At 39.0% G+C, this 72,089-nt stretch overlaps 1 long non-coding RNA gene across 1 annotated transcript; it reads right to left on the bottom strand.

Moving 5' to 3' along the window:
• Positions 1-15,664: 15,664 nt before the first annotated feature.
• Positions 15,665-55,366, bottom strand: LOC309393874. The gene is made up of 6 exons (XR_014175649.1): positions 55,132-55,366; positions 51,687-51,842; positions 24,883-24,954; positions 23,376-23,550; positions 16,811-16,979; positions 15,665-16,242 (listed from the first exon to the last, which is right to left on the bottom strand). It is a non-coding gene; the product is annotated as an uncharacterized lncRNA (long non-coding RNA).
• Between the last annotated feature and the right edge of the window lie 16,723 nt (positions 55,367-72,089).

Here is a 72,089-nt window from a genome sequence, read left to right as displayed (position 1 = left end):
AACTGCTCATCACAATGTGATGATAACTTCTAACTCAAAGTTGTCTACATCAGTGTTCCTCAACCTACTGCTGGTTGGGGAATAGTGGGATTTGAAGTCTATGTGTTTTAAAGTTGCCAAGATTGAGAAATAGCAGTCTATAGAATTAAAACTGCTTTGCATGGCACTGTAGAAATCTATGAAGGATTGCACATTCTTAGGAAATGTTTGCTGTCTCTGTATATCAGGTTCAGCAAAAGAGTAGTGCTTGAGTCTTGTTTGATGTACTTGAAGCCAGTGCACTATGGACAGACTCAAGAGAAAGAAGTGGTGCACAACAACAAAACATAATATAAATTCATTTAAACAATTAATTTAATAAAACAAGAAATAAGCTCATAGTTGAGGCTTATAAATGTAGGTCATGTTTCTCTGCTATAAGATTTGAAAGACTTTGCAAAAAAAAAATCACAAATGACCATCATTGCATAAAGATACTAAATATAAAGGATATGTAGTCCTCTACATGGAGTTTTAGAATAACAGCATACCTATGGCTCCTGTTTTGATTTTCTTTCACACTTAAAGTTATTTGCTTATAAATTAACTATATTCATTATAATTCCATTTTAACATGTGGTAAATCTCCACGTCCTATTTTGTTAAGAGCTATGTATACAATATATGCAATATTTTATTTAATTTTAAAAGAATTATATTATGTATGGTTCCCACAAAGGATTTGCTTCATTAATTACTGGATGGATCTGGAAAGATTCCAGGCAGTGCTTGGGGATTTCTCCAATAATCAGTTCTGTTGAGTTCCTTGCCGAACTCTGTAAGTAGTTTTTGATTATCATAGCCCCATATCATATAATATTTTAATATTGTTATGGAAATTAACATTATTGACTATAACGTGCAGAAAGAGAGGGGATGCTAACTTAATCAGAAAGATAGTTTTGTTTCATTGTACTGACATATTCAAAATTCTTTTGCTCCTATGAAGCTTTTGATTAGGATAATTTTTAGCTAATGACTTTCTAAATATAACAAATCTAGAATATAAGAAAGATCTAAATTTAAATCTAAAGTTTCATTGACAATTATCTCTGAATTTATATACGGAGACCTGGTTGGGCCACGAGGGTGGTTTACCCCTCGTGGAAATGTGCCCACCGGGTTTCCGTGCATTCCATCAGCCTCGGGCCCTGGGTAAGGGTGGAGGGGTGGCGGTGGTTATGCGGGAATGTTTAGAGCCGAGGGAGTTCACTGTCCCTCAGATACCCGGGTGTGAGTCCCTTGGTGTGAACTGGGGCCCAGGGAGGCAGTGGGGCTTGCTGATTGTATACTTGGCTCCTCGCTATGCATCAGCAGCCCTGCCCGAGCTCCTCGAGCTAATCTCAGCGACGGCAGTTGAGACTCCCAGACTTTTGGTCATGGGGGACTTCAACTTGCCGTCAACGGGAGCGGCTTCCGAGGTGGCTCGGGAGTTCATGGCTTCCATGACGGCCATGGACCTGACCCAATTAGTGCAGGGCCCCACTCACGAAGGGGGCCACACACTGGACCTCATTTTTGTATCTGAACAGTGGACGAGTGATCTGGGAATAGGGGATTTAGTCATCACGCCCCTGTCATGGTCAGACCACTCATCCCTCCGGCTGGACTTCCCTGGCGCTATCCCCCACCGCGAGGAGGCGGAACCAGACTCTATAAACTGGTACCACCCCAGGCACCTGATGGAATCTGATAGATTCCAGACGGAGCTTGGGCCAATTCCTGTAGCCTTGTCCCGCTCCCGCTCCGAGGACCTGGTGACTGCCTGGAATAGGGCGACGACTGGGGCCTTGGACCGGGTTGCGCCTTTGCAACCTCTCCTGCGGCATCGACCCACCCGGGCTCCTTGGTTTACTGAGGAGCTTAGGGTGATGAAGCGCCACAGGAGACGTCTAGAGAGCAGGTGGAGGTCCTCATGCTCCGAATCTGACCGAACACAGGTAAGAGCCTATTTGCGGACTTACCTTGTGGCAATAAGAGCGGCCAAACGTAGACATTGTGCTGCTCTTATTGCGTCCGCGGATAACCGCCCTGCCGCCCTGTTTAGGGTGACCCTCTCCCTTTTATCGCAGGGGGCGCGGGAGACACCCTTACAGGGTAGAGCAGAGGAGTTTGGAGAATATCTTCAGGACAAAATCGATCAGATCCGGAGCGGGTGGGCCTCCGTCAGTGGACCAGACGAGCTGCCAACAGCGAGTCTTGAGAGACCATTCTGGGAGGAGTTTGACTCTGTTGCCCCCGAGGATTTGGACAGGTTGCGTGGACGGCTGCGACCTACCACATGTTTAACGGACCCGTGCCCCTCCTGGCTGGTACTGGCAGCCTGGGAGGTGACACGAGGCTGGCTCCTGGGCCTGGTGAACGCCTCATTGGGTGAGGGATACTTACCTACCGCCTTGAAAGAGGCGGTGGTGAGACCCTTGCTCAAGAGACCTTCGCTCGACCCAATGGAGCTAGCTAATTATCATCCAGTCTCCAACCTCCCCTTCGTGGCGAAGGTTGTTGAAAATGTGGTGGCGCAGCAATTTCCACGACACCTAGACGAATCCGACTATCTAGACCCACGCCAGTCCGGCTTCCGACCCGGGCACAGCACTGAGACAGCCTTGGTCGCGTTGGTTGATGATCTCTGGAGGGCCAGAGATAGGGGTTGTTCCTCTATCCTGGTCCTATTAGATCTCTCGGCGGCTTTTGATACCATCGACCATGGTATCCTATTGTGCCGGTTGGAGGGGATGGGAGTCGGAGGCACCGTTTTGCGGTGGTTCGGCTCCTACCTCTCCGACCGGAAGCAATGTGTGTTGACAGGGGGGCAGAGGTCGTCCCTGAGGCCACTCACTTGTGGGGTGCCACAGGGGTCGGTCCTATCGCCTCTCCTGTTCAACGCATATGTGAAGCCGCTGGGCGAGATCATCCGTGGTTTTGGAGTTGAGTACCACCTTTACGCTGATGATACTCAGCTGTATATTTCAACCCCAAACCACCCCAACGAGGCTGTCGAAGTGATGTCCCGGTGTTTGGAAGCCGTCGGGGTCTGGATGGGGGACAACAGACTCAAACTCAACCCCTCCAAGACTGAGTGGCTGTGGGTACCGGCGCCTCAGTTCAGCCAGCTGACCCCATCGCTGGCCATAGGGGGCGAACAGCTGTCCCCTGTGGAGCGGGCGCGCAATTTGGGCGTCCTCCTCGATGCCCGGCTGTCAATGGAGGACCATGTGGCAGCCGTGGCAAGGGGGGCGTTCCACCAGGTTCGCCTGGTGCGCCAATTGCGCCCCCTACTGGACCGGAGTGCCCTGCGCACGGTCACTCATGCGCTGGTGACGTCTCGCCTGGACTACTGCAATGCCCTCTACATGGGGCTTCCCTTGGGACGCATCCGGAGACTGCAGCTAGTTCAGAACGCAGCCGCGCGGGTTATTATGGGAAGTACTCGTTACTCCCACGTAACACCTCTCCTGCGCGAGCTGCACTGGCTACCTGTGGCCTTTTGGGTGCGTTTCAAGGTATTGATTACCATCTTTAAAGCGCTCCATGGCATAGGACCTAGGTATCTGCAGGATCGCATCCTACCACACACGTCCCTGCGACCTATCAGCTCACACAGAGAGGGGCTCCTCCTGGTGCCGTCTGCTAGGCAATGCCAGCGGGCGACACCTAGGAGTAGATCCTTCTCTGTGATGGGCCCAACCCTCTGGAATGACCTCCCCCCAGACATTCGAACTACCACCGACCTCCGTTCCTTCCGGCAAAAGTTAAAGACTCACCTATTTCAATCAGCTGGCCTGGCACTTTCTTAGTTTTACCTCCCGGGGATTTATTCATTTTAATTGGGTTTGGGGTTTTAATAAGCTTTTAATGTACTATATTTATTATTCTATATACAGTCTTGCAACCTCCTCCACCTACGTATTTAATTATTTAACTGTTTTATGTATGTATTTTATAACGCATTTTAGTGACTGTACACCGCCCCGAGTCCCTTTCGGGAGAAGGGGCGGTCTATAAATACGAATAATAAATAATAAATAAAGTACTTTTTTGTATATATTTTTCCTTTCCTGTTATGTTCCTGTTTTCAACTGCTAAGAACTCTAATTTCCTGTATCTCTAGATAGGGCCAATGAAAATCAAATCATGCCTCCGGTAATGTTCTCCATCACTGAACTGTAAAGCTACTTGGTCTGACCACAGAGATAGTCCTACACTCACTGCTCAATCCAGATGCCACCTAGCTGGTGCCATATTATCAAAGTGAACATGTTTATTTCCTCCATGAACTTGTAAATAACCTTTTGCATTATAATTTACCAAGGCCCCATAGTATAATTTTTCCCACTTCAATATCAAATTCCTCTGGATCTTACTTGCTGGGTAAATGTGCCAATGGGCGTATGCTATATGTTTTATGCTGTCCAATCCTGTCCAATTTTACTAAGAGATTATTATGAAGGCATAAATAGTTATCAACTCAAGAGTAATGAATATTTCAAATCAAGAAAACATATTTTCTGCAAGTTCATGTTATACTTCATTAATTTATTGGTTAAATAGAACTATAATTTGATGAAAAGGTAATTGTAATACAGGAGAATGCAAAGGATGGCTTCTGGAGTTCTTTCAAACTTCTTTACCAGCAATGCTCATATGTTTGTGCATGTTGAGAAGATTGGAGAGGCTTCATGCTTTTTGCTCTGTGTCACATGACTGTGAAGGAGAAGAAAGGCAAGATTAGTAGACAGCAGGGAGCATCAGTGACTCTACTGCCCAACACTCCTTGCATAGGAATGCAGTGAGGTAATTTGGGATTTTTAAAATTAATTTTTACTCCATAGTCCCTGGCTAATTTTCATACACAATCTTTCTTTTGCTGGCTTATCCCCTCACACCAAATATGGTCCTGTTCTCTTCAGCTTGAGAAAGTTATTTTATTAACAAGTAAACAGAATCCCAAACTCCCTGTACATAATTTCTTTCCATCGTCCTGTTGTTTTGAAAGAATAATTTAAAAAATACATATAGCTTTGTAGGTTTCATTTCACACATGCTGCCTTTTACCTTTCCACATTAAAGGAAGTTAAGGGTGAAAAATAAGTGACTAGCATGTGCATTCCAACCTGGTTTTCAAGCGCTAATGATGGATGGCCATTTTAATGACTCTTGTTCTCACTTCTTTGGAGTTTTCTCTTTCTCTTTAAGCTGAAGCCGATTGGACAGTCCTTTGAAATCAGACTCACTTTGGAAGTGAAATGGGGAAGGAATAGATATGTAACAATATACTCAGTACTCTTCAAAATCTTCATCAATGACTTGGATGAAGGGATAGATGGGGAACTCATCAAATTTGCAGATGACACCAAGCTGGCAGGAATAGCCAATCCTCCAGAAGACAGGCTTAAGATACAGAAGTATCTTGACAAACTTGAACACTGGGCACTATCTAATAAAATGAAATTCAATGGTGAAAAAAGTAAGGTTCTACATTTAGGCAAGAAAAAAGAAATGCACAATATATGTGGTGCCTTGCTCAATAGTAGTAACTGTCAGAGGGATCTTGGAATCCTAGTAGACAACCATTTTAATATGAGCCAGCAGCTGCCAAAAAAACCAACACAGTTCTAGGCTGCATAAACAGAGGGGTAAAATCAAGATCACGTGAAGTGTTAATACCACTTGATAATGCCTTGGTAAGGCCATACTTGGAATACTGCATTCAGTTTTGGTCGTCACGATGTAGAAAAGATGTGGAGACTCTAGAAAGAGTGCAGAGAAGAGCAACAAAGATGATTAGGGAACTGGAAACTAAAACATATGAAGAACGGTTGCAAGAACTGGGTAAGTCTAGTTAATGAAAAGAAGGACCAGGGGTGACATTATAGCAGTGTTCCAATACCTTGGGGGCTGCCACAAAGAAGAGAGAGTCAAACTGTTCTCCAAAGTACCTGAGGGCAGGACAAGAAGCAATGTGTGGAAACTAAACAAGGAGAAAAGCAACTTAGAGCTAAGTAAAAATTTCCTGACAGTTAGAACAATTAAACAGTGGAACAACTTGCCTGCAGAAGTTGTGAATGCTCCAACACTGGAGGTTTTTAAGAAGATGTTGGACAACCATTTATGTTGTAGGGTTTCCTGCCTAAGCAGGGGGTTGGACTAGACAACCTTCAATGTCCCTTACAATTCTGTTATTCTATATTCTATGATAGCAAATACTTTAAATTGGAAGGACTATAATGTCCCTAAATACATTTTATGAAATAATAATTGGGATTTAATTAAACATTTTCAGAAATGAAAAATTGGATTAGAGATAACATTCCACCTGGGAAAGTCTTATTCTGAGGGTAGGGCAGGGAAAATAGAACCCAAACTAAGTTTCCCAAAGCCCAAGGAAGGCCCCACATCCAAAATGTCATTTCTAATCTTCTTGCTATTTCTAGCGCATACTATAACGGCCACGTCTGTGCCACTATAGTCGGTGTTGTGTCAGTGTTTCCATTATAAACCCTTATTTTCAGAGGTTTGTAACTCAGCCATAAAAATTTGCTTTGGGCTAAAACTTGGCAAACAAGTTTTGGAACTGGAAAATATATATTTTCTTCTCTTGCTGTTGAAGAATGTATTTTTATATGGCATTTCACTTGCCTATAATGTGGATTCATAACATATATATGGAATGCAAATCTGTTCCAGAAGCCATGCTAATAGCCCATCAACTCTTTCACTGAAGCAGACTGTCAAAACATGTTTACTTTCCTAAAATATTTTTTTGAGTTAATAGAAATACCAAATATATATATATATATCAGAAGAGTTGGTTTCCAGCGATATTTATTTAGAAACTTTCTTTACCTGCCTTCCCACAAATATAACCAGGGCAACAGATTAGATAAATGAAAAGCATAATTTAATAATGAAACCATATAAAAATACTAAAATAACAGTAAATCAATATTAGTACTAATAAATGGAGTTTACAAAGTCAAATTAAATTGCTTATAAAAAATTGAAAGAGTAAGGATTGGTCTTAATTCCGAAGAAAGCTCATTCCTCACTCAGGAAGGAGAATGCTTTTTCTGGCTACTTGATAAATACATTTCTCTGTGCAATGGTATTTTTTTAAAAAAAGCTGCTTCTGAACGTCACAATAATGATATAGATAGGTCCTTAGACAGTTAGGGTCAGTGATGGTGAACCTTTTAGACTCCAAATGACCAAACTGCTTGTGCGTGCATGCCCAAACTGAAAGGTGCACATGTGCACACGTGGACATGTGCATGCATGGACATGCATGGACATGTGCATGCATGGACATGCATTAACATGTTTGTACAAGGACATGCATGCGCGCATGCACGGGCATGCACAGCAGAGACCCAAAGACAAGTGGGCCGATGGGAGGTAGGACATCCCAACACCAGCAGAGCAGTAAGAGGTAAGATCTTTTTCTTTACAATACAATACAATACAATAGTAGAGTTGGAAGGGACCTTGGAGTCCTTCTAGTCCAACCCCCTGCCTAGGCAGGAAACCCTATACCGTTTCAGGCAAATGGCTATCCAACATCTTCTTAAAGACTTCCAGTGTTGGGGCATTCACAACTGGAGGCAAGCTGTTCCACTGATTAATTGTTCTAACTGTCAGGAAATTTCTCCTCAGTTCTAAGTTGCTTCTCTCCTTGATTAGTTTCCACCCATTGCTTCTTGTTCTACCCTCAGGTGCCTTGGACAATAGCTTGACTCCCTCTTCTTTTGTGAGCTTCTGTTTCGTCGTTTGCAGGGAAACAGAAGCTCACAAAAGAAATGCCACAAAGATCTGACTTGGGGCAATGGTGTGTGTGCCAGCGGAGAGGGGGCTGCATGCCACCTCTGGCACGCGTGCCATAGGTTCGCGGGTCTAGACAATATGGGAATGTCTGTGTTAAAACCTTTATTTTGATCTGAGTTTGGAAAACAATTTTTCTTGTATTTTTATATATGTTTCAAAATCAGATTTACAATAATTAGCAGTCCAACTGCTGCGTTTTATGTCAATTTAATCTTGCAGATGCTCTTCAAGGAGAAACTTGCAGAAATTGGTTTTAAAGTAACAGTTTGAGAGTAAAACCTGGACAGACAGAGCAAAGAAACGCTGCCTAGGGAACGGTCAGATTAAAAAATGGCATGGCCCACAGCTCTATGAGCAGAGAAAATGGCTCAGAAGGATTGCTCCCCCAATTCTCAAACTGTAAAGGAAATAATGGTATATTTGTACTTTCAAATGCAATTTAAAAAAAAATAGAATTAGCTCATCTGATCATGTTTCTAGTCTACCTGGGAACACTGACATCAATCTTGTTATTAAACACCCCAAAACCAGGATATTAAGCATAACTAGCCTCAAAATGTACAGTATAATGGAGATACATGCACAGCAACATCAAAACAAAACTTGCTGATACTTTGCATATTCTCATTCCAACATCTGGTGTAAATGCGTATTTCATATTTGCATTATAACATGATACACATACAATCATAGTTGCAACCATTTTCAAATACTGGAAGACAATATAATGTAACAATTCAATAAAGGTAATGCGTAGATCAAAAATGAAAAATAACTCTAAGAGCATGTTTATTCATAACCATAACAACTAAGGAAATTTGGCAAATTACTGGAAATCCTCTGTCATAAAGAAAAGAACTAATTAAAATGTTGACAAGAAAACAGTGCATTTAAATTACATTCTATCCATTACTGGAAGATTTCCAGAAGATTTCCTCCAAATTGGGAGAGGCATATCAAAAAAAAGAAAAAGAAAAAGCAAGGCCTTGGATTATCTCTCTTCCTGGTTTAAACATTCACATATTCATTAATGAAGGCTTGCCAAGCCAACTATATTCATCACTATAGAGATAGCATCTGAATCCACACGTTTTAAATGACAGAGATTAAAGACCAGTCAAAAGGAAAAAAAATAGCTTGGCTGAAGAAGATTCATTACTAACGATATCTGGAAAACACACAGCCCATTTTGCCAGGCCATGGGTAGGAAATGAATTTCATTTGCTTAAGGACTTATAACTGAACTTTCATGGACTGCGTCCAACTGAGAATAAAATCCAAATGTTTCATGATTTCTACAGACATAGTAGAAGAATACGTCATTCATTTCATTGAAAGCAATTTTTGTTTTGGTTCCCTTTCCAGCCCCTTTGCTTTGAAATTTGTTTTGCTAAAATGGGGCTGGGGAGGGAGGGAATGCTGATCACTCCACAAACTTTCTTTGCTTCCTGACATATGTTTCAGTTGGACATATCGCAGTAGTGGGCAGTTGGCCATTGAGTGAGCGTTGCCTCTAGATAATGTAACACAGAAGCTTCAAATCCTGCAGGAAATGAGACTGTTATACTGAGGTTGGAGGAAATCTTTTCTTCTTATGCCTAAAAAAATCTGAAATTAACTTCAGTCTCGTAATTCCTTATAGCTATATTTTGTCCATCTAACTGCAATGTTGTTAATACTTGAAGAATTCATGAGGTGTTTTAAAGCAAGGAACGCTATTTAATTATAAATGAAACAAAGAAGATAAGACAAGTTGGGCAAGATCTAAATAAAATTAAAAATTCTTCTATCTGTTTATTTCAGGTTAATTGTTAGTTGGACAAACTGAAATCCTTGAAAAGGAACATAGGCTTGAATAATTTATTTATGTGGGTGCATGAGGATAATTCCAATGTTTGTCTGTAATGGAATGCTATTTGACATCCATCTGAATATCACATTTTAACTTTATAGTTATAAATATTCTCCACAATGTGGTTTATTAACCATTGTTTCTTATAAACTATAAGGAGTTCAGTTGTCCATAACAATATCTTAATGTAGTTAAATTAATCCATGCATAATCAATCAGAAGGGTGTTATGAGGGCTCAGATTTTATCATAAAACTGTTTTGAAATTCTTTGGAATGTCTGCAGATGTTTCTCCAGAGGTCCTTAAGCTTAAGAGAAGGAAATAAAAGATATTTTAGAAAGAATACTCTTAAGTAATACCATATTTACTACAGAAGCAATTTGGGATATAAACTTTTCATTTCATTAAAAATAAAGGCTTAACATATCAAAATCATTAGCTTTAAGGGCAGGCTAAGCGTGATATTGTCAGATTTAAATATTTTTGATGATGATGATGATGATATAGCATTGCAGATGTCTAATTCACCTGTATTGCAATGAGATCCCCCTTCATACAACCATGGGCTGGAAAGTATTAGTTGTATTTAATACCTTTCATCAGAACTATATAATCGTTCTGGGTACTCTGCTTTAAAACGGCAGAGACAAATTTGAATAAGTTCAGAGAAGACCAATAAAGACAGCAATATGTAAGTAAACCTTATAAGGGAATATTGAAAGTACAGTTAGCTTATAAAATGAAAAAGGTCATAGAAAAAAGGACTATATTTTCAAATATGTGATAGATGTATGGGAAAAGTGAGGATCCTTTAATTTGCTCACTGGGATTCATATTTATCAAAATAGGCATGAGTGGGTACATCCAGGCAATTACAAAGAGATGCTTAAGATTCAGAACAACATGGACGATTTATTAAGGAAGTCTAAAATCACATTACTGTGATAGGACCTTGCAGCTATGAGATTTCTGGCTTCATAGAGAGGAAAAGGAGAAAAAGACATGAATAATTATTTTTGTAGGGAACTGATTGAAGGCAAACACTTAGAAGAATAGTTTCTCCAACTGGAGAAGCTGAAAGCAGACAATAAAAACAAAGAGGATGACCTAGTGGATAAAAACTGTAAAGAATCAATGTTTCAGAAACATTTTCTACAATTTGTTTGTTTGTTTTGCTTTCTGAAAAGGTAGAACTGAGATTCTTAGAATATTGGAGAGTTAACGAAATATATTAACAAGAGCAGTTCAAAAATCTAAAGGTAATTGTGTAGATGTCCATCATTAAAGTTAAGTTGTCCTAAGATCTAGGTTGATCCTCTCAGAAGTATATCTTAATTGAACATTGGGAGGACCTGCTTCTCCTGATTGCTTCCAGTTTCTAGAATGTAGAATATTTTGTGTGAACTGAATTTGATCGTTAACTCTTTACCCATTTTTAAAATGCTAAATGATTTAGCAAGCATTTTGGTATCAATTTTAATTCACATTTCTAACTTTTTAATCATCTTGACTATTTGCCAAACTAGCAAAGATGGATGGATGGATATACAAATAACTGTACTTGTTATAAATGAATTAACCTGTAAATAAATGTTATCAGCTTGTCTGCATAGCTTTTGATAACTCAACAGATATAAACTTTCCAACAATTTTAAAAGGCTTCAAGTCTCTGTTGATGTTTTCTACTTCAATGGAAGAGATAGAAACAAAGTGAGCTATGAATGATTTTTTAAAAATTTTACGTGGTGCCACGTTATATTGAACTAAATCTAACTTTTTCCATTTTGGAACATTAAAAGCCCATTTAAAAGCCTAACCCTAGCCCTAACAATTCATGCCTTGACAAGCCACCAATAAATATATTAGCTTAATATTTCCTAATGTAGTTTTCTTAGCTCCTTGTGCAGAATGTAGCAACAGTATCTTAAAGGGTGATACCAGCTGTCACATACATATATTTAAGAATATGCACACACATGTGGGACTCAACTATTTATTGTTTGCAATATGTTACTTGGTGCCAAACATTGTGCCAGCTGTTGGCAAACCATAAGTCTGCCGTCTGAAATAGCTTATTGGTGCTAATCATATGGATATCTCTTCCCCTCTCTATTTCATTTATTATTTTATTTTATTGCTACAGAGTGCTTATCCCACTGTTGATATCTGTTAAGGAGATTAATTGTTTTGTCATTGTTTTTGCTCTTACAAATTTGCATTTGTAATTTGATTTTCAGAGAATATCTGAATTTTTAAAAAGTGATAAATCTTGGGGTGAATGGGTATGCCTTGAAGAGGGGAATGAAGCAAGGCTAAAATTAATTTGAAAATTTGCTAACTTTTGAATAAATCCTTCTCACAAAAAGCTGATTTCTCAACTCCAATTATATGTCAGAAACTATTTTGTGTAACTATTGTATGATGCCCTTCCTTCCTTCCTTCCTTCCTTCCTTCCTTCCTTCCTTCCTTCCTTCCTTCCTTCCTTCCTTGTAAGAATGATGAAGTGCTTGTGTAAATCAGTCTTGCACTACAATCACTAATCCATTTCTCTGCTTTCATATACTTTCCCAAAATACTGTAAATCTTTGGAGCAGAAAAGACAGACAATGGGAAAAGAAAACCATTAAGTCATTTTTACAATCTTAGACAGAACTGAGAAATATTTTTTTTAACAATAAGGAATTATTTAAGCCAAAGAAAACAAATGGCATGAGGCTAGATTTCATGAGCTGCATTTGTGACTCATCTGAAATAAACAGAAATTATTCTTCCTTTCCATTTTCTTGGCCACAATGCACAAGACCTGATGCTTTCACAAAGGCCATAAAACTGAAGGTCCCTTGACATATGACAATGTATTGCTGGCACAGCCCTATTCTCAATCACCACTTCAGGGAATGACTTGAGAGAAACAGTAGCTTAATGAAAAGTCAAGGAGCAATCACGATCACACAGTTCAAAGCTGCTCAGGGGACTTTGAGACAGTGCATTCAGCAATGTTCATTACTTTGAACAAAGCATACTACTACCTAAGTCATCTGAACTGCCAGCTACACAATTGTGCCATGAAACTGTATTCCTGGGGCTCATAGAAACCCATTAAATAAATTAGCTACACACTGCGACCATCAAGGCAAACCTCAAATCTTATCCATCAGAATTGTGCTGCTAGAATTAAATGGGTCATATGCTGCCTCTCTACAGAGGCATAGATTTATAATTTTTAGGAGATTGGATCCAACCAAAATTAGATATGCAATAGATTTTATACATAGCCCACCAACTATTGTAAGTTCAACTGGGACAAAATATTCAAAAGTCAAAATCTAATGATGCATTTTGTTAAGCATTCTGTTAAGCAAATGTCTTGAGTTCCTGTGGAATCAAGACAAGGTAATTTAATCTCAATAATCTGTTTTGTTTCTATATCCATTTAATTAACTTTATGGCATTGTTTTCTTTATAATTGCTTTTTTTCTTTCCATACAGTATGTTCATTTATAAAGGAGGTTGATATACATAGTAAATGTATTATATAGCTAAGATTGGTAACTTTACTAAGTCTTTTATACTTAGTAAACATTATTTACTAAGCTCAATTAATCAAAATAATGAGCGAAGGAATAACTTGCAACTTGGAGTGTAAGAGGAGTCAATGAGCATGAGTCAGTAAATGAAATAAAAGATTAAAAATAAACATTGTGTTTCTGTGAAACTAAGAGAAAGGTGAATTATGCAATAGATCTAAATGTACATAGTTTGATTTTGTGGAGATGATAAATATGTGCAAGGTAATGAAAATGTGGTTATAATTACGATTAAAAGGGCTAAAATATATGCCAAAAAATTGAGCTGGGGTATTACTGTGGATGTGAATGAAAATCAGGAATCTATAAGTTGGTGATAGTTACATGTTGCATTCCAATAAACTAGTTAATTTACATCAGTGCTAACTAAATGTACTAATTGTGGAAAATTGTATTAATTTAAAATTGTGTTCATGTAAAAACATTTCAACATTTTAATGTGCATGGGGGAAAATAATTTGTTAGATGAGACAAATTATTGTGTGGGAATAAAATGAGAAGGTACAGGGAAAGTAATTTAAAACAGAAAATAAGAAGATGAGTCTCTTTTTTTTTGATACACGGTTTAAGCGTAAATCTGTTCAAATGTATACATAACAAAGGAATGGATATAAATATAAATTGATATAAAATAGCTGTGAACTTTAAATTTGCAATGAAGCAGAGGTGTGATATGGAAGTGAAAGCTGGTTATATCAGAAGAAGAATAAAGAATTCAGAGAGAATAAGTTGCTTAAGAAATGTTTGTATTAAAATAACAAAAGTTGAGGTCAGAAGGAATGAATGGGTGCTGAAGGAATATGGATTGAGTCATTAATACTAAACAAATATAGGCAATTTGGCTATTCAAACAAAAGGACTGTAAGTGCATGATATATTAAGGATTATTTATTTATTTACAAGATAAGATTCACAAGATTTATTTACATCACTTCTGAGGCTATAGGTGATATACAAAGTCAAATGCAACACAAAGGGTAATATAATAAAGACCAATGAAACCTTTGAGCAATGATAATATTGTTTTTTTAGCTGCCTAATTACCAGAGACCTTCAGTGAAAGGCAGGTTTTAAATATTCTCTAGAAGGCTATGAGAATGATGCCTGTCTTACAATAAGGAGTCAGATGTTTTTCCCCCAAAGAAAGGGAGCAGCCATAGAGAACACATGTAATTTGTCTGTCTGTCTGTCTGTCTGTCTGTCTGTCTGTCTGCATGCATGCATGCATGCATGTATGTATGTATGTATGTATGTATGTATGTATGTATATTTGTGGGTGTAGAGGGAGGGAGGGACAGACAGACAGATGATAGATAATCATATATAGTAGGGTACGGTTAATGAGTTGAGAGGAATAGAAAAACCGAGTAAGTTGCATCTGAATAAATCTGAGGGCTTCTGAATGAGATGTTTTAAGAACATATGATGTAAAATATGGTTTAGTAGATAATGTCCATCTCCCAAAAAGATAGGAAGGCAGGTATCTGTTTAACTTAATAAAATAATTAACTACAAGTAACATGAATGTTCTTTAAAAAATGTGTTGCAAATATTTGCCACTGATGTAAATGAAAATGGAAGTGAAAAGACTTCCACCAAGATGGAATCGTTTTACTTTCTGAAATGCATGCAAATTTGTAGACAAGAATGTTGGATTTATATGTATATATGTACACATATACGTACACACACACACACACACACACACACACACATCTTTGATTATTTGCATTCATAACCTGAGGCTATATACAGCATTTTAGACACCTTTGAATTAGAATTTATATGATGCCCATTTTTTGAAAGATGCAATATATGTACAATATGTTATAAGCAATTTTAATGGAGTCTCTGTTTTGTTTTTACAGTGTCCTTGAGAAAGAAAAATATTTCCAAAGCATGTCAGCCTAAATACCATTACTATAGTGGTTCTAGGATTCATTCTTTTTTAAAAAAAAATGTTCAACAAATAGTGGTCAAGTGTTTCTTGCACATTCAAGCAATCCATGAATCACATTCAAGTACCCTTGGGAATTATGTTTGCATTATGCATTGGCTCATATAAATTCTTGCGTGTATATCTGTCTTTCATCTTTCTTCTTTTATCCATCCCTTTTTTTATCCCATCTGGATATAAAAAAGAAAGAAAAAGAAAAAAACCCTCCAAAATCAAGATCAACTTTCTATATGAAAAGTATCAGTATGAAAGCCAGAGGACAATTACCTGGATACTACCAGTTCCTCTTAACACAAAGCCAACAAGCGCTGCAATTTTAATCAAAGTAGTCAATTCAATTCCTAGTGACTGGCACCTAGTGGCATGGGCTAAACAGGTGTGTGTGTGTGTGTGTGCGTGCACAATTTTCTTGGCAGCAATAAATACTTTGTCATTGTCTCCTTCTCCTGGGATAGACCTAGTTTGGTTTCATGCTAAGGCACCAGACTAGAAAGTAGGAAACTGAGTTCAAGTTCAAAGTTGTCAACACATCTGCTTCAAGGAATGATGGGATATGACTTGAGGAATGGTATTTATGTTGTGCAATATTGAATGAATGATTTTGGCTAAGTTGTTTTAAAGAAATAAAAACCTAATTCCTGCATTTGTGGAGTTAATGAATTCAGGATCTTTTTTTTTTTAACTTTAATGTGGAGATTTCTTTATAAAGATACGATCTTATATGTATGCATGTATGTATATACTGTATATTCGCATGTGTTTCAGGGGTTCTTTTGCTCTATATTTTTCTTCATGATACTTAGGACAATACATACATTCATAGAAAAAGTTCCTTGTTGACCATAACTCTGCTGTGGCTGCCAGAAGACCACAGGATGGAAAATGAACATTACCCATCTTTACCACAAGGCATTCCTGCATGCATTTTCAATTCCACAGTTGTCCTTAATCGGGTTCTTCATGGTGAAGTAACAGGTCATCTGTTGCTGTAGAAAACATAAGGAACAGAAATTCAGGGGAAACCTTAAGCAGATTCCAAAACCCTCGTGTTGGAACTTGTACAATCAGAAAATTCCATTACATCAGATTAGCTCAGAATGCTATTGCCATCTAATCTATTGGCCGAATCAAGCCAAAAAGTGAGGTCAGAACATCAACACTCTCATATTTGGCAGAGATTTGGCTCTCATCTATATCCAAATTCAACTGCTTAGCCCAGGTTCAGATGAGCAAGAGTCTTGATCTTCCTATCAGGAATCTGCATAGCAACATTGCAAATGGAAGCATTCAGTTCCAGGAGTGACAAGGAAATCATGGCACCCAAGAGAATACAAACAAGTGAAGATACAGTAAGTAATATTGACTAGAATTTTAAATATGAAATAATGAGATAATGAGCCAATAAAATCCATTTATCGCCCCTTCCCTCTCTCCCTCCTTCCTTCCCTCCTTCCCTCTCTCCCTCCCTCCTTCCTTCCCTCCCTCCCTCCCTTCCTTCTTCCTGTTGTTTGAAAGCCTATTTGCAAGCATAAGAAAGAAAAGGCAGAATAACACCTGTCTTTGCAGCTGGCCTCCATGAAGATCTTTAACTTGCTGCCTGCTGGGAAATGGGACGAGTCTCATGTTACACAGAGTCCTTTGCAAACAGCAAGGTTTGCAGAAAAGAATCCTGCAACCAGAAGATGTGAGGCTTGGGTTTCAGCCAGGATCAGGAGAGAATTGCCTGAAATTAAATGTTCCATGAGTGCAAAGACTATTTAATCACTGAGCAACACACACAGCTTTGACAAATGTTAAAAACAATCAAAACGTTGACCCAAAGTCATGGATGCCAAGCTACCAGTCGCTATTAATTTTCAACAATAATCCAGTTACATCAAAAACAATTCTTATGGAATGTGCATTTGTAGCCTAAAACCTATTACCACCCAAACATGTACATACATGTACTTCAGTGATAGTTTTCTCATTATACCTATATATCTGCAATGAAAAGTTTACTCAGTTAAACATAGGTAAAATGGTACCATGGTCATATTTTTCATGTAGATCAATGAAAAAGTCTTCCTATATTCCCCAAATGAGTGACATCACTGTGGTTTAAGACATGGGAGAAGTCAGGGTGCATCTTTGTGACTCTCTACTCCTGTTCACCATAAAGTATGCAAAAGCAATCCGATCTATTGGATCCTATTACTCTATTTAGCGTCAACTGCCTTGAGGGCTATCTGAATAGAAAAAAGGATATAAATTGAACAAATAAATCTAGCATTAGCCCTGATGATGTTACCTAGTTTTGGCAATGAAACATCTGCAAACAACAACAACAACAGCAACAACAACAACATTCAGAACACCAAGGAGCCCTCATGAACAAATAAATAGCAGACAAATAAATGGATGGAAATCAGGTCTAAGAGCACACCATTCACACACTGTCATAACCTAGCTAACAATGTCGGTTTCCCTTTCCAAACTACTGGAATCAGAGGCAGAATCAGCATTTTAAAAGTGCAGGAACATATTTCAAAAATTTAGCTATCTGACTGAAACTTGCATGGTTAATGTCTTCTACTTTCCATGCTTTCAAAATCCCTAAAAGAAATAGACAACAGGTTCCCAAAATGAAATAGATACAGGCACCTTGATTTTAATATTTTACAAACTGTTCTTTTTTTTAAAAAAATCATAATGAATCTCAAATTATCTTTTTAAAAATATTGCTATTAAAAGTTTTGCACAAACCATAATAGCTAACAACTAATAAAAAGTAAAAGGAGAAAAATGGAATGGAATGGGAATGGGAGGGAAAGGAAAGAAAAGGAAGGGAAGGGAAAGGAAGGGAAGATTTTGAATTTGTTCTGAATATAGTCCATTCTGGAACCTCCTTGAAAAACTGTTTTATTCTGCACTTTCTTTCATTATTTTGCTGAGAACTAGCCAGTAAGCTCTTTATGTTTCCTATCTATTGATCTATTTGTTATGGCAAAGGCAGGGGCTGACCAGGAACTAGAAGATCTGGACCCCTTTAATTTGGAAGTCTTAAAATATGCACTGAGGGTAGCAGACCATTCTGCTTGAAAACCAGATATAAACTCAATTATGACATGTGAACTTGAGAAATAAATGTCAAGAGATGCAGGAATTCCATATGCTTGTCTCCAGGCATCAGTAAATATGACACAAGTCTATGATTGGGAGCTTTACATTACCTATGCTTGTTTTGAGTTATTCTTCAGTTCATTGAATCACTCATCAAACTTACAGACTCTCTTGCATTAAACAGTAGCAAAAGAAAATGCCTTACTGCCACCCAGTAAGTTGAATTGTTGATTCTTCTCCTGCTGTGCTTGCACAAATGTGATCATCTCACTATATCAGATCTATTTAATATTTACACAATATAGCCAAGAATTCTAAATCACTCAGAATCCTCCATCCTTTTTCTGTGCATAAACCCCAATACAGTTTTGCAAGTGGAACTCTGCATTTATCTTAAGGTGGAGCCATAAATTGCCTTGTGTTTAAAGCCACAAGATGATATACTTCTTACATGCCAGTTGCCAAGGAAACAGTAGCTTCATTCAGAAGCAGAAGACTAGGCCAGCGATGTCATTTAAGGTAATGCATAGATTTATACACATTACTTATGAATACATTTACCTAATGGAAACACTTTTGCCACTTGCAAATTTGTTTGCAAATAATGTTTCTACTGTTTACTCTCAAATATCTTCAACAAATACCCTAGGAGACCAATCCAATGCTTTAGTCATACTTGCTGCAAATTGGCTATGGATCTACAGAAAGCAAACAAATTGCAGCTGGATAATTCACAAATACATTTCCTGGAATATTTACTATTTATTATTTTAGTATTTCGTTGGGGCCCCAGTTATTGGTTTAGTTCTCTACTTGGATGGTTGTGAATCCTTTAATAATTGTTGCAATACTATTGCGGTGTGTGTGTATGTGTGTGTGTGTGTGCATGTATTCCATCTGCTTCTTCTTCCTTTAGTCCTTACTCATGCAGATACCAAATGAAAAACAGTAGCCCACCATTCAGTGATTTTGATAATTTGTCACAAAACCCTGGAGGAATTTTTTTTAAATGATAGCCAATCATCTAATGATAAACTAGAATTCAAGAAAAGTATATAAACAGCTTATGTACTTAACTAATATGGCTATGTTGAAAAAGAAAGTCAGTCCAGAGATCGCTTCCGGTTGTTGAGAGCGATGGACGTTTTTCGTCCACCCTGCACTCTCTTGGTGGGCTTCCCTCGGCTGGGGGGGGCACAGGGTGCCTTGAAGGGGCACCCTGCCTTATGGGCTGCTCACTGGGGGTCCCCTGGATTGGCGGTGGCTGCGGGGGGCTCCTGGCATTGCCCCAGGAGCCAAGAAGTGAGAGGGGGTGCGCGACGGAGTTCTTCATGCTCCCGCGCGCTTTCGCTCCGAGACAGCTGGATGACTGACAATTTGAAGGATACAGCCAAAGTGCGGTGAGATGGGAATTCTCCCCAATTCTCCTTTTGACATTTAAATGAAAGATCGTCAGCTTTTTAAAAGATTTTCAATCCCCTGCTGGGAAGTGTGATTGGAGGGAGGGGGATTCCCCCCCCCTCGGAAAAGCAGCTTGGATTCATCTCCTCTCTCGGAGGAGAGAGAGAGAGTCTTAAAAGAAATCACACTCACTATAAGCAATGGCAAAATGAATGTCCTAATGCAATTGTGAAAGAAAAGTGATGATCTGACTTTAAAAAAAAAAAACTTTGAAAACTTTAGACTTGTTGCTTTCTGATCCCCGGGGCTGGCGAAGCAAGATGGCATACTTCCATTGTCTTTATGCCCTTTGAAATTAGACTCCTCCTATGAAAATTGCTGGCATTGTACTTTTGCCTCCGTGACTCCCAGAAATATCTCTTGCTACAGAGTTCCTTGGATTTGGAATAACTGACTTGGCTGGATTTGAATTATATAGAGGGTCTTTATTCCTGTCTGGACTCCCTGCCTCATGGTCTCTCTTGGTTGTGCCTTTCCACAGTCACCTCTTCTTTTTATGGACATAGATATCTCTGAGTCCTCTTTTTATGATGGCTCCGAAGAAACCACCTGGGAAGCTAGGCTCTGCTCCTGCATCTTCAACATCCAGTCCAATTGGTCAACAGTCATTAACATCATTTTTACAGCCTAAAGCCCCTAAAGAGGAATCAATAACTCATCAGCTGCTTCAAAAGATTTTAAAAGGGCAGGAGGAACTGAAAAATCAATTGAGAGAGATGAATGAACAGCTCATAGAAAATCAAAACCAAACGGCACAAAACAAACAGAGACCAGACGTTCTGGAGGAGGGGATAGCTGAGATGAGGGGGAGGTGAGGGCGGGTCCAGAGAGGAAATTTAGAAGTTGAGAACCACATGATAAAAATGGAATTTGAAAGGATGTCTTTTTTCCTTAGATTTCAAAATGTAATTGAGACTGACAATGAACACCTGAAGGAGATCATGACAACAATGTTAGCTGAATACATTAAAAAAGACAAACAGCAGTTAGGATGGGATATTGACTTGGTTTATAGAGTTAATTCAGCTTATGCTAGAACACACAATATTCCAAGAGAGGTTCATATTAAATTTCTTAGAAAGGCTACAAGAGATGAGATTCTGGGGGCACAAGGGGGGCAAACATTAAAATACAAGGATAGAGAGATAGCCATCCTGAAACAAATCCCGAAGAAAGTGAGAGATAAGAGGAAAAAATATGCACTATTAGCAAAAAAAACCTATTTGACAAAGGATTTTGGTTTCGGTAGCTTTTGCCAGAAGGTATGCTGATTTTCTGGGAGGGCAGCAGAGTTAGATTTAATACAGGCGGAGGCCTTCATGGAAAAAAAACAAAGCTATTCTAGACAAAGCGGGAGCCAGTACACAAGATATGGGAGGGGCCGAGGCTTTGCTGGCAGGCGGGGGGGAGGAGGCAACAATGAGAAAACTCAGATCACAAAAGTAAGAGAAAAATAGTGCAATTGCTGATATAATGAATCTTTTTGTTAGATACAAAGTAAATGATTGAAATTATTGAAAGATATAATGTAAAAATAAGCTGTTAAAATCTAGCTAAGCAGAAACATCTTGTTTATCATTTTGTAAAAGTTATGAGACTTGGGGGGAATACCATTTCCTGCACGATGTAGCTGTCAAAATTTGTTCCCATATCCACTACTCCTATCCTTAAAATTTTATAAAACCAATAAAACTTTTTTTCCAAAAAAAGAAAAAAAAGAAAAAGAAAGTCAGTCCAGGAAGTTTAAGAAAAAAGTGACTGTGGGAATACTTGTCTGAACATCTAATTTTCAAAAGGGTTGCACAGAGCTAAAAGTCTGCTTCTGAAGTGTGGTAGACACTCCTCTTCAATTGAAATAGCCAATTGAGTCCAATCAGTCCTTTACTGAGACACAATGAAGCAATAGCTTTCCACAGACAAAGCACCTTTTGGAGATATTTCTCTTCTGATCCCCAGATCCTTAGCTCTCAGTTCCACATGAATTTACAGTACTGTACTACCACAAAGCTGGTGACAGCATGCTGAGGTAACATAAGTTCAGATTGTGCTGCAGTTATGATGGCTGCAAGCCCAGCAAGATGCTGACCAGTTTGGAACATAAATAACATGCGGCTACCACTGCATCATGTATCACTTATGATATGGACACTTCATCTCTCCATCACATGTTGTATTTCTTTTGAGTGGGTATAGTGTTGCAGACTTAACAAAAGAGTAAATTAAGAAAATTAGGATTCTAGGTGACTTTTCTGAACAGCTCTCTGACCAAAGTTGTTGTTGTTGTTTGTTGTGATTGTTGAGTAAGAGGCAACTTTGGCTGACACCAGTTCAAGGCATCTGAAACCAAATGCTACATAAGTCCCTTTCTTCTTCCCCAATAGCAAAAATGCAAAACCACGTTTAATAAGCTATTTGCTGACACTGAATTATACCCCAATCTCTCCAAATCATCTTGCTACAGTATATAATGACAGGGACAGCCCTGGGTTCTATAATGAATGTTAGAGCAGATCATTTAAAATATTATATTTCATTTAAAATGAGAAAAGGAGTCCTGCCTCTGCTATGAATATAAACTCAATTGGTCATTTCTATAAACGCTTTTTGTAATTTTACCTGCTATTCTCTTGGATGCCATACTCCTAAAGTATTACGAATGATGAATTCAATATACCAATTACAAAGCAGGAATGAACTGCTAAGTTGATTTGTCATTATGATCATTATTCATCATCGCACAGTCAGCCAGATGTTCAGACTGGGTTTGGCATATTTGACTACCTATTGAGTCCTTACCAAGAACCTGGGATAGGCAAAACTGGATGTTTGATGGTATTACAGATATTGTCACAGTATGTAAGATGCTCCAAATAAAACCACCTTCTGCTATTGACTGATGGAACAATTGCCTATGGTGTTCAAGGGGTGCTTCAGTTGTTTTGGGATTGCAAAACAATTGATACTATCCTTACTTGCCTTTGCCACAGTCATTCTATTTCTATTTGTAGGTATTTGTTTTTAGTATTAATATTATTATTTATTATCATCATTGTTGTCATGGTCACTATCATCATCATCATCATCATCTACAATGGAGATTTTTTGTCCTTTCTTGTCCTTTCACTCAATAAAATGGTTTGCTTTGCTTTGCTTCTGGATTCAGAACTTAAAGATTTGCAGATGTACATCAAAAAATATGTTTTGGAAAACCTAAGAGGAGAGGTGTTCTCCTTCTTGCTACACTAGTTGTAAATCCTTCTGGCAGAGAAGCAGCTGCTCTAGGAGAAGATGAAAAAGCAGTGGGGAAAGATTCAGTGACTGGACACACTTTATTTGAAGTACAGTTGGTCTCTGTAGCCAGGCCATATCCTGATTCTTAGGAGAAAACAAAGGGATGAACAAGGAGATGGAAGATTATTCCAAAAGTCCTTGGAGCTGGAATTATAAGCTGAAGATTCAAAATGCACTGAGGAAAGGTTTTAAACTTGAGTGTCTCTGTTCTCTAGGATTAGAGTGAGACAAGATGGTTTGTGTGTTCTACCAGCTTCTTACTTACAATTGTTTCCACTTCTGAAGAAATATTTGCTTCTTGCTCCTCCTTGAGGGGTGGCTGGTGAGTACATTTTTGCTCCTGAAGAATCAATACCTCTTCCTTATTATCAGGGAACTCTTTCGACCCAATATAACTCAAGAATGACTATACTCAGTGGTATTGAATGCTGATAGATCTCCTACATAATATAAAGACATACATTCAATAAATAGCTGTGGATAAATAACTTCACATAACTCACACTTTTCAAAGATTTCTTATACAAATGCTTAAAATATAAGTATTCCACAACATTGCTTTTCAGCAACATCCGGAAAGTCAAAGTTTTTCATCCTTCTGCTACAAAATTGATACTGTGGTGACAGGAATACAGTTCAACAATGAAAAGTGATGAGAGTTAAAGTTACACAATTGGCCTGTTGCCCTGGTTCACGTATTATTTTCATAGCATTATCCAGAAGGCAATTGAGAAGGAAGCTTATTCTTCTGTAGACTTATCAGGTTGTTTCCATTGGGCACCTCTGACTTTTGCCTATAGGATTGTCATGTTGCACCACAGCAGTGATGCAGCAGTCTCTTTGCATGCCACAAGTAGTTATTCTAAAGTAGTGTCATATGTTACGGTCATATGTCACTAAACAAAGCACCAGAAATGATTGCAACATTTAAGAAAGAAATAGTTCATTGTCGTTAATGTCCTACAATATCTTGTACAGTACAGAGAGTCTTACTTTTGAATTCCTAAAATTCCTTAAACATATTAATATGATGGGCAGTGAAACAGCAGTTTCTAATAAAATCAAGTGTTCTTGTAGAAGAGACATTAAATTTTCATTTTCCTTAAGGACACTATTCATGTTTCAAGAAAAGCAATAAAATGAAATATAGTTTATTGAAATTTATTGGACTCTTTAAAGCATAAAATAGATGAGAATCATCTGGAGATTAATTTTCATGCTAGGTGATGTAGCATTTGTCTGATTAACTTGCAAGTCTTGTATTTCAGCTTTGAGAGCTGTAAGGCCAAGGAATCTGAAATGATCTTTCTACATTCTTTTTCAAATTTGCCTACTACTTTTTGCTGTCTTCTTCTCTAGCATAAAGAGCCAGCCCAAAATATTTTGCTATCTGAGGCAAAGTGATAAGCGGAATCTTCTCAACCATCTAATCCCAGATGGATATTACCCAAGGACAGTCAGCTAGGGCATTATAGCTAGAAAATCCCATAGGAGCCATTCTTAACAATTATGTTCAATATTATAATAGTAAAATCAAAATTTACAGGGTCTTTATGGTATATATCATATGTTATGTGAGGCTGCATATCATTCTGCCTCATGACTGGATAGGCCCTTACAGCAGCAGCTATGAAACTAAAAGTAAACTATCTAATGAAATGAGTCTTTAAAAGATCAGTTGTTCCAAAAAAAACATTTGGGACAACCACAACCTTTAAAAGATCAGTTCAAATTTTAGATATCCAGTGCTCTTGATCATATTCTGTACCTACCTTTAGCTTGCTTTTGATATCTTGCTTCCATGGTCTTCTTTCCCCCTCTATTAAAATTTCAGCACAATCTACCTAAAAGAAAGATACAACAACCACTTACCAAAAAAAAGAGTGATCACATTTAGGGATCTATGGACCATTCCAGAGAATTTGAGAGCAGATCCTTTCCAGAGCTTTGGATGCACCTCACAAAGTGAACCAGATTAATATTATTATTTATTATTATTTTTATTCTGTCCTTCTCTCCTACAAGGGTGACTAGGGCTAGGTTACAAGTTATAAAACAAGTAAAAAAATAATAATTAAAATATTAAATGTTAAAACTACAGAGATTAGAATACTGTTAAAAACTGTACTAAAAAAACTAAGTGAGCTAAGAGATGGACAGAACAGGGGTGGAGACTTCTTACCCCATCAGCCAGCTCCGGCAGTGAGCACCAGAAAATCTCTGCATATCTCTAATAAAATATAATATGCATCATTTTAGGCCTAGGTTGAAATCTGCCCTTGAAATGTCTAGGGGAAAAGCACCTTTGGGACTACCCTTGAAACTGACCCTTAACTATGAAAGCCCATTTGCTCCGTTGGGGACTGTCACAAGGAATTGGAAGGTTTGCAGGACACTTTCTTTGTGATTGTTTTTCCCTTTATTGAACCCAAAAGTAAAATTAAACACATAACTTTCAGTTTCAGGCTTGTAAAATAACTAAGGTGCCACCATTCCTTCCTCCCTTTTAAAAAAAATAAATAACAGTGGAATGGTAATAAGCAAGTTTGATTTATGATCGAGCAAGGTTTTAAAAGCTAAGTCTTTCACTCTCCTGAAACAGAACCACAGTGTGGCCTCAACCTAAAGGACTACTTCAAGGTGTATGCACTGCTGTTACTATACTCTATTGGGATTTTTTAAACTGTGAACTGTAAGATCTAAGGAAAGTTCATTCAAACTTAGCCAATTATTTATCGCTAAAGCTTTCCATTTTGATCAGAAGTTCTAAGATGCTTTTAAACTAATAGGTCCCATGGCCTGCCAGAATTTGAAAGCACAGCTCTGAATTAGTCATTATTAAATATATTTGTAAGGGATAATTATATTAACTGGCTTTCTCACTGTCTCAGGTTAGTTTTTTTCTCCTGTCGGGTGGCCAAACGAGCCTTCTCCAAGTAAAGTTATGATGAACTAACTTTCATTTGCTGCTTATTGTTTCAGTACATCTTCTCTTGAATCACCACTTCAAGAGTTTTTCACCAGTTTCTATTGGAATCAAAAGCAAGTTTTCAACACCCAAAGGTAACTAGAAAAAAATTGGCTTGCACTTTCTCCTTCTTTCTATGGGATGTCTCCTAAGTTTTATTCTTGCCAGCATAGCAACATCTGCCATGCTTTCTATTCTATTGCTTAGTAGTGTTCACTAGATTTTATCCTCTCCTCTTAGGAGGCGGGGGGAAATTGCCCTTTTAGCTACAGTATTTGAAGACTCATTAATTGATAACTAGCATTGACAGCCTAAAACATTTGTATTAATTCTAATCTTCTGCATATATTTCTGAAGACAGTGGGGAAATATTAGGGAATAAGGATTCTCATCTGTACAAGTGTATCAAAAGTTCTCTATAAATGTTTTTTCAGCTCTTACGTAACTGAAAGTGCTTCACAATTGTCTAGGTGAGGGAACAAAATAGCAGATTCAAGATATTTTTACTTTTTCAGCCAGGAGATTCACAAGATTTGCTGAAGTTTTAATACTTTTTCACAGCAGCCTGTGATTCTCATCTTGCTAATGTAAGCATTGGTATAAAGCCCTTCAACAAAGCATCAAATTAATCTAGTCTAAAAGGGGTTGTGTAATTATTTATGTACCTCTAAAAACAAACAAACAATTATTTCTGACAGGACTTAAAAGTGATGTTAATCAGCATATTCCCAAAATAACAAGCTTAGCAAAATTAGAAACTATTCGGGGGAAAATTAGAAACTATTGTCCTGCATATATAAGTTTGATTTGATCTACCAGATATTTTCTCCTTTAGTTTTTTGTAGAAATATGAACATATATCCACTAAAGAGAAAATGTAGCTATGAATTGCTTGAAATCTTCGACAGCTACTTTAATGCACCTTTTAAATAAGCAACCTTAGTTAGCTTTCCTTTCCCAATCTTCCACTGGATATTAATTAAACAAAACACAGGATTTTCCTGTACTATTAATTAACTAGCTGTATTCCTGCATTGCAGTGAACTGCAGTGCAGATAAAAAACAATATTTGTACAACATGCTAAGCCTGGTTAGTGTAAACTCTCAATAGGGTTTCTATGATTTTGTGTATTGTGTGAACCAATATGAGCTGATTAGCTTTTAGTCATTGTGGAGCAATAAGATTGGGACCCCAAAAATTCTGATGGCCACTAGACAGCAGCAAAGAGGGAAAGAGAATATCACATTTTTGATGCCATCTAGTGGCTTCACATGTCCTGCCGCTCTCAACTGTTTTGGTGCTATAACACTAGTTTTGTCTGCCTGATCAAAAGTCTCTGGTTTATGGTTTTTCAGAAGCTATACAAAAAAAACTGAGAATGTTTTTTCATTGCTGAATTAAAACATTATTCTATCTTTCATATTTCAATCTGGATTAGTTTCAATCTAGTTTTCAGGTCTGGCTATGAAACAGAAACTTCATTGGTCACCATAGAAAGACCTGTGCTAAGAAAAATACAGGTGGAGTGTGAACCTGTTGGTTGGCCTGGACTTCTCAGCATCTTTTAATGCCATCAACCTACAAAAGTTGACAAACGTAAGCTGTAGAGTCACTGTACTATGGTAGTTTCACTCCTACTTGGATGTTTATTTCCAGAAGGTGCTGCAGACGAGCTACTCTTCTGCCTCATGATTGTTGAGTTATCCAATTCTTCAGAATTCTATTTTATTCTTTAACATCTACATGAAATTGGGGGGGGGGGGTTGATCCTCCAGGGATTAAGCTGAGATGCCATCCATATGGAAGTAACACCCTGCTATATCTCTCTATTTTATCTTAGCAGGAGACATGGTTAGTGTTGCGATCCAGAGCTTGAGCAGGGTCATTGACAAGATGAGAGCTAATAAACTTAAGAATCCATCCAGACATACTAATAGTTGTACTAGTGCATCTGTCCAGCTGAGTGGTACTCTGCCTGTCCTGAAACAGTTTGCAGTTGGTAATCTAGATCCATCGTTGTCACATAGATTTTCATCAAGAGGTAGTAATGTGCAATGAAATACCTGGAAAAATGATTTATTGTCTTTCTTTTTCTCTAAGAGAAGAAGGTAAGATCTGAACCAAAAAGGAACAAAAGATATCTGTCATGGTGCTGTTTCCAACTTTTTCATAGCTGAAATAGTGAAAGGGGGTGGGGCTGGGGGCAGATACCTAACAATGCAAATACTTTTTTCTTCTTTATCAAAAAGATAGCTGCTGATTTTTGGTTTCAGTTCCAATTATTTTTATCAGGTTTTGTAACATGTATGCCATGTACATATAACTTTTCCATTAGGGTTAATCTGAGTTTGGGTATTCACATCAAAACTGAAATATACCTTATGTTGTAAACTATTCACATTGGACCCAATATCCAAAGGAAAAAAAATTGGAAAAGTTTTGAAATGTGAAAAATGTTTTCATGAAAACCTTTGGGGATTATGAATACACTTGTCTAATGATATCCAAACATATTTCACTTTAAGAATGGAAAAACTAAATAAACTACTATATAAGCATAACAATAAAATATTAACACCTTTATATTCAAATGCAAAAGATAAAATTACATTTAAGCTGCAGTGAATTGTATTACCAAAAAAAATCAATTAGTTTTACAATGCTTTTGTGCTTTTTGGAAATTGTAACCCAGGAATATTATCTATGAGAAGAGGATTTATAATATTTTGCTATGCAAAGTGGCTTGAGAAAAAAAATAACGTGGATCTCATAGTGGAAGTCGATATGGTTTCTTCTTCTTTTTATTTCTTTTATTGTTTTAGGACAACAAAAACAAAACATAAATCAAAGAGATATTTCCTTAAGAAATAATGCTGCTCATTTTTTTAAAATAATGAAGGTTAACAATAATGCTGCTTAATTTTTAAATAATTAAGTAAATCTTGACCACATGCACTCATATTTTGCAGCCATTCCACTATGTCAATAAAGAGTCTGTTCAGAGAGTATGCATGTTTGGTCAATCAGCCTTTGGTTTTTGTGTCTTTCCAGGAACTAATAACCTTTTCTATTGTTTTTCGAAAAACCTTCAGCAAGCAATCCACAGTTATTCATCAATGGAAAGGATCCACATTATAGAAACATACTTCAACAGCATGATGATATCCATTACTATATATTTATTAATGATACCAAATATATCCAATCAATATAGAATAAGTAAATCTGAATTGGATTTTTTTAATACCTTATAATTTGTTGCATCTCCAATGCAAGAAATTATATAGCCCACCTTTCTTTTTTACATATCTGGCAGAATCTGAAAAAAAATAATGAATCTGAAGATCACCTTGAGGATACTGATTTTTTTTAAGGATTGAATGCTCTAACTCAGGGGTGTCCAAACTTGGGAACTTTAAGACTTGTGGACTTCAACTCCCAGAATTCCCTAGCCAGCATGGCTGGCTGGGGAATTCTGGGAGTTGAAGTCCACAAGTCTTAAAGTTCCCAAGTTTGGACAACCCTGCTCTAACTCCTTACTCCAAATTTCTTATAAAATATTACTTATCCTCAATTGTCAATATAGCTGAATTGTTGATTTTACTTCTAAAAATATATATTCAAAAGTATAGACATTTCAGAGGTCATCAATTCATCAAAGATTTAATTCAGAAGTGTTTTAATCATCATTAATTATTTGTATTTGAGTCAATGTCATTTTAGTGACCAAATAGATTTTCCCTAGAACATTTTGTTCTCAATCTGATCCTTCAGACTTTCCAAAGGTGCCATAGTACCCTTTAGCACAATAATTTGAGTCCATCCAACTTGCTTTCAGTCATTCTTGTATGTTTCTATTTACTTCCACCTTTCCCAATAAAAACAGAGAGCACTAGTCTTTGTATAACATGCCCAAAACATAAGTTGAGTCTGGTCATTTGAATTAATGCAAACTCTATACTGTACTGTACTGATTTGCCTATGTTTGGGGTGTGTGTGTGTGTGTGTGTGTGTGTGTGTTTGTGTGTGTGTGGTTTTTTGCTATGATAGTCTCTGACTTTCATTACTTGAACTTCCAAACCATTTGCATTTTCAGCTATCTTCAGCAAATTTATAATGTATAATAACCTATTCATTATACATTCCTCTTACACATCAAAATCTTCTGACATAGTCTCATCAAACGGGCCCATAAAAATTGGCACCTGCTGCATATCATGTACTTGGCAAACAAGATGTTTATATAATACTGTTTAGTAAGATAGAGGGGTAAATTAAGATATCAGCCTTATGTGTACTTGGGCCACATATTGCATTCCCATGATCATTGCTATATAGCAATTAGGTTTTGCAATCAATCAATTTTTGTTACAATGACAGACCAGAATAAAAGTTAAATCTTGAATGAAACAAAACAAAACAGGATAGGACAAATTAATGTGTTACAATTGATGATGAAATCATCAGTGGCAACCGGGCTCTATCTGTTTTATACATAGTACAGCACAATGTAGCTTTGTTCAAATGAACTGCACCACACTGATCCGATAAGAATAGTTGTTTATAAAAGAGATCAGAATTTACAGGTTATTTTGCCAAATAAGGTGTTATAAAATTAGTCCATGAGTCCTTTTTTTTTTTTTTTTTGAAAAAAAGTTTTATTGGTTTTTTTAAAACATTTATAGGGAAAAGGGTAAATGGAATGGTTACAGATTTTGGCAGTAGCAAGTGTGACAGAGGCCCCCTCCCTCCAATCTCATAGGTTACATCCATATATCAAGCATTAATCCATAGTCATAAAAGATCAGCATATTAATTCTAGAAAAAAAATTTTTTTCAGTCAGCTTATATTGTTATAATATATAATCTAGATATAATTTCATTATTACTTTCGGTTTGTTTATAACATTGTGGCTTTCTTATTCATTTTTGTGATCTGAGCTTTCTTGGTATTGCCCCTTCTCCCCCTGCTGGCAGAGCTCCGGCGCCTCCCGTGTCCTGTGTGACCATTGTGGTATCTTCTGTTTTTTCTAGGTTCGCTTTGTTTTTTTCCATAAAGGCCTGTGCCTCTATGGGTGTGTTAATTCTAATTCTTTTCTCCTCCCCGAATATCAGCATACCTTCAGGCATCAACCATCTAAACCACACCCCCTTCTGGTATAATTTATTCGCCAATTGCGAATAATTTTTCCTTTTCTCCCTAATTTTTTTGGGAATCTGTTTTAGAATGGTTATCTCCCTATCATGGTATGTGAGTGTTTGCCCCCTTTGCACACCCAGAATTTCATCTCTTGTGCTTTTCCTAAGGAATCTAATATGAACCTCCCTGGGCACATTGTGTGTTCTGGCATATACTGAGTTCACTCTATAAGCCAGATCTATCTCCCATTCCATCTGTTGTTTATCTTTGTGTATGTATTCAGCTAAAATATTGGTCATTATGTCCCTTATATCTTCCCCATCTGTTTCTATTACATTTTGGAATCTAAGATAGAAGGACATTCTCTCAAAATCTGTTTTCATTTGTTGGGTATCAAGTTCTTTGTTTCCCCTCTGCAAGGCCTCAACCCCCCCTCTCGCCTCCGCCACCCCACCCTCCACAACGTCCAGTCTCTGTGAGTTCTTATAGATTTGCACTTGATTTTCTTTGATTTCATCTTTCATTTCCCTTAGCTGTTTCTTAATTTCCTCTTGGCCCTGTAAAATTTGTTGGAGCATTTGTTGAAAGTCTATCTCTGTAGTCTTGGGTTGCATCAATTCTGTTATCTTTGACTGTGTGGCTGGGCTAGATGTTGCAGATGTTGGAGCAGAAGTAGCAAAACCAGGTTTTCCAGGAGGTGGTCTTTTTGGAGACATGGTTTGGAAAGCAAAGGAATCAATCACTGTAGAGACTGGGCAGCTGGAGAAGAAGAGCAGGCAGACGAGTCCAGGAGACAGAGAATCCAGACAGGTGGGAATTTCTTTAGTAACTCTAGCAATAGGTGAAAGTTTTTTTTCTCCAAAGGGTTCAAGGAATCACAATCCACAAGAGATTCCTCTGGGTGGCTCGGAGACAAAGACCGGAAGCCTGAATTTTGAAGGTGGAGTCAAATTTCACAGTTCACAAAGACAACGGAAGTGTGCCATCTTGCCCTGCCAGTTTTGGGCTCAGAGGCATAGCAAACTTTTAAAAGTTCAGAAAATTCTCAGTTCACCCATAAGTTCTGGATCTAAGTCCAAGGAAAGTCACTTTTATAGGGGTGAGGCATCATTAGTTGGCTCTCCCCCTCCCTCCTTCCCCTGGGGGCGAGAGCAAAATCTTTTCAAGCCGCTTGTCCAAGGGGGGGGGGAAATCCCCCTCCCTCTAGCCGCACCTCCAGCAAAAGTCCGAAAGAAACTTTGTTTAAAAAAAGGCTGAAAAGTCCATTAATTCAAAAGAGAGGGAATGGAGAAGGGAAGCCTCTCACCACACCGCCGCTGCTTCATTCAGAAGTGTATTCTCCGATCGGCATGGGGCGAGACGCGCGCACACGGGCGCCCTCCGATACTGCTCCCCGGTGCCTAGAACGAAGCGGAGAAGCCCCCGCCAGCCGCCGCCGATGCCAGGACCCTCCGCAAGCCGTTCCCTCGGCAGGACGCCTCTCCGGGGCGTCCTGTGCCCCCCCAGAAGCGGGGGAAGCCCACCGGGAGAGCGGGAGCAGGCAAAGGCTTGCCTGTCGCCGTAGCCGCCGGAACCGGAAGTCTCCATGAGTCCTTATTGAAGGTATAATGCAGCTGGACATGAGCTGTGGTTCCAATAGCAGTAGCAATAGCACATAGACATATACCGCCTTACAGCCCTCTCTAAGCAGTTTACAGAGTCAGCATATTTCCCCCAACAATTTTGGGTTCTCATTTTACCCATCTTGGAAGGATGGAAGGCTGAATCAACCTTGAGCCAGGTGAGATTTGAACTGCCAAATTGCTGGCAGCCAGCAGCCGGCAGTCAGCAGGACTAGCCAACTATACTGCACTCTAACCACTTCATCAATGGCATATATGGCCTCAGACTTAGCCCCTATGGGACTTCTTTTATACCGGCCTCCAAGATTGCTGTGGGCAGAACATTATAACAAGCCAGAGTTAATGCTATCTGAAATTTATATAATAGTTATATAATATAAATATCTCACGGGTTTATAAAGGGAGACCTGTCTGCTAGTTTTTGCACATTTTGGCTAGTTTGCCACAAGTAAAATCATTGCCCAGTAGGTCTCCCGGATGGCACACATAGTTACAGATGTGCTTGTAGACATAGTTACAGATGTGCTTCGTGCTCAGAAGATTCCTATTCCCTTTAGTGCTCTTTTTTAAAGGATTAATTTAAAATACATAAATAAGTACGTAAAATATTCATGCTATTCTATGCAATTTAAAATCTTTAATATAATGACTACCTTACAAGCTTTTATATTGTTGCCTTCATCACATCAATTAATGGACATATACAGTATGTTATGCTGATACATATTAAGAATATGTACTAGTGTCATTGCACAGTTGTGACTATTGCTGTTGGATCTGGGCAACGAGAGACAGACTGCGGACACGAAGTAACTTAACAGCTCTTTATTAGTAGTAGTAGTGATCCAGCTTTCTCTGAGATCGGAGGGTTCCCCTTTTATAGGGATCGGGTACGCCCCTCGACCAATCAGAGGGATACCTGTTTCCCGCTGTAGTAGCGGACCAGAGGGGAGACTTATCTCGATATATGCTAATATCTAACACCCCTCCCCTCCTAGATGGAACGTTGCGGTAGGTAACATAGTCTTTTAGGTATGTGGGTGTTTGTCTTGCTCGGGAGGAACGTCGTAGTTCGGGTTGGTTTGAAGTGGTTGCAGGACCGGTTGCGGGTTGGTTCGAAGTAGTTGCAGGATCGGGTGCTTTTCCTGTTTCCCGTTCTGGAGGTCTTGTGCCTTCGTTGCTCGGGCGTTCAGGAGTCTGTTCGGCTGCGTTGTCTGGGGGTTGCTCTGCTTCGTGCGTGTTGTCTTGTCCCACGCTTGGCTCGCCGGCGTCGTCGTTTCCTATGATGGGGCTTTCGCGTGGCTGACTTTCTGTAGACAGGAAACTCTCGTCTTCGTTTCGAAGGTCGGAGTGTGTTAAGCGACCCCGAAGTTGATCGATGTGCCTTTTCCAGTTCCGCCCATCTTCTAGTTCCAGCAGATACGATCGTGGACCCGTGATGCCAATGACTTTTGCCAGCATCCATAATGTTCCCCCTGCGTAGTTGTGGGCGTATACTGAATCCCCTACTCTGAAAGACCGGATTTTGCTTGTAGAGTCTGGGGGAGCCGTGGCAGAGTAATTCGGGTGAAGCCGGTCCAGGTGAGACCGTAGGCGGCGACCCATGAGTAGTTCAGCGGGGCTCCTACCCGTTGTTGCGCTTGGGGTAATGTGCTGAATTAGGAGGTAATGGTCAATGCGTGTTTGCCAATCACCTGGACCCATCCTAGCGAGGGCCTCTTTTGCGAATCGCACCATTCTCTCCGCCTGTCCGTTTGATGCTGGATGGAATGGCGCGACGAGGGCATGCCGAATTCCCAAACCTGCTAAAAATGTTTCAAACTGCATGGCCGTGAATTGGGGCCCGTTATCGGATACTAGGAGATCTGGCAGGCCATGGGTGGCGAAAAGTCGCCGTAGAACCTTTATGACTGCCTCTGCCGTGGTTGAAGTCATTAGGACTACATCTAGCCATTTTGAGTATGCATCCACAACTATAAGGAAAGTCTGACCTTGGAATGGCCCTGCGAAGTCGATGTGTATTCGCGACCAGGGTGCTTTGGGTTTCTCCCATTCCGTGGCGGGCGCTTCCGGGGGTGCTGGTCTTGATTCCTGACATGGGTCGCAAGTGGCCACCCACTCCTCTATTTCTTTGTCCATGTTTGGCCACCACACGTAACTTCTTGCTAACGCCTTCATTCTAACAATCCCCGGATGACCCATATGTAAAGTATCTAATACATTTTTTCGTAACGCATACGGAATAACAACTCGATCCCCCCACAACAAACATCCCTGTAGCACTGAGAGCTCGTCTCGTTTTGACCAAAACATTTTGAATTCCGGGCCCACATTTCCCTTCGGCCACCCCCTCCAAACCCAAGTTTGAACTTGTTTTATTAAATTGTCTTTAGAGGAGAACCTTGCAACATCGTAGGAAGAAACCGGTCCCGAATCCAAACAGTCAATGAGCAATACCGGTACTTCTGGAGTGGGGTCTGGCAGAATGTCAGGTAATGGGCAATGGCTGAGTGCGTCTGCGTGTCCAAGAGTGGAGCCCGGTCGATGAATCAATTTGTATGAATATGCAGCCAGGAAAACAGTCCACCTGGTCATGTGAGGAGAAAGGGAGACCGGAGTGGGGCGGTTTCCCGCCAGAAGTCCCAACAGCGGTTTGTGATCTGTGATCAGTTCGAAATCGCGGCCGTAGAGGTATTCGTGGAAACGCTTTACTCCCGCTACGGCAGCCAGCGCTTCCCTGTCCATTTGGCTGTAATTCCTCTCGGCCGATGAAAGAGTTCTGGAGTAGAAAGCGATGGGTGCTTCTTTTCCGTCGGGCATCCTGTGGCTGAGGACTGCTCCAACTCCGAAAGGTGATGCGTCGCAGGTCAATACCAGCGGTAGGGTCTGGCTGTATTGAACAAGCAGTGAGTCAGTGGTGAGCAGGCGCTTTACCCCGGCGAAAGCTGCAGCTTCGGATCGTCCCCATTTTCATGGTGCGTTCCTCTGGAGTAGACGGTGTAGTGGCTCAGCAACGGTCGCTTTCTGCCTCAGAAAAACGCTGTAGAAGTTAAGTAATCCGAGGAAGGCCTGCAACTCGGTCTGATTTCGTGGTGTGGGGGCGTCCTGGATCGCCTTAATTTTCTTTGAAGTGGGGTGTATTCCCTGACCATCGATTCTATAACCCAGGAATTCTACGCTAGGCACGTTAATTTGGCATTTTTCTTTTTTAAGGCGGAGACCCTTTTCTCTGATTCTGGCCAAAACAGATCTGACTCTTTTGTTTAATTGCTCCTCATTTGCAGCGGACACCAAGATGTCGTCAAAATAGGGGACGACTCCTGGTATCCCTTGCAAAAGTCGTTCCATGACGCTCTGGAACAATCCTGGGGCAATGCTTATGCCGAATTGTAGCCGGTTGCATTTGAATGCTCCTCTATGCGTCACTATAGTTTGGGCCTCCGCTGTGGCGCTATCAACTGGCAGTTGCTGGTAAGCTTGTGCCATGTCTAATTTTGCAAATACCTTTCCTGGCCCCAACGAGTGCAATAAGTGCTGTACTACAGGCACAGGATATGCGCTCTGTTGTAGCGCGACATTAATTGTGCATTTATAGTCCGCGCAGATGCGGACTGATCCGTCTGGTTTGACTGGGGTCACGATGGGCGTTTCCCAGCGCGCGTGATCTACCGGCTCAAGGATTCCTTGCTCCACTAACTTATCTATTTCCTTATCTATTTTGGGGCGGAGTGCAAAAGGCACTCGTCTCGGTTTAAGTCGGATTGGCGCCACTTTGGGATCTAAATTGAATGATATTGGTTTACCCACATACTTACCAAGACCGGGGCTGAACACATCCTCGAACTCCTTAAAAATCTGTTCAGCGCTGCTGTTTCTCACGGCGTTGATTCCGGTGACTTCTAACCCCAGGGCTTCAAACCAATCAAGCCCCAGAAGGTTCTGCAATGGCGCGCTGGCGATGGTCACGGGCAGCTGGGCTTCGATGTCCTTGAAACGGATGTGGAATGTGCCTTGGCCCACGATGGGGACTTGGTTCCCCTGGTAGTCTCGTAGCAGGACGTCTGGAGCGCGTAGTTGGCTCTTTCTGAGGCTAGGGATAGCCTGTTTCATGGATGCCCATGAAATGATCGTCAGGGTCGATCCTGTGTCAACTTCTAGCTCGCAGGGTGAGCCCTCCAAGAGGACTGTGACTCTCAGCCTTTTTGGCCGCTTAGGGCGGACCTGATGTATTGTGGTGAGATACGTTCGCAACTCTTCTCTCTGGGTCAACTCTATCTCATCGTCAACATCCTGAAAATACTCTCGTTGAGCGTCTTGATAGAACGCTCTTTCAGCTCTTTGTGTGTATTCTCTCTGGGGATACGCTCGCTCAACTCCTTGTGAGTAATCTCTCTGGGGATACGCTCGTTCAGCTCTTTGGAAATATTCTCTCTGGGTAAACACTTGTGGATTTCTCTCTGGGCGCCCTTTTTGATTTCGCCAAGCCCCTGGGTTGGGCTTCTGTTGGCGGTACATGGGTGGCTGCCTTGAGGCAGGGACTCCGCTCCGGCACACTCGTGCGATGTGCCCAAGTTTGTTGCAGTGCGAACAAACAACGTTCCTGAACCTAAAAGTAGACCTGGGGTGATTCCCTCTGCAGCTTGCGCAGGGCGGCAAACGGGATCCGGGTCTCCCCCCAGGCCTCAAGTGACTGCTCTGCATCAGGTGACTGTCCTCGAGCTCGGGATTCTCGAAGTCGGGGCTTGTGTCCTCGTAGTGAACTCTGGTTTGTCTTGGTGCTGGCTGGTTTACGTTGGCCCCTCGTTGTATGGTCACTGATGATTTCTCCGCTGACTCTGACGCTCTTGCTTCGTTTAACGCTGTCTGTAGGGTTAAATTCGGGTTTGCCAACAGCTTCTTTTGCAACGAAATGTCTCTTAACCCACAGATGAGCTGCTCTAAGATGTGCTCTTCCAGATCCCTGTATTCGCAGTGAGTTGCTGCTTTTCGTAGGGCTGCAACATATTGATTGATGGATTCTCCCGCCTTCTGGGTCCTCATGTTGAATTCCTTGCGGCAGACATGGTGGGAAGGTTTTGGCGCGTAATGAGTTTGCAGAGTCTGTTGCAACGTCGTCCACGATACTGCCTGTATTGGAGTAGGCGCGGTGAGGTCTCTGGCCGTATTGAAGACTTCCTTTCCGCAGTAGCCGAGGAAGATGTTTTTCTTCCTCGCATCGGTGATCCCCATGTATTCGTTCGCTTCGAGGAAACACTCGAAACGAATCATGAAAGCTTCCCATTCGTCGTTTGCTGGGTCGAAAGGAGCGGGGGGAGCATGCAACGCCATCTTCTCAGTTTGAATTTGCCGCACTGCGGTGATCTGAGATGGCTGCCGGAATTACTGCCGAATTCCTGGGCTGGATCAAATCCGGAGATTCTGGAGGTAGCGTTCTTCGTCCTATCTGTCTCTCAATCCCACCTTCGTCGCCAATGTTGGATCTGGGCAACGAGAGACAGACTGCGGACACGAAGTAACTTAACAGCTCTTTATTAGTAGTAGTAGTGATCCAGCTTTCTCTGAGATCGGAGGGTTCCCCTTTTATAGGGATCGGGTACGCCCCTCGACCAATCAGAGGGATACCTGTTTCCCGCTGTAGTAGCGGACCAGAGGGGAGACTTATCTCAATATATGCTAATATCTAACAATTGCCTGCTGTAAATGGAATTTAAGAAGAATGAGTTCTGTTGTAAAAGCATAATAGTGCAGCAAGAGTAGTGTACATTCGAGTGGATGGTACAGTCTATTGTTCTAAGAGAAAGATAGAACACAAATGTTATTCTCTGCCCTCTCTCTTCTTGCTTCTTTGTGTTTGCTATCTGCAAGGAGGAAAAGTGTCCTTTCCTGATTACTATTCCTATAACTCTGTGCATGCGGTCTCCAGGATAGCATAGATACAGATGTGCTTGTAAACCCAGCTCTTCATGCTCAGAAGATTCCTATTTCCCTTAGTACTCTTTTTAAAAATATTAATTTAAAATACATAAATTGGAAGCTGGTATGCACCAAAGTGCTTGTCTTCAGCATTATTTTTACTCTCAGGAATGCCTCTGGGTTCTTTATCTCTCTAAGAAGCAACTGTTTTGCAGAAACAATGCATTTTAATGGCTTCTGAAAATGAAGCAGCAGAAAATAAACAATGACAAACATCCTGATCTATGAGATTAAAAAAATCAAAATATCATTATATTTTTATTTATTTGAAAAATTGAAGTAACATTAAGAAAGAACTATATATAATACTTATTCTTCAACTAAGAAAAGTATCTTAAATTGTAATTATATTAAATATAAATATTAAAAAATATGAAATTAGCCATTGTTTTGCTATATTCTTTCATTAGACTGCAAGCAACTCATTCAGCCTTATTATACTTCGTTTATAGAGCATTGCAATAACATGAAAGAAATAGAGAAATAATCATAAAAGATCACCATGCAAAGTATGCCATTATCATCCAAGTGTTCAATGCAAAAAAAAGGCCACTCATCCATGTATTCTCATTCTGGAAATATCCAACTTTTTTAATATGCCATTTCCCCCCAGTTATATTGCTTCTGATTAAAAAAAGCCCTGCTCATCTATAAAATTAAAATATTCACTTTTGCTTAGAATAGAAGTGCTGGTTTTGTTGAAATATGGTAGACACTGTGGTCAGAGAGAAGAACTTTGCCCAGCTTCAGTTGGGGCACCAGTCACTGTTCTGTCTGGTACTTTCTGAAAAATATTGAATATTGTATTATTTTGAGAGTTTATAGTAATTAATTGGTTCCCAGAAATATTTGATTTATTTATATTGGGTTTTTTTTTCTTTTAGTTCTTACTGTATTTTAATTTATGTGCTTGGCTTGTGTTTCTCCTTCAGTGTCTGTTTTGGTTTGTTTATTTGTTTGTTTGTTTGTTTAAAATTAGTGATGGGTTTAAAATTGGTGGACCAGAGGTGGGTAGTGGAAGTCAGGCCTCGGTCACAGAACCGGCTGCACCCCAGGCTTGTCACGCCCCTGAGCCGGTTTCCTCGCTGCTGCTGGGCCACTATCATTTTGGATTTCAGTGACTGCACATGCACCGTTCACTGTCAATTGTTCTGCGCATGCATGCAGAACAATTTACATCAAACAGCGTGCACAAGCGCATGTTGCAAACCAGTAGTAAAACTGTCAGCAACCCATCCCTGTGGTGGACCTATTTTTGGTGCCCTTGTAATTGTCAGATCATAGTCTAGTGACTATGAGCTTCTCTAGGGCTGTACCCCTCTGCAGGGAAATAGATCTAAAAGATTGGTCTTCCTCCAGCGACTAATGGACTCTGACTGGTTTCCACTCTGATTGGTTTCAGAAGTATACAAAGGTTATAACTGAGGATCTTAACTGAGAAAGAGAGGAGGAGCTTCCTGGAGGATGGCGGAGCTTCCTGGAGGATGGCGGTCAGCCTCTGAGCTCCGTGTTTTCACGGGGCTCTTTTTGACTGGGCTGGGTTGCTGCTGGTCCCCTATACGAACTGGAGGACCACGAACCTACCCAATGACCACCCTGGCTTATTTCAGGACCCTAGTGGTCCCCCAGGGTGGCCGGACGGCACAGGAGAGGGGAAGAAAGGAAATCGGCATTTTTGAAAACTTGTAGTGAGCCGGGAAATGACGGTCGGTGTGCGGGCGCGCCGGCTTACTCCGGGAGACTGCAGGTGTCGACGGCTGTTGGAGCTGGCGCTTTGGCGGTTATGAACTATTCAAGATCTGTATGGCCGGCGTTTGCGGGCATTTTTGTAAGCCACGACAGCTACGACAGCCCGAGGTGAGACCAGCGACGCCCTGAGCGGCTAGCGGCTAGGAGAATTTGGGCATCATCCTAGACTCCCGGCTGTCGCTGGATGATCATGTGACGGCCGTGGCTGGGAGGGCGTTCCACCAGGTGTGCCTGGTGCGCCAATTGCGCCCCCTACTAGAGCGGGACGCCCTTCGCACAGTCACTCAGGCCCTGGTGACTTCCCATCTTGATTACTGTAATGCTCTCTACATGGGGCTCCCCTTGAGATGCACCCGAAGGCTCCAGTTGGTTCAGAATGCAGCCGCACGGACAATTATGGGGAGTACCAGGTACTCCCATGTAACACCACTTCTGCGCGAGCTGCACTGGCTGCCTGTGGCTTTTCGAGTGCGTTTCAAGGTGTTGATTGTCATCTTCAAAGCGCTTCATGGCTCGGGACCTAGTTATTTGCGAGATCGCATTCTACCCCATACATCCCTATGACCAATCCGCTCACACAGGGAGGGTCTCCCCCGGGTACCCTCCGCTAGACAATGCGTGCGGGCGGTGCCCAGGAGTAGGGCCTTCTCTTTGATGGGCCCAACCCTCTGGAATGAACTCCCCCCTGATATTAGAACTACTGTTGATCTCCGCTCCTTCCGTAAGAAACTCAAGACCCACCTGTTCCGACTAGCCGGCCTGGCCTAATCGTAATCATAAGTACAATCTATTACTGACCTTCCTGGATGGCTTTTTAATATTGTAAATTTTGGGGTTTTAATTTGGTTTTAGACTGTTTTAATTAGAAATGAGTTCGGGCATTATACAGACCATATGTTTATGTTGGTTGTCTAATGTTTTGTTGTTCCTGCTTTGTTGTTTTATATGTACTGTCTGTACACCGCCCCGAGTCCCTGCGGGGAGAGGGGGGCGCTATATAAATTTAATAAAACTCAAAACTCAAACTCAATCTTCTGTACAGTCCTGAAGAAACACTAGTTGCTGCCTGGAATAAGAAGGCGACTGAGGTCCTGAACAGGATTGCACCCAAGTAGCCCATCTCATCTGGTGGATTTTGTCATTCCCTGTGGTTTATGGCGGGAGCATGAGAAAAGCAGTGGATCCAAAGATGCCTAGAGGAAGATGAAGAGCAAGCTCAACTGAACACAGGTAAGAGCTACTGTTAAAGCCTGATTCATGTGATGAAATAGCAATACTTCTCTGCACAAACTGCAACTGTAAATAATTGCCTTGGGGATCTTTCTGGGTGACTAGATTTCTCATAGGGAAATAGGACTCAGAGGTTCATCTGCAGGGACTTGCTGAGGAATTTGATGATTTTAAGGCAGATAAAATCACTTAGATCTATTCAGAATAAGATAACAGTGTGAACACTTGCCCAATGAAAATTCCCAAGGCTGGTCTTTTCCCAATTATTTGGAAACAGCTCCGGAGGAAGTGAGCATGATCCTAGGGGATGTGAGCTCGGTCACCCATGTTTTAGATTCATGTCCTGCTTGGCAGGTTAATGCCTCCTGAGAGGTGACATGTGGATGGGTTCTGGCAGTAGTAAATGATTTTTGGGGTGGTGCCTCAGGCCTTTCAGGGGACAATTGTTCAACCCTGTCTTAAGAGACCCTGGCTAGATCCCATTCAGATGAAAAGCTTTCATTCTGTCCAGTCTCCTGGAAATTTAGTGCTGTCTTAGTTACAAAGCAAATTGAGTGACTTGGGCGGACCTCTCTCTCTCTACCCCCCCTCTCTCTCCCTCCCTCCCTCTTTCAGCCTTAGGAACAGGCAATGACAAACCATTTCTGAAAACATTGCAAAGAAAACTACAGGGAGTTGCCAGTAGTCAACACAGACTTAAAGGCATTAAAAAAAACTCCCTGCTAAGAGTTGTATGTCCAAAAAGTAGACAATAAATGTGATCAAGACAAAATGATAAGAGAATGAGCAAGAGAGAGATCATAATCACAATTCTGACCACATTTACTGTATAGCTTTTGTAAATGTACCTAGATAGGAATTCCATAAAGTTTTTGAAAGCTTTGGATAAAAAGGGAATAAAAATGTAATAAATAAGCACAAGTTCCTTGCATTTTATCTATTCTGAATTAATGTAACATCTCCTGAGCACCTGATATTCAAACAGTTGTAAATATTCTTAAATTGTCTCAGAATTTCATGTTTAATCTTTGCTACACAATGCTAATCTCCAGGGGCTTTTACAGATGAAAGCAATATTGCTGCTGGGAGCATTTTGTCCTAATAGAAACTACTCAGAGCTGCAGATAACAGCTAACAAAGTGGCCCATCTAAGTAGTTCAGATTATTGCTAAATGCTTGAGATAGATTCCTGACATGTCAATCTTATATTAACCTTTGAATATGTCTTGGAAGATAAGGGCAAGGGGAAAAACATTCTCTTGTGAGAATGTAGATAAATGTAGATAAAATGTAGATCCCATAAAAAGTGTTACTTGCTTGGAAACAGAGGGTGAAAAAATGTCCCCTAAATACCAGGGGTGGCCTGGGAACATGAAAGTCTCTTGGGAGTAGTTTAGACGGAATGTCATCTAACTGGCCTCAAGAGCTGTAAATACATAATGAAAACTTGGGAAACTGCTGAAATGAATATCTGCTCTGCTATGGTCTGCATGAAGTAATGGGAATCTCAGAAACATTGCTTATTTGGAGTAGAAATAAAAACTAAAATAACTACAAAATCAGGCTGTAAAAATCATAGCTTTAATATAATAACTATAAATTGCATAGCTTTAATTTACACACATTTCAATGCTATAGTGGGATATTCTCTCAAACAGAAGTAGAAGCAACCGGTTTATGCACATATCATACCACAAAATGATGAGATTCATGTCGAAAGAGTTAATGAGCAACACTTTGTTGAATTTTTTTAAGAGAAGCTATTGGGAGCCATGAGAACTGGAAGACTATATCAGTGAGTCACAGCCTGATGTCCCACAGCCACAGGGAGACTGGGCCCCAACATACACTTTGCTCTCAATTGTAATTTTCAATGTAAGAGAAGGAGACGATATTGAATAGGGGTGTGAGTAACCATATAATTATTATTATTTACAATATTATTTACCCTTAAATTGAACACATTTAACTTTTGTCCATTTCTCTGTCTTAGCTTTACTCAGGGTACTTTGCAGTGGTAGGTTGCAGGCAGTACGCCCCAGTACGGGCATACCAGCGCCTGTCCAGAGCACTGGGTACCATTCCGGTATGGTGATCCAGAGGGCCCACCCACCTGCCCGAGCTTCTTACCTGTATTTGAGCTCTTCAGCGCTTCAACGCACAGAGCGCACGGTGCTTGCGTGATGCTCTGCCAAGCAGCTGGAGCATCGCGGAGGCATCGCAGGAGGTCAGTACGCATGCGTGCGCTGCACGTATTCATGTGCATGCTGGACCCCATCGCAACCGTACTGGTTGGGATCCGGAACCCACCACTGGTACGTTGGAGTCTTCTGTTATAAATGGAAATGCCCAATAGTTTATTATCAGCTTGTAAACCAAAGAGCCAACCTATGTCCTCTGAGCCATATTTAGAATACTCAAAAGTCTGATGTGACCCCTGAAGAATCACACCAGAGGTGGTATTTAGCAGATTGTGACCAGTTCTGCAGAATCAGTAGCGGAAATTTTAAGTAGTTTGGAAAACCGGTAAATACCACCTGTGACTGGCCCCGTCCCCATCTATTCTCTGCCTCCCGAGTCCCAGCTGATCAGGAGGAAATGGAGATTTTGCAGTAACCTTCCCCTGGAATGGAGAGGGAATAGAGATTTTACAGTATCCTTCCCCTACCACACCCCCAAGCCATGCCATACCCATCAAGCCACACCCACAGAACTGTTAGTAAAAAAAATTGAATTCTACCACTGAATCACACCCTAACTTATCTCCATCATAGGTGGTTTTGGGGTCAGTGGAGGGATTCTTTTACAAAGTAAATGAATGGTAGGAATAAAGAACATTGAGATTATGATGTACATTGCACCTAAAATCTGAATGGAAGAGCTAGGTGTCTAAATGTAAATATGTATTTGTAGGAAAAGCACATCATTAAAAATGATTCTAGTTATATACTTTTGGAATGTGCTACTAATGTGGCTGTCAGTGGCTAAGATATCTCTCAAACCAAAAAAGGTGATGCACTTTTGTACAAAACGTGATTTATGAACCACCACCAAAAGCTTCTCAGAAGCTTCCTTTAGTGTCAGATGTTAATTATCTTATCTCCAGAGTGTTTTTATGGTGATGGGAGACTCACTGTGCAGCTAGTTGTATGCCAAGATTTGCAATTGGATATACCATTAATGTCATGAGGAAATGCATGGACATTTAGCACCTAAGAAGAAGAAAAAATAAACTTTTTCAAATGGAAGTTTCGCTTTTCCTGAGGTTGCATTTCCAAAACATAGGTTTGGATAGGACAAAGAAATAAATGTCTGAATAAAAACAGTACCATTCAAACAGCTGCAAAATGTACATAAATCTTTTATCAAAGATTTCTTGCAGAATTTTTTTAAGTGATGCAATTTGTTTGAAAACAATTAAGGAATAGGGTATGGTACAAATGTCAGTAACCATCTAATAATAATTCAACTAATTCTACAAATTAGATTAATTATAATATTAATAAGAATATGACAAGACTGTGATTATATTATGCCACTCCTGACAAAAAAATTAATTAGAGACTTCTGAGATAACAAGCAATAGAGTAGAACAAGAGAATTAGATCTTGTCTTTTTTAATTATAAAGTAGTTTATCACTAGTAGTAAATCTATTCAGTATGCTTTACTCCACTTCCTAGACAGAAAAAGAAACAACAAGGGATACAAACTATATTACTACTCTGATCTTTATTGTGTTTCATCACATCAAGTATTTTAGTAGAGTAAAGGGGGAAAGGAATGTTCCCTCAACATGTGAAAATTCATGCATGGGCTCAAGACACACTGGTTCAGTTCTACATCTCCAGAACTTAGAAAGAGGAAAGTAGATACATTTAGTGATTCATTGGAGCAAATCAGGATTACTAGTTTTTATGTGTGACTTTGCAGTGAAAATAAGAATCATAGAAAACTTAGAGGTAGCCTGAATTTATTGTTCATGTTAAAAAGTCAAAATAAACAAAAGCATTGAAAATTATTTTTTCTTATTTCACTTTTGCTAAATCTCTAAACATTTAAATGATAGAGGTAATAAAATATCAGTGTAATCCTTCAAGGTTATGAGGTGATGGTAAATTAAATAGAATGACTACAGAAATTCAATGAAAACAAAATCAGAAATGTATGTCTTTATTAGAAAAGTTTCCAAAGAAGGAGATAGTAAAAATTGAGTTGTCCTATTTTAGAAATATGCTTAAAATAGTTAATATAGTCTCATATCATCTCTATCATTTAACATATCAGGACTTAAGTATTTGTAGTGTGAAATTTTGGGATAAAATTATTGCTTTCCTAAAGTTTCCAAAAAATACACAACAGTTTCTACTTTTTGATAAACCTGTTGTTTTTAATATCCATTTATATATTGATTATCAGCATCCAAAAAAATATTAAGCATGTTTAGGAGAATAGTAGTAGTAAGTAGCAGAGATTTACAAACAGAAGTTATTAAGCAATAGAAAATTACAATATATTTTCAAGTAACAAAATATCTCCACGTATTATTCTCTTTTTTATATCCTTGTAACTTCTCCAGTTAAACAACCTTTAAAACTATGATTAGTCATTTTTACATGATGAAATAGCTTCCATTTTCAAAATTGTACACTTAATAGGTCATCATTTTTGTAAAGACATAACACAGATTATACAAAATACATATTTATCCTTTTTCTTTTTGGTGCTCCAGTTAAGTTTTTTGGCATCTGGTGAGTGTAGTTTGCTTGGCAAGGTTTAAACAGAAGTAGCTTGACATTGGCTGCTTTCTAGGGCTAAAAGAGAGCAGTGAGCTCAGGTCTTTGCCTATGGTGGGACTAGAATTCAGAGAGACTCCCAGTTTCCAGCCTGGTGTTTTAACTACTACACCAAATGGGTTTCCAATCTTTACTTTATATACCAATTAATGAGGATGCTTATTATATTACTTTTCTCTTTTTCCATGCTGGAAAAAAGAAATATCATTTATTTAGATTTATCATCCCACCAGTTTCATAGGAACCTTTTCCTAAGAAAGAATATTTCGCATTTTACCCAGAGTTTATGTGTATTCTCAATTCTGTTAGCTACATCTTGTTTCCATATCAACCGAATGGGAATAGCAAGTATGCAAATGTAAGCAGTCATTTACCTTGACTAGACAAACACCATTATACCGTCAGGGAACCATTACTCAAAACAGTCACACACTATATATTAGCAAAGTACTATCAACAGTATTTTCAAAGCTCCTTATATACATATATTTGCAGTTTAGTCCTTGTGTTAGTGAATACATAGGAAGAGATTTGGAGGGTGCCTGTAATTTTATAAAGTTTTCTGACTATAGCAGTAAACAAGATCAGAAGTTTTAAAGTGTATGTGTCCTACTTTCTGATTGGGGTCACCGAGATGAACATCTGTCAACATAAATCAGAAAGTGTCAAGAACTAGTAATAAATAACTTGGGTTAAATGGGTTCTCGAAGATGCCTTTGCTTCTAGTAGTAAGGATGACTTAGCAGTTGCTTTCACTACCAGCACTTCCTGTGTTAAATCGCGCTTCAAAAGGTTTGAAATTCCAGAAGAATATTTTTATGTCAATGCAAACGCAGTAGTGAAAGTCAGCAATTTGTCATGTAACTGGTTTAGGCATGTTTAAGGACCTTATCTAAAGAAACTTGTGCATACAAATATGCAATAAAGAGACACAAGAAACTCTAACCTTTCTTAAAAGATGCTAAAGGAGCATCAATAGCTGAAATTGATACTCTAAGCATTCTAATCAAAACCTTGGCGTCACTGAAAGTATATGGTAACAAAACTCAAATTTTCATAGGGGTAGAGCAAAGCTATTAGTGGCAGGGGAGGCTGTGTGTTAATTATTTCTTGAAATAGAAGTAAACTATGAATCCCCGTGCCTTTCTCTCATTGTTCTCCTATCATTGTTCAGGCTTCAACAAGTTGATTCTATTTTCTTTAAACTATAGTTCTTCATTACTTACAGGATAGATGGTTGTAATTTAATGTCGGATTATCTTGATCCAACTTAAATATCTTAACTATTATATTGTTTCACGTGGGGGTGCGTGTGGGCATGCACACAAACCAGAGGTGGGTTCCTACAGGTTCTGACCGGTTCAGCCAAACCAGTAGTAACTTGGGGGCCTGGGTTGCTGGAACCGGCAATGACCCAAGCCTACCATGCCCCCGAACTGGTTCTCTCGGTTCGGCACCACCATCTTGTTTTTAGCTTCTGCGCATGCGCAGAAGCCTTTTTTTAGTGCTGTGCATGTGCGCACAGCGCACATCAAGCACGCACACTGTGCAACCATGAGGAAACCAGCAGTAGCAGCTGCCGGAACCCACTCTGACACAAACACACACATTTACTTAGATGGCAAATGTTTTCATTAGTCCTAATGGTTACTTGGATGGCATATTTCTCTCCCAGATTTAATTTCTATACTTTGTATGCAGAAATCGCAAAACAACCTACACAAAAGAGTCCATGCAATTTCTTAAATGTCATTTTGAGGGTGATCTTTTTGTGTGTGTATGTTATTGTAATGCTGTAACTGAGTGTGAACTGAATGGCAGTCCTTGTCTTTCCTTTCCTTCATTTCCAGCCTAAAAGCCTTATCTAGAACATTACTTCATATAATGTATCCAAAGTAGGATAATTTGAGTCTGCTAATTTATGTCCCGAAGAAGAATTCTAGATTGATTTGTCACCAGATTCTCAGGAGTCTTCTGCTGCTCTTTCAAAATCCATTAATATTAACTAATAAGGTTCATGATTCTAATGAGAATCATGGATTCAAATCGCTTGGGATTATCATGTAAGAACTGCTATTGGTTCAAGAAGCTGTCACTAAATTGGTTAAAAGGCTTTAAAAAGAGCTCCTTTTTCTGCTCCAAAGCTGCGGAAATCCAGATCATCTTGGTAGCAAAGGAACAGAAAAATAACCTTTTTATTTTCATGCCCCAGATTTGTTAGCCCTCTTAGAATGACGAAATAAGCTGAGTGCTAGTAAGGTAAAGTGATCAGCGCTGGAACAAAAATCTTAATTGGTATTGAGCTTGTGATGAAGCCTCCACTAACATTATCCTTTGGCTCTAGAACTTGTTTTGCTTTCCCAACTGTAGCAAAGTCAGCATTTGGGAGGTAACTAAAGAAAAAAGAAAGAATGCCATAGAGAACAACTGATGCCCCTGGTAACTTAAAGCATGTAGCATATTCACCACTCTTGAAGCTTCATAAAGCCTGCCCTCATTACTGTTATTTTGGCACAATGATTCAATGACCTTAGAAAGCACAATAAATGACTAAGTGAGAAGATTCCAAAAGGGAAAGGAAACTTCAAATGGACTAAAGAAGAAATATGCTTACTTCTGAGGTTTCATCTGACTGCCTTTTTCTTCCATGCAAATTTCATCACCACTAGAGCATAAAGGTCTTCCGTCACATGCCTAATTTGAGTCTTAACCCAGCATTTTAAATGCTCAGAGAAAGACACATTTTCTAATGCAAAAATAAAAGCAGCCAGACATGGGGCAGTAGGCCCAGTTGGTCATGAACTGGGAGTTGGCATACAATACTGAGGCAATAAGCAATGTGATTATCTAGTACAATGTTTTTGCAACCTTGGCAACTTTGAGATGTGAAGACTTCGATCAATACAGGTTGGAGAATTCTGAGAATTAAAGTCCAGTTATCTTAAATATGCCAGGGTTGGAAAAAAACCATTATCTGATGTTTCATGAATGTCTTTTTGATGTCTTTTCCTTAAATCCCTTTTGATGCCATGTGTTGTGGTGCGTACTGTTGTTTTTGAACACAAGTCCTTGGACTAATTAAAAAACGGACTCTTATTTCATTTTGTCACAAACACCCATTTTAAAGGTTTAAAACAACTGTTAAGTTCTGTACAGTAAGTGTTCTTTTTTCCTGTTTGCTTTTAGATTTCTCTGGAATTTTTTAAAAGTATTGAAGTTTCTTCGGAACATTTGTATCCAGGAAGCCAGTAAGTGGAAGCAGTTAGCTCAATGCTAATTGTTGTCACAAAATATTGCCTCTTCAGTGATATTAATACAAGTTTGATTTCACTTCTCTATGGATGCCAGTGCTTAGCTTTCTGTGATACACACACACAAACACAAACACACACACACACACACACACACACACACACCTACTGGAACCTGTTCTAGCACTTTTGCACCTGAGTCCTACAATTAGAAATGGAGGATAATTTCATAGCCAGTGTGGCATTCATGCCCATCATGCCTTTGTAACACAATCCTTTGAAAACAAGTTGTTGTCATAGTGTAGGCTAAGGAAACATGGACGTGAGTACCTTAGTGTTGGGGAGGGGGAAGAAAGCAGGCAAAAGTAGCAGAAGGCTAGATGTGCTTGTTCGTGTGTCTATGCATCTTTGTGTCTCTGTGTGATAATCCTTAACTTACAACTGTTCCCTTAGCAACCAAAGTTACAACAGCCCTGAAAAAAATGACTTATCACCAACCTTCACACTTACAACCATCCATTGCAGCATCCCCAAGATCACATAATCAGAATTCAGGTGGTTGGCAATCAGCATGTATTTGTGAAAGTTGCATCATCCCAGAGTCACATAATCACCATTTTAAAACTTTATATATATCTGTGTGTGTGTGTGTGTGTGTGTGTGTGTGTGTGCGCGCGTGTGTGCATGCGTGCATGCTTGCGTGCATGCATGCATGCATGTATATAAACCTGTGCTGTTGCTCTATGCCACCTTGCTTAGCAATGGAAATTCTGGTCTCAATTCTGGTCTTAAGTCGAGGACTACCTATATATCAGAAGAAATAATGTTTAAAAGTTTTAAAGAAATCCTAAACTTATTAGAAACAGAATGGAATAAACGGAAGGCTAGAAATATGAGAAATATTCATTCAGGTGTTGTAGATTTCTCTTTTATGTAAACAGAGGCTTTAACCCTTAGCAAAATTGTCTGGAAATGTATCCTGTCAGAAAAGGTACATAACGATTCTATATATTATTTAGTAATATCAGTGTAATTTTTCAATGAAAAGTATCAGTTTCTACTTTGAATAGCACTAAAATAGCAATATTTCAAGCAAAGTACATCCTCCAGGTGAAGTAGATGCTTAGGAATAAATACCACAGGCTAGGCTGGAAAGCTATGTGGCATTTGATAATATTTCTCCCCTGGATCAGGTCAATAGGCAAATGACTAGTTGAACAAAGACACACTTCTATTACAGTCACTGAGCCAGAATCATCTCTATGACAAAAGTTACACAGCTCAGAGAAGGACACACAACACACTCCCAAGTATTTAAAGTATGGCAAAATAAAATGCTCTATAAATACAAAAAAAATTACTATATTCATTTAAAAAATAAAAACAAAAGTATTACATTATAAAACTACTTTGTGAATAAAATATTTAAATACCAAACAGCTGTACAGCAAAACTGCTAAGTAGACTGCTTTCCTGTGTCTCTGGACTCAGCTATTTAATATTAAAATACTGGTTTATAAGCTGCACCAAAATTAAAATGCTTAAGATATATCCTTATTGATTCGTTAATCAATAATTTTGTGACACTTACAAATTAGTGCCAATATTTAAATTCCATACAATTTTAAGTAATACACTCAATCATCTTTATCTCACTAAATTTTGAGGATCCTCTTTATAATATAACAATTACATATTAGCACACTGCTAAACAAAAATTTTCTACTTGTCAGGTGATTTTAAAATCTTTACTGGCAAGTGCTATAGATATTTTACCCATAGTCTGGTGTTCTTTCACATGCAAATTAAACCAACCAAAAGGTTGCTTATCCATAGTATTAAATTTACCTCCTTCAACAGAGATCTCCTTGCCATTTCATCATCGAAACAAAAATCCTTCATTCCATGAAATGTTGACCATTTCCAAAATGTATATCATATGAACAAAATCCACAGAACAAGTTTTGGTAAATTGCAAGATTTCAGACAGCTTTTCTTCTGAATCTGAAATATACGTAAAATAATCTGATGATGAGTCTGCATTCATTTCTGACTCCATCAAATTAATAGTATCTAAAACAATACAAATGTGAACAAATGAGTATGCAAAGTAGACTTTAACTCGTTTGCAAAAGACCTTACAATCCTTAAAATTCTGTCATTGTCCAATACTCTTAATATATCACTGAGTCATAGATGTAAGCTTTTCAAAACTGCCATCATTGAAATATGGTCTGAATGGTTTCTACATGCTTGGTTAAATTAATCCACAGGTCTTTTACCCCTTTCCACCTCACACTGATCTTGCTGTCAAGATACATCACATTGCTCAGAGTAAGGTTCTACATTTAGGCAACAAAAAAGAAATGCACAGGTACAGTATAGGTGGTACCTTGCTCAACAGTAGTAACTGTCAGAGGGATCTTTGAGTCCTAGTGGACAACCATTTAAATATGAGCCAGCAGTGTGCAGCAGCTGCCAAAAAAGCCAACACAGTTCTAGGCTGCATCAACAGAGGGATAGAATCAAGATCACGTGAAGTGTTAATACCACTTTATAATGCCTTGGTAAGGCCACACTTGGAATGCTGCATTCAGTTTTGGTCGCCACGATGTAGAAAAGATGTAGAGACTCTAGAAAGAGTGCAGAGAAGAGCAACAAAGATGATTAGGGGACTGGAGACTAAAACATATGAAAAACGGTTGCAGGAACTGGGTATGTCTAGTTTAATAGAAAGAAGGACTAGGGGAGACATGATAGCAGTGTTCCAATATCTCAGGGGTTGCCACAAAGAAGAGGGAGTCAAACTATTCTCCAAAGCACCTGAGGGTAGAACAAGAAGCAATGGGTGGAAACTAATCAAGGAGAGAAGAACTGAGGAGAAACTTCCTGACAGTTAGAACAATTAATCAATGGAACAGCTTGCCTCCAGAAGTTGTGAATGCCCCAACACTGGAAGTCTTTAAGAAGATGTTGGATAGCCATTTGTCTGAAACGGTATAGGGTTTCCTGCCTAGGCAGAGGGTTGGACTAGAAGACCTCCATGGTCCCTTCCAACTCTGCTATTGTATTGTATTGCTCTCTGGTTGGTATGAAAATGTTCTATTATTTGGTCTTTCTGCTTCTTGATGCTTTTTATATGCAGTTGCACCCTGATATTTGACAATTGATACTTTCCCTAGTGGAACATCGCCAGGATATTTCTCTCTCAACTTTTTCTGACTACATGGTACATTAGATGTGTGGAACTTGAACATTTTTAGATTCTTATTATATATAAACATTAATTGATTAATGCATAAACATAATCTATTTCGGTGGGTTTTATTTAAGATGTTTACATCTTCCAATGCATATGAAACATTATGTGGTAAAATATGCTCAGCATGTTTATGCCAGAAGTTCCACCATAAATGAGATGACAGGATGAACGAGGTGAAATGAGATGAATTTACTTTGCAGCCTGATGTATAGTGCTAAATCTATATCTGAACTGCATGCAGATTTTTAGCTAATATGCATGACAAGAAAAGATACCATGAAAATAGACATACAAATTCTTCTCCCAGTTTACATCTTTCATGAAACTATCATAACGATGAACTCTGATTTTTCAGGATTTCTAATTACATATACAGTTTCATTCAGATTCAAACAAATTCTAGTAATCTCTAGTAAACATCTCTTTTTGATGTGCTCGAAATAGTTAAGCTGAAAACAGACAAAAGGGATTTATATGTAAGGACATATGGAACAGTCTTTTTCAATTGATCCAATAAGAGATCATGATGAAAAAGACCCTTTATTTCAATTTCATGTACTTCATATACTGCATAATGCTAGTGGTTACAGTATTAGAAATTTTTCCACCTTGTGACTCAACTGCTAGCCTACTGCGTCACTATTGCAAACATTATAAAACATTGATTGGGTAAGTTAATAGTGAATAATATTGTGAAGCCTTTGGAGGGGGCATTATTACAATTTTTATACGGGGGCTTTTGAGACCTGAAAATCATTTTAAGGATTCTTTCAGGACAAAAAAGATTAAAAAGGTATATCGGAATATATCTCCGTTTGTAACTCCCATGTGCAGTCCTCCCTTTAATAAGCTACTTTTGCTATGGTGCATGATGGAAAGGGAGAAATAGAGGTTTCCAAATAATGCTCGAGATAACACAATATGTGTTGAACCACTTTTTCAGTTGAGCATCTAGATGAAAATTAGACCTGTGCAATCCTTGCTCCATTTTGAAAATACCAATCCAGCACTGTTTTGATCATTAAGGCCACAAATTCTTTAGAATCATGATATTTTATTTATTTATTTACGGGACTTATATGTCCGCCTAGGTCATACAATGTCATAGGCAGCTCACAACAATATTTTCATTGCTTTAGATAATAGGAAGCTGACTATATCTGATATCAGGTCACACTGTGAAACTCCACAACTCCATCTGATTGGGAAAAGAGAAACCTCTTAAGTGGCTGCTCCAAGGCCATATAATTCCTTCCAAGTAAGCCTATGTCATTCTATCATTTATTTATTGCTCTTTATTTCTCACTGAGCTCCAAGGACTCCAAGTGGCTCTCATTTCCTCATTAATAGCTTTCCAGGATTAACAAAGGACTTCCTTTTTAGGAATGCTTTTAGTGTATAGTAAACTGCTTGTTAAAATATTTAATTGTGGTTCCTCAACCATTTGTTGGCTTATATTTCATGGTTTTATTCATGTTCTAAGTTCTCTAGAGCTCTACAGAGGTTAGGCGAGATATAAATGTTTGTAATAAAAATCAATCAACAAATGCCACACATGGCTTTGATTTGAAAAGGAATCTCCTGCCATAACAACAGAAAGAAACTCTATTCCTAAAACTATAGAAACTTTGCTGGGGCAAAACTCACTTAACAAATGTTTCACTTAACAACAAAAATGTTGGGTTCAATTGTGGTCATTAAGATGAAGACTACATGTATATTGAATAAATGTATTATGTGCACTGAATAGAATAATTTTGATTACATTGACAATGAACAACTAGCCTACTGCATTTATTTACAGGAAACTTCAAACTTAAAAATAAGGAACTTATTATCTATCTAATTTTAGCAGCTAAAATAATAATTGTCCAACATTGGAAATCTCTGAATAACATAATAATTGAGATGTGAATTAATAAGACATATTCAATTGCTATAACAGAAAACAAATACAGACAAAATTAAAATAGCAAAGTAGCAGAGGCAGGAATCACAAGTTAATTCCTCTAAACTGATTTTATGGCTTACCTCAGTAGATATACCTTATAATATAATATTTTACACATATAGTACATTTCTGCATGTGCAGTATTTGTCTGTTTACATTTTAATAGTTTTGTCACGTTCCGGCATTCACGTTGAATACATACAGAGAGTCAGTTTGTTTGGTGGGAAACTTTATTTATATCTAATATTATGTGATAACCAGCACTAAATGACTATGATACAAAGATAAGCAAATCCAAGTCAGTTCTAACCAAGTTAACACTATCACTCATATATCCCATTTCCACCCACAACTCCACCCAGATGACACCCAATCACCAGCACCAATCACTATGACCCACAGCCACCCTCCACCACACCCCAACTCAGTGTCATCATAGCCTCCTTCCTGTTCAGCTGCAGGTTACATCAGAGTAGGCAATTGCACCCAAGTAGAAGAGTTACTTCTGAGTAGGCAGGTGCACCCAAGTGGAAGAGTTACTGCAGAGTAGGCAGTTGCACCCAAGTAGAAGAGTTATTTCTGAGTAGGTAGGTTCACCTGAGTAGAAGAGTTATATCAGAGTAGGCTCGGAAGTTTAGCTGTTGTCCAGGAGGCACGCTTGCAGAGTAGTGAGGCAAGCCATGCAGAGTCGCATGCAGCTACAAGCTCCGCTGACATCAGAGAGTCAATGCAGTAGCGTGGTGGCATGTAAGCATGGCCGAGAGGGTGTGGCGATGGACGAGCTCCCCCCTGAATGGCAGCCCAAGGGCTGACAAGTTATTTGTATTTTACATATTTTCTTCTTTCTGTATCTTGAATTTATGTTAATTTAATTACTCAATGTTTTTTAGACATAGTTCAATAAAAACATGTGATACTCCATTTTCATTTAATGTTCATCCTGCTCCCACCATGTACCCATACATGGCTTGCTATTTGAAAGCCAAATGATGCTCTCAGTCTCCAGGTTTCACACATGACATTAATACATTAAAACATATTTATAAATCATTTAGAAATCATGGAAATGATTAGATTGCTTTGAATCTTGGTATTATTCATGTCATTTGTCCTGTTACAAGTCTATGTCAGATTTCCTAATTCTATTGATTTCAACATCCCAGAATTCTCACAAATGGCAAAGTTGGCTAGGAAATCCTGAGAGTTGAAATCCAAACACCTGGAGAATTCCAAGACTTGATAATAGTTGCAATTAGTTCTCATTTTATAACTGTGTTAAATCAACCTTTGTTCACTATGGTGACCCTGTCACAAATTCATGCTACCCCCAAATCTTTGTAAGTCATTTGACACTTCTTGCAACCACCTAACAGAGATATCTTTATGATTTTGATGAAAAATTTAAAAATATATAGGTACATAGAACAGTTTTCTAATATAGAAAATAGGTATATGTCTTTCTGCATGTGTGTATTCATATTCCTTAAAAATAGGAGTGGGTTGCTGATCATTTTGCTACTAGTTCGTAAACCGCATGCATACCAGATGCATGCTATGCACATGTAAATTGTTCTTCGTGCATGCACAGAACAATTTACAGTGAACTGCGCACACGCAGTCACTAAAAACTGAAATAGTGGCAGCTCAGTGGCAGTGAGGGAACTGGTTCGAGCGCATGGCAGGCCTAGGTCGCTCCTGGTTCTGCGACCCAGCCTGAATTCCACTACCAGTTCTGCCAAAACGAGCCAAACTGAGAACAACCCACCTCTGCGTAGAAAGGGTTTAAAACCAGGCAGCCTGAGGTGCATCTTGCTAAGGAATTTATCTTGAAACTAAAGGATTAACAACACGTTGAAATAGTTGCATAAGGCAGAAAGAAAAGTAATTTCTCACACAGAAAACAATGATTGCTGTTTGTTACTGAATTAGTTCAAACATTTTGTAATAGACATATTCATGATTGCCAGGATAATGTAATATAGTAATGAATCCGGTTATTGTATATTTAATTATACTGATGCATTTATTTATAAATACCTTCCAGCGTTATGGAAGGATCACTGCCTCTAATAACAAATGTATGTGATGCATGCTAATGAATTGGATAAGCAAGAAAGAAAAAGTATGTTATCAACAAAGGGCTGCATATTGATTACAGATTTTTGAAAAACGATAAAGCAGCAGAAGTTACCTTGTCCATTGAGGATGTTTACATTCTGTTAACTGGAATGAAAACCCAGAAAAATGTGATGGAGGTTGCCATGCCTTCTTGGGCTCCTCCTGAATAGTGCTAAGTAATTGATTGACATCCGAAATAGGAACATTCCTGAGAGGAAGAGAGAATGCACTGCAAAAAATTTATTGTCATCCCCATTTATAAACATACCTAAGATACAGTTTATCATCCAGTATATGGAATGCAGGAAATCCTTCTTTCTAAAAATAAACATTTACCAATATAATGTCAGAGAATATTAATGCATGCTATATGTACAATTCTTGACCTTTCTCATACGCAAACAATAAGAAAAGTGAAAAGCCTGAGCTACCGCATCATTACCCCGCTCCCATATCTCCAGCTGGCATCCTTTACTTTTTAAAACATTACTCAAGAGATGTCTAATGGGCTGCTTGACAGGATGTCAATTTATTCTTTTCAGAAGAAAAATTGTCCACTTGTGTACAGTTGAGCAACATGAAACACACCTGGCCCATGTTCTTCAAGAAAGATGCCTTGCAGACGTAAAAATGGCGCATTTCATCATTTTCTACTTTTTTCACATAATCATGATTTCCTTCACCTTGCTGTTCCTTGTCTTCCATCAAGAATTTAAAAAGAAACACTAACAACAGTTATAAATCACACTAAGGAATTTCTAAATTCTTTGATTTTTGCTACTAAGATGTCTCTTGGATGCCATATAACCTTTTCCAGGTTTCTGTCAAGCATTAATTTTATTTCTTTATTTTCATTGGATTCTTTTCCACCTTCTTAATAACATTCCATTAGTATTTCTGGATTATAAAAGGCCTACTTGTAAAGAAATAGTATCATTAGTATCATTAGAACCATCAGGTTATAATAAGGGATAGAATAAAGGGGGCTTGTAAGATTTCTATAGCCAATGGAATATAATAGTTGCCTCATCCTGGCAATGCTAAAATAAGGAGTGAAGCATTTCCAATTAGAATTTAAGATTTCTGCTTATAAATCAAAGCTAAGGGGAATGATTGGTACAAAGAGAGAAAAACGCATATAGGCATGGAAGTTTCAAGGATTGCAAAAACAGAACATTTCTTTGTCATACAAATAAGCTCAAAATATTGATCAGGGTTGGAGCATCTGGTATTTTCAGACTTTTCAATCAAAAAGTTCTTAACGATAGTTAAAAAGCAATTTCTGAAAATAATTAGAAAAGGAAATGTGCAAACTGGTGTTCTTTTAAAAGCATTGATTATGGTTTGAGCAAGGTGGCTATTCCATCATCTCCCAGAGTTTTAAACTGCTGTCTTGCAGTCTCCTGGTGAGGATCAACTGTTTAGAACCCTTCTGGGCAACCTCAAGTCCTCTCCTTGTCCAGAGAGGAATTACTAAGAGCCAGCCTATTCACCAGATTTCTTTCCACTGTCAGTTCTCAGCATCACTTTAATGGAGTTATCTTCAGTTCATCACATCTTCCCCAGAAATCCAATGTTAGTTGCACTTTCCCCATAACTTTTAGATTCAACTTTGAGTCAAATGAGACAGGTTTGTTTCAATTCAAATGTAAGCAGGCTATTTCCAAACCAACTAATTTGGGGTCCAAATGTTATAGTTGAAGCATACCCTTATTTTCATCTTGCAATTCCTTTTAATGAACAAATCCATACAAGTTATTATAATAATGTTTTTGGTTTTATATGATAAAGTTGTTATCCACCCAAATTTGATATCTGGGTAAAGACCATTTTAGCCTTTGATGGACCATTTCATGAACAGATCACAGACCAAATACTTTGTATCTTGAGAGCCAAAATGGTAACATTATCAAAACAGAAAATTTCTACACTATATTGTAAATACTTATACTCCCTAGGGATATGACAAAAATGCAGTTATTCATGCATTTATGAATTGGATTGACTTGAATATATTTTATGTGAAAAATCTTGTTAATGTTCAGTTGGCTGAACATAAATATTTATAATCATTATATGCTGATTTTATCACAGCATATTTAAAAATAGTAGTTTACAAAAAAAAAAATAGATTCCTTCAGTTGTGTTTTATATTATATTTTATATAGTCAAAATTTATGTTGCTTTGCAATTTGAATGGGTCATTAAGAATATCTACCACTTTTGATGAAATGACTGATAATTAACAACCAAGCTTTATATAGGTATAAAATGTTGGCAGATAAATTCAGCCAAATATTCATCAGCAATGTGGATTTTTATATATGGGTAATAGTATTTTTAAAATGTATTTTAAGTTAAACATAGTCCCACCATTTACAAGAGACTCATAGTTTTATCATCTTGCCATCCATGTTTTTTATGTATCTAAACCATTGTATCTCTCAAAAATATTAGGAGCACACAAAGATGTGAATAACAGATGAAGAATGAAAAAAAAATGCTAAGATGTATTTCAGTCCAGAAGAAATCAGAAAAGACTGCATCAGTTGACTGATCATTACTTATTATTCATTCCCATCTCAAGGAACAGCTGCTTTTTGCTCTTAGCTGATGATCGTGAATCACAGGAGGAAACAACAACCAGACGAGACAGAATTTTCAATAATTTTACAGAAGCAAATCCTAATAAAATAATTGGGAAGTGAAATAATAGAATTAGGATTTAGAAACATGAGAAATAATCAGGATTGTTAATGAGTTGTGTACATTATGAAAAAAATATTTTGCACATTTCTGGGCAATCAAATCCAATGTCTATATCATGGATGTTTGAAGAAAGGGTAACATTCTTCATTATGGCAGCTAATCTTTGTTTCATTATCTCCATGAACCATGCATAGAAAGTAATATCTAATATGCAGGCAACATATGTAGAGCCACACACAAGTGACTGAAACTGACAGCACAAGAAGAGCATTCCTACAGTATTCCATGCCACAGATCCATCAAGATACATTCTAGAATTGCACAACTGTTGGAAAGATAATGACTGCCCTCCTCTACTACTGCTGCTTAAAATTCTGAAGGCAGAAAACATGCATAGACAGTAAAGAGCCTCTTCCATGGATATGTCCAGTTCACCTCTGAAACTCTCTGACCTGGTGGCTGTCATATCAGATGCCAACAAATTCCATGTGTTGATAGGTTGTGTCAGTAAATTAGTTTATTTAATTTTGAATTTTTCCACATTTAATTTTAATGATTGATTCCAAGTAGTAACATAGTGGGGAAAGGGAAATAAGTCCCATTCAACATTTCCTATAAGATGTGTAATGTTATATTTTTATATCATAATCCTTTGTATCATACCCTGACCTTCCTTTATCCAAAGCACAAAGCTTTATGCACTGTGTATATTGTTCATATGGACCTGTTCAAGGTTCCTAATCACTTTCTTTGTAGTTTTGGGAGAGATGTGTATGTAAATTTTCCAGTTTTACAATGCCCTTTCTCAACAGGATGACTAGAATGGTGTATAATATTTCAAGTGAGGTCTTACTGTGGATTTGAATAAGGGTATTATTTCATTAGTGATTTTATTTTCAATCTTCTTTCTAATGATACCAAGCATTGAATGCGCATTTTTTACAACAGCTATACACATTCATCAACTTCTCTATTGTGATCCCTTTCCTGATCAATCATTGCAAGTTCAGGCCACATTAATATAAAGCCCATTTGTACTTGCTTGTATTGAAAGGCACTGGCCATTTTGATGCTAATTCACCAGAGTGGATAACGTTTTTTTGAGATCTCTGCAATCTGTTTAACTTTACGTACTGTTCAGACTTTGGTATCATCAACAAATCATACCATATCACTGCTTATCTTTAAATCCAGACTGTTTATAAACAAATTAAAAACAGAATACTCCACACACTAATTCTGAGACAGCCAATTTTATGAGCCATTTAGTTCTATTCTGTTTTATGTTTTTAGACACTTTACAGTTCATGAGAATATGTAAACGTGTACACCCCCCCTCCAGCTATTAAGTGTAATGTCAAGCTTAAACAAATCAAAGAGGAGGATAATTACTAAGGATGCTGCACACAGAAGAACAGCTGTGCTCAAGTGGGAATGGGAGCTTCCTATATTTATAAGAAGCCTGGGTACAATTCAGCACAGGAACATGCCAATATAATCGAACCATTCATATACTGGCCAGACCCACTCATAAACCTCAATTCCTTCTTATCCTAACAATGAGATCTGCTTCTCCAATGGATCCTGTTAAAATGTCTTTGAACTTTTAATACTGATGAAAACTGTAGACATGCCCAATTTCATGAAGCATAGAAATTAGCAGTTGAACAGTAAAGCATTGATTTAGTCAAAGTTGAGCTGAAATCAAGGAGTTTAGGAGTCAAACTCAACCCAACCTGAAACACATGAAAACAGCCTACAATAGAAAAGTTTACTCCAGCACCTCATTATAATTCAGAAAAGCTTAAATATTCATGCATTATGTGTCCACTTAAACACAACTCATGCCAATTAGTGTTTGTTATGGAGCAGATGTTTCAAAGTCACATGCTACTTATAAGCTTACAAGGTTCACTTGTAAGCTATGAGCAGTGATGGGTTCCGGATCCCGTTCCAACCGGTACGACGGCTTCCACATGGACGCGTGAAACACCCGCATGCGTCTCAGCACCGCCGCAAGCCTCCGTGATGCTCCAGCTGCTCAGTGGAGCATCGCACATGTGCTGTATGTGCCATGCATGTGTGCGGAAGCCCCGAAGACTTAAAAGACAGGTAAGGAGCTTGGGCCAATTAGTGGGTGGGCCCTCCAGAGCACTGTACTGGAACTGTATCTGGTGCTCCAGGAAGCATATGTACCGTGGCGAACCACCTGCAACCCACTACTGGCTATGAGCTATTCTATGCAATTTTTCCTTCGGTCTTTTGATTGCATATATGAAATGACAAAACTATTGTGGGCTAGGCAATTTGCTACCCTGTTTACCCTGAAAATTGTTTTATTATATCTACCTAAAATACCTTAGAATCATCTGAATACAAATGGCAAAAAATAGGTGAAGACAATATTTCTGAGACAAACATATTGAGTCCTTCAACTATAGACATTCTCCAAACCGTTCTCTATAAGGATCTCTGTAGAGAAGGAGATCCACAATATCCTACTCCTCTGGATTTTCTCCCAGGGAACACAGTATTGTCTTCTTAATGTCTTCATTGTAAAGGACCCAAACCAAAAGTCATCAGACTTCTTTTAGTCTTTCATAATGGCTGAGCTTTTTTTTCAATGCATGACAAAATAATGTATATAAAAGTATGATGGAGAAATACTGTATATACTGGATAAAATCCCTGTGATTAAGATGAATGTCTTAACAAAGATGGAAGGAAAAGAAAGAGGAGGTTTAGGTTTACCAGATTTGAAATTGACACTTCTATATTCCTGCTGTTTGGTTTGGATGAAAGAGTGGTTGACTCTCCAAAAGAAGAGATTATTTGAATTAGAGGGACATGAATAAGATTTGGATGGGACACCTTCTGATAATGTGAGATGGTTAAAATAAATATTGATTTTTAAGAAGCATTCTATTAGGCATACAGAGGTATGATGGCTCAGTAGTTAAAGATGCTGATCTTATCACCTGGAATCAGTGACGTGCGGTGAGGTTTATGACTGATGAGGCTGGTGACATCATCAAACCACGTGGTTGCTCCGATCGCACGGGCGCAGCCCAAACGGAGAAGTTTCTTTTCTCAGAAATGTCAGAAAGAGGCAGGCAGGCTGCCGCAGCTCCACTGAAAAGACATTTCTGAGAAGAGAAACTTCTCCTTTCTCCTCCTCCCCCCCCCCCTTCTAGCACTGATGATGTTACCGTGTTTCCCCGAAATTTTGGGGCTGCCGGGCGGCTGCTCCCTTGTGAACTGGCTCCCGAAGAGCCGGGCACAGCCTCAGGGGCGAAGCAGCCATGAGGTAACCATGCTCACGAGCAGCCGCCCGGCAAATCCCCTCTCCAGCTGGGAAAAGCGCCATTCACTGACCTAGGGGGTATCCCTAAGGTGCCAAGCCATGTGGTTGTCTGCCCGCCCCCCCAGCTCCTGCGGCTTGGCACATTCGGGATACCCCCTAGGTCAGTGCATGGAGCTCTGCCCGGCTGGAGAAGGGGGTTGCGCGAGCGCCTGTTTCGCCCGCAGCTTCACCAAGCCCTTGCGCAGCTCTCCCAGGCCACCACCGCCGGCCGCCGACCTCTGGCCGTTGCTGCCTGCCGCCGACCGCCGCCAACCCACTCCGAGCATAACTTTCAAACTCCAAAACTCGGGGCCGAGTCTTCCAGCATCGGCCACTCTAGGAGTGCTCTCTATGGTGGGCCGGCTGCTGGAAGACTCTGTCCGGAAAACTCTCTGTCCGGCAGCCGGCCCACCATAGAGAGCACTCCTAGAGCGGCCGATGCTGGAAGACTCGGCCCCGAGTTTTGGAGTTTGAAAGTTATGCTCGGAGCGGGGCGGCGGCAGTGGGTGGCGGGCAGCAACGGCCAATGGTTGGCGGCTGGCGGTGGTGGCCTGGGAGAGCTGCACAAAGGCTTGGTGAAGCTGCGGGCGAAACAGGCGCTCGCGCAACCCCCTTCTCCAGCCGGGCAGAGCTCCATGCACTGACCTAGGGGGTATCCCGAATGTGCCAAGCCGCAGGAGCTGGGGGGGGGGCGGGCAGAGCACCACATGGCTTGGCACCTTAGGGATACCCCCTAGGTCAGTGAATGACGCTTTTCCCGGCTGGAAAGGGGATTTGCTGGGTGGCTGCTCGTGAGCATAGTTACCTCATACCTGCTTCACCCCTGAGGCTGTGCCCGGCTCTTCAGGAGCCAGTTCACAAGAGAGCAGCCACCCGGCAACTCTCCCCTCTGGCCAGACAGAACGCCACTCCCCAACCTAGCGGTATACCGAAGGCGGCAAGCAACGTGAGCGCTCCCCCCCCGGCTCCTGTAACTTGGCCCGGGATCCTTGCAAGGGGAATGGGACCACATGTGCAGGCGGCTCCTCAGCGCACAGCCTCAGATTAGCAGAGCCGCGATCCCCTTCCCCTGCACACGTGGTCCCATTCCCCTCCTTCCTGAGCCAACATGAAGGGGACCGCGGCTGCGCTGATTGAGGCTGGAGCTGAGGAGCCTCCTGCACACGTCCCATTCCCCTTGCAAGGATCCTGGGCTCGCCCGATGTAAAAAATGGCGAGATCGGCACACTTGGGGCTGCTGCTGAGATGTCCAGGGAGGCTAAACCAAGCCGCGTGCCTCTCCCAGCCACTTTCACGGCTCCCTGGAGTAATTCTTTTTTTATTTTCATGATGAGAGTGGTGAGGCTCCGCCTCCCCTGCCTCCCCTGACTGCACGTCACTGCCTGGAATGCTGACAGCCTGGTTTTGAGACCTGAAGTCCCTGTGATGTTGTGAACCTCCATTGCTGCCCCAGCACCAGCCAACCTAGCCATTTGAAAGCATCCAAATGTGAATAGATAAATAGGCACCATTTCAGTGGAAAGGTAACAGTGTTCCATGCACCACACATATGGTCATGCTGGCCACATGACTATAGAAGTGTCTTCAGACAATGCTGGATCCCTCAGCTAAGAAAGAAAAATGCATACAGCCCCAAAGAGTTGAACTTGACTGGACAGGGGAAACCTTTATCTTTACCTTTCCTTCATTAGTGTGCCATCCAAGTCTGGAATAAAAGCAAAACTAAGTTCTTTACAAAGATTCCTCTTTGGATGTTACCTCATCCAAGCTTTTTAAAGAAAGAAATGTCAGACTGGTGGACATGGTCAAATAATACATTTTAACCAAGGTGAACCTAGAATTGAAATCAGAAGGATGCATCTGTCATTGGTTTATACGTATATTTACAATTTAAAGAAAAATGTAAAGTTAAATAAAAAAACCTGATAAATTTGACTATGCAAAAATGAATCTGAAATTGTATTATGTGGTAAGGATGAACATGTTATTGCCAAGGTTTTCAAGTTGTTACTGAAATTGAATTTGGAGGATTTATATATGAAGCATTGTATGATTCAATGGCCAAAGAATTTTGGCCATAATGTAATACTTGAACAATGGGAAAATATAGGAACAAAGCTTTCAGAATTTATACTGAACTATAACTTAAAGGAAAAATGTATCAAATGATGCAGTAATGGTATTTAACCCTGAACAAATTGAGAAAAGTGCATACAAGGGCCTCTAATGTGTGTTGGAAATGGAAGTGTAAAGGAGGAACTTTTTATCATTTGTTGTGGGCTTGTGACAAAGGAAAGAAATACTGAGGTATTTTAATACAGAAGATTCTCAAAATGATTATAAAAATCAAACAGATACTTATTTTAGTTTTACTGGACAAAGAGCTTGAAAAAAATAGAACTTGTTATTATGCATGTTGACATCATACCTTTCTATGTGCAAAAATGGAAAGATACTAATGGCTAGAAAACTGATGGAATTGGCAGAGATGGACAAATTAACTGCTTCAAACAAAGAAAAGAATGCATCCAACTTTGTTTCTTCTTGGAAACCACTTCTGGATTTTGTTGTAGAAAAAAATTAAACTTTGGTATTTGCTAATTAGGTAAGTTTATTGTAATAGAAATCACTAGTACATATTAAGCATGCAAAAGTAAAAACTTGATGTTGTATTCTACTGTACTGAAAAGAGTTGAAAGTTAATGCTTTTCTTTTCCCTCCCTTTATCCTACACTTCCATCTTCCCCTGTTCAATTTCCTGTCTGCCTAGTATTTTAATTTTCATTTGTATTTTATATTTTGATAAGACTAAGTATAATAATAATAATAATAATAATAATAATAATAATAATAATAATAATAATAATAATAATAATATAATAATTCTGATTCTACAAAAAAAAACGCTCTACTTGGAACAGCTTATATCCTCTGACATTACCTTAACAGTTCCGAGGTCCTTGGTTAGGACTCGAGCTGTTGAGCTACCAACCAGCCCCAAAGGGTGTGAATCTCACCAAAGATTAACCATGCAATAATAATAATAATAATAATAACAATAATAATAATAATAATAATAATAATAACAACAACAACAACAACAATAACAACAATAACAATAACAACAATAACAACAATAACAACAATAACAACAATAACAATAATAACAATAACAACAATAACAATAACAACAATAACAACAATAACAACAATAACAACAATAACAACAATAACAACAATAACAACAATAACAACAATAACAACAATAACAATAACAATTGTTGTTGTTGTTGTTGTTGTTATGTAATCTTTGGTGAGATTCACATCCTTTGGGGCTGGTTAGTAGCTCAACAGCTCAAGTCCTAACCAAGGACCTAGGAACTGTTAAGGTAACGTTGGAGGATGTTCCAAGTAGGGTGGTTTTTTGTAGAATCAGAATGTTCAAGTCTGGTAAATTTAGAATCTCCAAATTGGAGCCCTTTAGGTATTGCTCAAGGGCTCCAATTACAATCGGGACAACACACAATTTATTTTTCCACAGTCGCTCAACTTCAATTTTCAAGTCTCGGTACTTTGCGATTTTTTCTTGCTGTTTATCTTCAATTCGTGCACCACCAGGTATTGCAATGTCAATGAACCATACTTTTTTCTTTTCAATTATTGTTATGTCAGGTGTGTTGTATGCCAAGTGCCTGTCAGTCTGGATTCTGAAGTCCCACAAGATCTTGACTTTCTCATTCTCTAAAACCTTCTCAACCTGATGTTCCAAGTGGTTTTTGCTGTACTCAAATCAAAACGTCTGGCACAATTTCCAGTGAATAATCTTAGCAATGCGGTCATGGCATTGTAGGTAGTCATTTTGTGAAATTTTGCTGCATCCACTGATCAAGTAGTTGTCTGTCTCATCTTTGTCATTACAGAGCCAACATTTGCTGTTGCTGGTAACAACCTGAATTTTTGCCTTCATGCAATTTATGGCTAAGGTTTGTTCTGGAGCTGCCAAAATAAAGCTTCTTTTTTCAATACTCCTTATCTTAACGAGTTCCAAGTTAGTTTATGATCAGTTTTGCCTTCAATACTTTTCAAGTATTAGCCATGCATACAATTTTCAGCTCGTATCTCAATTACTTCTTTCTTATATTCAGCTTTCGACTTAATTGTCTTTATTTACTTCCTTAATCATTGGTTCTTTACTTTTCTGGATGCAATCATTCAACCTGTGTCTTTCTTCTTCCACAGTCTGCTTTACTTGTAGGAGTCCTCGACCACCCTCTGCTCTTGGTAGATATAATCGGTCAACATCACTTTTAGGGTGCAAGGCATGATTCATTGTCATAAGCTTCCTTATTTTTCTGTCTAGGTTGTCCGACATTAGAACCACCACCGACTTCCGCTCCTTCCGGCAGAAACTAAAGACTCACCTGTTCCGACTGGCTGGCCTGGCATAATTTCAACGCCTATCTCCTGGCATTTATATTTTTACTGGTTTTTAAGGGGATTATTCTGTAGACTTAATTTTATTGGGTATTGGGATTTTAATGTCTGTATATTTTAATTATTTATTAGCAATACAGTCCTGCACATCTTTTATCCTCCTCTTATCCATCTATTTTATATTTGTATATATATATTGTCCATTTAGTAATTTTAATTGTTTTAATTTTGTTCTTTGACATGGACTGTACACCGCCCCGAGTCCCTTTCGGGAGAGGGGGCGGTCTATAAGCGCTAATAAATTCAAATTCAAATTCAACTCCATCTGGGTCCAGTCAATTATTCCTGCACAGTATCGAATCACAGGTATAGCCCAGGTATTTATGGCTTTTATGATGTTTCTTCCACTCAATATGGACTTTAATATCTTGCGAATTTGTCGAATGTACTTGGCTGAAGTTAATACCTTGACTTTATTATGCATTAAGTCAGAAGCCTCTAAAATCCCCAAGTACTTCTTCTGGTTTTACTGATTTTATCATTTCTTCATTTTCAAGTTCTATTACATCATCTTCTATGAACTTGCCTGCTTTGATTGCCATTGTTGCACATTTGTCAATTCCAAACTGCATACCAATGTCTTGGCTAAATTCTTTTGTGCTTTCACAAGTCTAAAAAAATTTGAAATCCACCATTGTGTCAATTCCTCACCAGCCATAAACCTCACCGCACATCACTGGTATTATTATTATTATTATTATATTCTTTATTTATTAAACATGAAACTCAGGCAACTGAACATTCAAAAATGCATTACAAGTACCAATGACTGGTGCTAATGGTTGATACGGTTTGCTGCCAGAGTCCTTGGTATTAACCAAGTACCTTCTTAAAATATAAGATGTTCCAAATAGTGCAGTTTTTTGCAGTTCCACTGGTGTTATTGCAGGAAGCTGCAATTTGTTGATGTATCTTGTAAAATTCTTGGACATGGTGCCAAGTGCCCCAATGACAATGGGTATCACTGTTACATGCTTCATCCATAGCCGTGTAGTTTCGATGGTCAGGTCGCGAGATTTCATTATTTTTTCTAGTTCTTTTTCTTTGACTCTGGCATCTCCAGGAACAGCAATATCAATAAACTGTACACTTCGGCCCTCTACAACCGTGATATCTGGTGTGTTGTGCTCCAAATGATTATCCATTTGTATTCGAAAGTCCCACAAGATCTTTACCTTCTCATTTTCGATAACTTTTTCCACTTTATGTTCTCATGACTTTCTGGATACCAGGTAAATCATATTTTTTACATAATGTCCAATGGATTAATTTAGCAACTCAGTAATGTCTAGCTTTGTAATCAGTTTGTGCAATTTTGCGCATTCACATATTAAAATGTGAAACAGTTTCGACTGTTATTGCAGAGTCAGCAGTTTGGGTTGTCAGTAGATTTTTGTATCTTTGCTTTCATGGCATTAGTTTGTAGTGCTTGCTCTTGAGCAGCCAGTATTAAACCTTCCATTTCTTTCTTGATAGTTCCCATCTTAAGCCATGTCCATGTCAAGTGGTCATCACATTTTCCTTCAACGTTTTTCAAGTGCTGTCCATGCAAAGCTTTGCAGAGGCTTGCTGCAAAACAGTTAAGGAAGGCAAGAAATCCCTGGGAATTACTGATAGAAACAAGGAATGCCACTATACCAGGTCCTGACTAACCAGATGCCTGACCAAATATTAGTTTACTATACTATGTAGTTTACAATCTTGAAATTCAAAACACAGAAAGCTAAGTTTGCACATTTTTTACTAGCAAATAATATGCAAATTACACAAATGATACAAATATTATTTGATTGTTTGCTCCAATAAGTCAGATTTGATTTGTTAGACACCATAGTCCAGCATCAGCAATGCTGATAATGCTGAAAAAGAATAATAGTAACTAACCCACCCTGAAATAAAAGTTTTCTCCATTCACTAAACTTTTTAGTCGGTATAGATATATTAACTACTTTGAATCATTTCAGTGTCATGCAGTAAATATTAGAGTTACTGATTTTAGCTGCTAAATAATTTAAAGTCAGAACACAGAAGAGTAATTGTGGATAAATACTCAGATATTTTGTTCCACATGGACTTCCGAAGGATTCCCTCCTTCCTTTCATTTTCACCTGACTTATCTCAGATGTTAAACACTTTGCATGGCACCATTGTTGCCAATATGAAGATGTACAAAAATCATAATAAATAGCTTAAGACACTGTTTTCTGCAAGCTTCTTATTTACCTTACTCCATATTGAAATCTAATGTAATACGTACCAACAAATTTAGTATTTAAATTGTTCAGATATATTCTGTGCATCAAAAATATTAATGTTACATGTATCACCAAAAATTACAAAAAAGCTTGTTTTGTACTTGTTCATTTCATAACATTTCTAGCCCATTTTTCTCATAAAACCCAGTTACAACAATTTAAATCCACTTACAATAAAACCCGTCTAAAACCCTTAAACCTTTAAATCTATTTACACAGGAAGAATATCTCATTTTATAGAACATCAACCCAAAAGCAGAAAGTACAGTAACACAAACTTAACCAAAGGCTTACGAGAATAGACATGTTTTTATTTGGCAGTTAAAGGCTTGACAGCTACCATAACTGAATAGGGAGACAATTCCACAATTGGGATATTTGAATAGGGAATACCTTCACATGAATCACTGCACAGCTAATCCCTGGCAGATGTGATATCCTGAAGACAAAATACTATTCAGATAACCAGGTACATAAGGGAGAAGTTATGTAAATAAATACTTTATTTGTATCTTACCATTCTTCCAAATGACTCACACTGGTATATATATATTTCTTTCATATTCATCACTTTATTCGGCTGAGAGATAGTGAAGAGTACACAAACCACCTATTGAAATTCATGGCTGAATGAGAATTTGTAACAGGGTTTCTTGTTTTCAGATAGTTTGAGTGTCTGTTACCAGTGGGCAGGAATGATTGAAAAATGCATGTAGCACATATTATTTTTGTATAATGACATATCTAATAATATATTTACATTTCATGTACTAGGAACTTTATGCTGGCTATTTCCATTAATTTGCAAATATGCATGGGTGTGCACTATTTTCCTAAAGGTAAGTTTGTAGTTTCTTGGGCTAAACTTGATGTTTTAGTATGAGACAAGTGTTGTATGTTGCAACATCACTTCTCAGCAACAAACACTACAAATGTTAAATAGTCTTTGGCACATGCACACTTAAGCCTATAGAACTGCATAGCTAAATGACTTGAAGTGATGATTATGAATCTTCAGCTCGGGTTGCTTGTCCTGGATACTACCTGTTCTGGTGAGCCTCTGGATTAAAGTAGTAATTCAAGTAATTCACCTAAAATATTTTGGATTTGGTCCTCCTAAAAACCTTTCCATTCGTTTTCAACGAATTTCTCTCTTTTTCCCTTAACAATGGCCCTCAGTGAAATGAAACACAGCAAGGCAACAATGTTGATTTATGAAGTGCTAAATTTCAAGTGCTAAACAGCGTTCTGTGCATTTTTGGCGTTTAGTCATGCCAGTCATATGATCATGGAGATGTCTTTAAACAGCGCTTGCTCTTCAGCTTTGAAATGGGTATGAGCACAACCCCTAGAGTCGGGAATGACAAGCACATATATGTGAGGGGAACCTTTACCTTTAAACTTCAAACATTAAATCTGCTTCTTTAGCAAAGCACAGAAAACATAGCAAAAGTAGGGTGGGGGGAGGAAGAATATATCTCTCACCTTAGGATATGTTTTGCATTACCCATAATGCTTTTTTGTGTATGGTGGGCATTTTAGAAATACCCTAATAAATACCTAGTAAACCTGGAGAAGACATTAGAGATCATTGAGGTTCTACTTATCAGAACAAGGTATCTTTCACTTTACTTCAGTTTGGACCTTAATACTTCCTGATTTTTGAATGAGATGTGGAATCTTCTCTTAGTTTGCCAAATCCATTTGGATCAAGCAATGAAAAGAGATTGTTTTAGCTGGATTGTAGCACACATTGCATATAGCTTTTAGCTTTTAGTCTAATTCTGTAGCATTAAAATAATCCTTTGAATAAACGCATGTTGAATAATTATAAAATTTGCAAGTAAACCAATGTATTAGCCATCAGCAACATAATCTTTTTTCCCTGTGCTGTTCTGCAACTATTCTTTTATTCATGCATTTCTGAGAGAAAAAGCTGAATTAAAACTAATGGGAGGAAATCTCCATGATTTGTAACAGCCCAGTGGGAATACAATCTGTACTCCTTGAATGGCTTTAATCCAATTGAATTCATATATCAAAGAGCATGATGGATTTGTCTGTAGAGTTGTAAAGTGGAGGATAGAGAGCACTTTAGTTTTTAATAGGTAGGCACCAC

The sequence above is a fragment of the Natrix helvetica genome, assembly GCF_964273705.1.
Source record: "Natrix helvetica genome assembly, chromosome: 5".
Classification (NCBI taxonomy): Eukaryota; Metazoa; Chordata; class Lepidosauria; order Squamata; family Natricidae; genus Natrix; species Natrix helvetica.
The sequence above is the reverse complement of the archived record's forward strand: the minus strand, read 5'-3'. Positions and strand labels throughout refer to the sequence as shown.